General features: G+C 37.9%; 2 protein-coding genes across 5 annotated transcripts; both read right to left on the reverse strand.

Moving 5' to 3' along the window:
* Positions 1-1,952: 1,952 nt before the first annotated feature.
* On the reverse strand, positions 1,953-41,615 carry LOC137249252 (zinc finger protein 699-like). 3 transcript variants are annotated; one of them, XM_067780575.1, is made up of 6 exons: positions 41,440-41,615; positions 40,308-40,841; positions 25,966-26,127; positions 22,723-23,031; positions 2,821-2,967; positions 1,953-2,746 (listed from the first exon to the last, which is right to left on the reverse strand). In XM_067780575.1, exons 1-6 carry the CDS (start codon positions 41,553-41,555, stop codon positions 2,506-2,508), a joined length of 1,509 nt encoding a protein of 502 aa, XP_067636676.1. In that variant the 5' UTR covers positions 41,556-41,615; the 3' UTR covers positions 1,953-2,505. The 3 variants fall into 3 exon arrangements, with proteins under 3 accessions (XP_067636676.1, XP_067636678.1, XP_067636677.1); XM_067780577.1 differs by having other exon boundaries at positions 40,308-40,879; positions 41,483-41,517; XM_067780576.1 differs by having other exon boundaries at positions 40,308-40,879; positions 41,440-41,454.
* LOC137247704 (putative nuclease HARBI1) lies at positions 37,180-39,205 on the reverse strand. Of its 2 annotated transcripts, XR_010951880.1 has the most exons (4): positions 38,901-39,205; positions 38,400-38,823; positions 38,182-38,330; positions 37,180-38,094 (listed from the first exon to the last, which is right to left on the reverse strand). XR_010951880.1 is itself a non-coding variant. In XM_067778667.1 (3 exons), the coding sequence occupies exons 1-3, from the start codon at positions 39,020-39,022 to the stop codon at positions 38,241-38,243; spliced, it is 636 nt and encodes a 211-aa protein (XP_067634768.1). In that variant the 5' UTR covers positions 39,023-39,205; the 3' UTR covers positions 37,180-38,240. The 2 variants fall into 2 exon arrangements, 1 of the variants encoding a protein (XP_067634768.1); XM_067778667.1 differs by having other exon boundaries at positions 37,180-38,330.
* Positions 41,616-51,831: the final 10,216 nt, after the last annotated feature.

Consider the following 51,831-nt stretch of genomic DNA (forward strand, 5'->3'; position numbering starts at 1 on the left):
CAACCCCTTGAATCCATTTGGTATTTTAGTCGCCTCTTACGACAGGCATACCTACCGCGGTTATATTCTAACTCCCTAACCCGCTGGGGTACTTAGGTGATATCGTAGACCCAGAGTGTCCCGTATAGTACCCAGTGACAGTTCGTAACAAGGAGGGCTGCTTAGATTAATGAGTTTGGCTGATACTTTCGTTGCCGGAAGTATAAACAGTTTGGCCTATATTTGCCCTGGGCAGTCAATCCAGTGACGTCTGAATTGTTTCGTTTCCCAGTTACTTATGGTTTCCCTGGTGTGTGCTTTTGGGGGTCCACAGAAGGGTTGTGGACCATAGAATGCTGCTATAGCACCCTGCTTTGCTAGGTAATCTGCATGTTCATTACCTTCATATCCCTGATGTCCGGCAACACATCCTAACAAAACCTTGTTTTTGGCTCCTTGGTCATTAAGAATTTCAGTGCAGTCATCCACTAACTTAGATGTAACTGTGTAGGATTGCAAGGAACGTAGGGCCGCCTGGCTGTCCGATATAATGTTTGTAAACTTTGCAATTTTTCTCTAATATCAATAACAAAACAATTGTATAAAGCAATATGAGCATGCTCACTAATTAAATACAGATGATAAAATTGATATAATAGTGAACAGCGGAAGCACTGTTAATATGTATAAAGAGAGTCACGATTTGGTAATGTAGTTAATTTAAATTTGTTTATTTCCTTTTTATAAGTTCCGTTTATTGGTTGACCGCAAATTGCAGTACAAAAGTGCGCAATCTTGCAATCTGTTTTTGAGTAGCTCCCTGTGAAGCTAGCCTTGAATGTTGGAATATACTTTAGAACCCGATGATAACGCGACATGAGGAATCGTGATATTTTAAAATTTCTTCCAATTTTGAATATTTTGTGTTACAAGGCAATTCCCGGTGAGCTAGGGACTTGAAATTTCGAACATAATTTAAAAGTTTATTAAACTTAAATACTTGAGATATATGTTTCAGGCAGTGATTGAATATGCTACATTACTCCTGAGTTTTTTTTTGCTTATGCTCCGGCTCTGAACATAAACAGAGCATGGAGCGGAGGCGTAGCATAAAAAGTGATAGCATTTCTTATAGTCTTCTACGAGCTACAAAAAATACCCCAGCGTGTTATGGGGTCAGAATATACCCGCGGTAGGTATGCCTGTCGTAAGAGGCGACTAAAATACCAGAATCAAGGGGCTGTGCAGCGCAACCCTTCAGATTGCCAGCGCAATATATAGCTTCTCCAAACCGAATTGTCAACCTCACCTATCCGCGGCGACTACTGTTTCACTAACAGACGAGTCTCTGGCGACACCAAGCTCCTCATGGAATTTGGGGGTGGGGAGGGAGGGATGGCCTGAAGGTTTAATGTGGCCATATAAACCGTTCCCGAGATGGTCGGGCTAGCACCTTAATGGTGCTGTGTTACCGGAGCGTACCGGATATGTATCCAGCAAAGGACCATCGCATCGATAACACTCCCCAAAGCCTTCGGGGAGTAACCTTATCGCTACAACAACAACAGCTACAAAAAATTAAAAATATTTCACGCAATAGTTGCGCACCAGCTGAAGTGTATTTTTAAATCTAACTTTTATATGGGAAGCAACAGCAAACAATTCATGAGGGTTTTCAAATCATAGCACGTTCGACGAAGACGACCTTGTGAATTGCCTAAATGCGTTTTTTCCAAAATATTTTAATTATTTTGGGACTGGGAACTTAAAAAATAATATCTGTGCTTCTTCTTTATAATTTTTCCAAAATAAAAAAATTGTCCGTCAAATAAACTTCAAGTGGATTCAGTGTAGGTTAAAATTGAGATTAAATAAGTCTCAATATTTAAAGCTTGACATGGAGACGAAGTGAAAATGATATCGCATATTTGATTAGGTTTACCTAAATTTTGTCAGTATAAAGAGTTATCCACTTTAAATAAAAATACTAATAGCACAATAATTATTTTTGGAATTTTATAGTTAAGCGCGGTATCCAGATCATAATGCATGAAAATCGCATCTTTAACGAAATTTTGTGAAGAAATGGTAAATAAAAAAGCAAAATTGATATTTTTTTAAAAAATTATCTCAAGCCATGCCGACAAGGGGAAAATAAAAATTTGTTGAGCGTGTTCTTATGATCTGGGTCCGTATCATGTAATACAATCACGTATCGAAAAACGCTTTCACTCAAACAATAAATATGATTTTGTCAAGCTATTCTTAAATATTAGAATGAATTGTAATTAGTACACGTAGCCACTATTTAGCATATTTCCTTAATCCGATCCACCATTTAAGAGATATTGCGATGTAAAAAATTGTTTTCGATCACGGATCGTATAACACAATACCGCCCTGGATTCCGCGCTTTACGAAGTAATTAACCTTAATATAAGATCACAGTCTACGGAGTTTATGAAAGCCATTTTACCTATTTACTTTCAATTTAGCCTCTTCTTCCTTTAAAGCTGCCATATTTCGCTAACGCGTCTCTGGATCTGCGTCTTTATGCGTAGTTGAGTGTAATCGTAGCTCCGAAGCTAAAAGAAAAGCTAAGGGACAAAACTTACATCTATAAGTATTATCACCGAGATGATGTACACGAAAATGCGTATTCAGGTGGTGTTTTGTCGTAAAGCACAGGTCGCAGTATTTGCATTTATATGGCTTTTCACCGGTATGAGTACACATATGCTCCCTTAGGGATGTAGCTTGTGTAAATCTAATACGGGCAGAAAATAAAGTTAGAAAAAGATTGGTGAAAATATTAAGACGAGGATTGTTAAGACAACTTACCGCTTTCCACAAAAATCACATTTATGGGGCTTTTCGCCGCTATGACTTCGTTCATGTCTATTTAAGTCCCATGTTGTTTTAAAATGTTTGCCACAAATATCGCACGGGTATTGGTATTGTTCGTTCTCGTCACGTATGTTTTTGTGTCTGAAAAAAAGAAAAAAAAATCACACAGTTAATCTGGGCAAACAAAAAATAACAAGTTTATTTTTTGATATTAAAAGGAAGCGACGGTTTGAATTTTGTAACTAAACTAACAATTTTTTTACTACTAAAAAGTCGAGTATGTTCAAATTTAAACACGTTCTTAAACCTTTTTAGTATTTTTAGGCCCACTTGCAGAACCGCAAGTTATTTTTTTATCTCAGAGCTGATTTCAAAAATTTGTAAAAAATTTATGTGTTTGGCCCATCATGTTAGGTCATGATGGAATGATAGAAGGTGACGGATGTAAGCAGTTTCTCGCTCTAACGTCGCCTTACAAATAAGAATGTGGTCGCTTTACAAACTTCTTTTTTATTCAGAGGAACAAATGTATGAAAAACTATACAAATCGTTTTTTCTGAAAAAATATACAAATAAATAAAGCCCAGGACGGGAATTATGGTTACGTTACACCATTGTACAATGACCTCATTGATCTATAAGTCAGCCGACCATGATGATCATTTCCAGGTGAATTGCTATTAAAAGATTTTCTACCGTGTGAAGAACGTTTATGGAACGAACCGAATCTATACCTGGCAAAGGACTATCAACACCCAACACTCACCCAAAGCATTTGGGAATTGTCTTTGTCGTTAAAGCAACAACGTGCGCCATGTAATGAAGACGTTATACTCGTTAGAACATGCACATGCAGCTCGCTTCGGAGCCCCTGCCTAAAGTTCGCCGCAGCATCGAATTCAATTATAGGTTGCCAAAACGGATCTTTTCACCAAACAATTCAGTTTTAAGGGATCAAGACTAAAGCCAGAACCTCAATTAATATTCCACCAAATTAGTATACCTCCTGCCTTGTCCGTCATCCTGTTGTGTGTTGAATAACTTTTCCCATCATGTAATATATTAAAAACTACCTTAATACTCCAGAAGAGGAGTATACTGTTAATACACGTCCAAAAATGTCAAGAGAGTGTTCAAAAGGCATGTTTTGACCTCGGTACCAATAATCTGAACAATAACCCCGGGTCGCTCCAAAACCCGGGGTAGGAGCCAAGTCTCTTTTTCGAAGCACACTTTTGTGCATAAAATTTTGAACGATTTGTTTTCTTGCAAATATCTTTTTCAAATATTTCAGGTTATTGATACCGAAGTAAAAACATGTCTTTTGACACCTCTGCAGACATTTTTGGTCATTTATTAGCTTTCGACCCCTGTCCTAGAATATTACCAGCAAAATTGATGCGTTCAAAAGAAATTTATATGCTGCTAACTTTCAACATTTAAAAAAGTAATCTCCATTTCATAATTTTTATAATGATATATTGCGCAAAAATCAAGCTAAATACACTCCTTTCTGTATTTTAGCATTATTGAAAAATTGGAATTTAGGTACCATTTCAAAAAGAGGCCTTCCTTCCCCATTCCCATGTGTTTCCGAAATACAACCTGGAGCTAAGGGCGGTCGATTTGACAAATGTCAAAACACCCTCCACCTTCTATCATTCCATCATGGTTAAGTCTGAGTTAAAAAACTTAACTTGCCGTTCTGCAAAAGAGCCTTAAAGAACATCTTCGGCTTATATCCGAACCCTCTCTCAGCAAAAACACAGTTTTTCAAAAGCAAAAAAACCGTTTTGACAGCTATATTGTTTGAATTGCTAAAATATGAAGTACAGCAGTGAGTGATGAAAAATCGCTTTGTGTATTCAAATAAGTTTTGTGGTTTAAACTATGTTTAATATAGTTAATAAGTCAGATTGAGCTTTTTGTTATTCGAATTGAAATTATTTTCTTAAAAAAATATTGGTGATAAAAGTTTTTGCAGAGGAGTTGCCCGGGAGTTGAACCCAGGGCATACGGTGTGATAGGCGGAGCACGCTACCATCACACCACGGTGGCCGCAGCCGTTTATTTAGGTATCATAAAATCTCGAAATATGAAAATTTTGTATGTAAACCACAAGATGTCTGAAATCATCTTTTAAAACTTTCTGTTTTAGAATGATTCATAATTTTTTGAAAAATTTAAGTAACAGAATTATTAAACTATTCTATTTTACGTTTATTTGCGCCAAAAAAAAATTAAATTGTCTCAGTGTATAATAGAAGGGATGTTTTCTTGCCAAACTGGTCTGCGACAAATCCATTAGACTCAGCAGCGGTAGCCAATCAGCAAACAGTACATATTTTTGTTTTAGTTTTCTCGTTTATGTAAATTGTTGAAATCGACCTTTTGGCATACATATAGATAAATGTCTTTCAAAAATAGAGGTCTCAATGTGAGAATGTTTTGCTTTTTACTTATATGCTATCGGTGTTGACGATCAGGTTGTTGTAAAGAACGATAAAAGCCGATTGAGCACGTGTGAAGGTCGAACATAGTTCGTTGCATAGGAAAGCAAATAACTGCTTTTGATACAGATCTGCCTGTGACCGTTGCATTAGGAAATGCTACATACATACATACTTTGTTCCTTTTTAGCAGCAGTGATTAAAAAAACAAATTACACACATGAAGTAAGCGAACATGGGAAGGTCATATACATATGTATGAACAAACGTACTTGACCGCAACTATCCACTTAGCTGTCCTATTTGTAATACATAAGTATGAGGAGTATAGATAACATTTTCTAAGATCTGTTCCGCAGCCTTTCTCTAGTTTACGTTGTATTTTACGAAATTTTTTACGGATTTTTTTTTTAAAGGCTTGAAATTGTTACTAATGTGTCGTAAGTGCGATTACAAGTGTTGATGCCTATTGAAAATGGAATGCGATGACAAGGTCTATTGAAATGGCACTCATATATGTATGTACCTAAAAGGAATAGAAATTGGGTTACCCAAATCACTATCGTATCATTCTTTGATTTAGACGGTTTAGTTTCACTTAGCAAGTGCGCGAAAAGTTTTATTACAAATTTTAATATTTATATATATGAACAATGGCTTCACGTCCCCGCGGTAAACCGTGCAAGACTGACCCAACTTTTTTAGCCAGTCGAATTCTTTTTTTTAAGAATGAAATCATAAAAAATGGGGGCATAGTTAGTGCTACAAACGAAATATGGAAGTGTATTTCCAAGGAAGTGAACTTAAGTGCATCCACTCTTGATTCCTATGTAGTAAATAATAGATATAATTTAAGAGACCATATTTATGGAAGCCAAGTTAATGAAAGTGTAAAAAGTGAATTTCTGGTAGAAAATAGTAAAAGTCAGAGCTTGAATTCCACTGTATTATCCGTGGACACGTATGAGACATTTTCATTCACAATCAATAAACGCATCTTTAATGAAATGTTAAACGAAATATCATATTACACCTTAATTAATGAAAAAAAAAAAAACGACGGAGGGTAAAGACTGTGTTGCAACCCAATCTGTGGAGTGATGAAATTTCCAGAGCTATTTGGAATCATTCTAAACTTAAACATGGTTTTAATTTTGAGTCGCATCACGTCACCAGAGATTGATCTGGCGGAAAAATGAAACGTAAGCATGCAAATTCATACCAACATAAACATATGAGCCCTTATTTTTTAAAGTAACATAACTTCATTTTTTCATATATCGTGATATAAATGGGTTTGCGTTTGTATTGATTCTAAATATTGCTAAAGGTTTATCGATGTTAAATTTCAGTATGTAAAGAAAATTGTTATATTTTTAAGCTATTGCATAGATTTTATCGCGGATATTTGTCAAAAAAGATCCGAAAAGGCTCGAAAAGGTTCGAAAAGTTTCGAAAAGTTTCGTAAAGGTTGGCTGTTAGCAACAGGCCAAATACATAAAATTGGATCTCTATCATAATCAGCGGTGGGCAGGTGAGAATGTGTTAGTAAACACGAACGCGTAGCGAGCACGAAAGCAAAATCAATTATTTATTTAGTTTGATTTCAATGCTTGAACGGTGAACATGTGTCACACGCACTCTTTGGTACTCTGTTTTAAGCGCGCGTGCGACACTTCCTTACCGTACGATCATCGAAATCAAACTAAAAGAGCTGTCGTTGATTTTCACGAAGTAGCCATTGTTCTATCGCTTATCGTATACTTATATGGTCGCTTAAGCGCCAAATACACGACACGAACATTTATGCGAACATTTCCGCGAACATTCCGCAATCTTGTTCGCAGCCTTGGCCATACACCATACGAACTTTTGGCCGAACATTAGTTCTCTTTCAGACAGCGATGAATACGGACGACAATTGTGCTGAAGCAATATTGCTCGCTGTGGCAATTAAGCGTAAAAAAGATTTATACATTTCAATAAATTCACTCAGAAATTTTTTATTGTCCATTTTACTTTTCCGCGCACGTCTGTTCCGTTCAGAAATTACTACGATTATGAGCTATTTCGCCATACACGCACGAAAAGTTCGCGCAAATGTTCGCCAAAAATTAAAATATTTTGATTTTTGGCGAACATTTGCGCGAACTGGCAAACACCACCATACACGACAGGAAAGGTCGCAGAAACATGACATAACGGGAATGTTCGCGGAAATGTTCGTGTCGTGTATTTGGCGCTTTACAAGCCAACCTAATAAAACCGCACTGCGTTTTTTTATCGCACGCAAGCAACCGGCGTTTTTTGCCCTAACCCAAATAAGCATGCGTTGCGACAATGTAAAGCATGTGTGCAAACGTCAAATCTAAATGTCACGCAGAACAAAAATTGGAAATCGAGTTAGGTTTTCACGCAGCAAATTCAATTTGAGTTGCTCTCATACAAGTTGTTTGCGCATGAGACATTTTTGACAGAAAATGACTTGCGTGCGTTTATATTAGGTTGGCTTGTTAACAGGTGCTAAGCTCACGCCCACCCCGGATCATAAAGTTAAAGTTAAAGTGAAAGTTAAAGTTAGAGTTAAGGTTAAAGTTAAAGTCAAAGTCAAAGTTAAAGTTAAAGTTAAAGTTAAAGTCAAAGTCAAAGTCAAAGTCAAAGTTAAGGTTAAAGTTAAAGTTAAAGTTAAATTTAAAGTTAAAGATAAAGTTAAAGTAAAAGTTAAATTTAAAGTTAAAGTTAAAGTCAAAGTTAAAGTGAATGTTAAAGTTAAAGCGAAAGTTTTTTTTTTTTTTTTTTTTTTTTTGTGTTTCGTGGAAGGAGGAAATGCTTTATGCACTGACCGGGATATTTAAGCCTCACTGCGAGACTCTCCGAGTGTAGGACTCCCTTCTGCCATGAAGGCCTACCCACTAAAACCTAACCTCCCACGGCCCGCGCAAAGTTAAAGTTAAAGTTAATGTTAAAGTTAAAGTGAATGTTAAAGTTAAAGCGAAAGTTAAAGTTAAAGTTAAATTTAAAGTTAAAGTTAAAGATAAAGTTAAAGTCAAAGTAAAAGTTAAAGTTAAAGTGAAAGTTAAAGTTAGAGTTAAGGTTAAAGTTAAAGTCAAAGTCAAAGTTAAAGTTAAGGTTAAAGTTAAAGTCAAAGTCAAAGTCAAAGTCAAAGTCAAAGTTAAAGTTAAGGTTAAAGTTAAAGTTAAAGTTAAATTTAAAGTTAAAGATAAAGTTAAATTTAAAGTTAAAGTTAAAGTCAAAGTTAAAGTGAATGTTAAAGTTAAAGCGAAAGTTAAAGTTAAAAATAAAGTTGAAGTTAAAGTTACAATTAAAGTTAAAGTGAATGTTAAAGTTAAAGTTAAAATTAAAGTTAAGGTTAAAGTTAAAGTTAAAGTTCAAGTAAAAGTTAAAGTGAAAGTTAAAGTTAGAGTTAAGGTTAAAGTTAAAGTCAAAGTCAAAGTTAAAGTTAAGGTTAAAGTTAAAGTCAAAGTCAAAGTCAAAGTCAAAGTTAAAGTTAAGGTTAAAGTTAAAGTTAAAGTTAAATTTAAAGTTAAAGATAAAGTTAAAGTAAAAGTTAAATTTAAAGTTAAAGTTAAAGTCAAAGTTAAAGTGAATGTTAAAGTTAAAGCGAAAGTTTTTTTTTTTTTTTTTTTTTTTTTTTTTTTTTTTTTTTGTGTTTCGTGGAAGGAGGAAATGCTTTATGCACTGACCGGGATATTTAAGCCTCACTGCGAGACTCTCCGAGTGTAGGACTCCCTTCTGCCATGAAGGCCTACCCACTAAAACCTAACCTCCCACGGCCCGCGCAAATCCCCGTACCTGGGACCGCGTTTAGCATTACTTCGGGTACGGGTGCGCGCTACGTGAGCTCTATGGCTACTCTCACGCTAATGGGCTAGGCATCCGTCTTCTCGTTTACTGGTAAGTATATGCCTCACATATGTGCTGACCGTATCCCATCTGTCTCTTCGACAGGTCATGTTATTAATGACACTGCCCGGGGATAGGTCGCCAAGTACCTCTTCTACCCTCCTTCGCTGATGGGAGAAGTGCCTGCATTCGAAGAAGGTGTGGCGTACATCGTCTATTTCCCCACAGTACAGACAGCTCGGGCTATCAACCTTACCCATTCTGTGTAGGTATTTGCGGAAGTAACCATGTCCCGTTAGAAACTGGGTCAGGTAAAAGTCTACCTCTCCGTGCGGTCGCTTCAACCATGGATCAAGTTCAGGGATTAGTTCCCTAGTCCACTTTCCTACGATGCTGTTGCTCCACTGATCTTGCCAACGTCGGATCGATTCTTCTCGCGCCTGCATGGCAACAGCAGCTCTACTTGCTTGCGATCCGTTGTCATATATTGTTTTTCTTTCCTCAACGAGAAGATATATCGGTATGGTTCCCGCAACGACCAGGACAGCTTCAGCTGAGACCGTGCGGTAAGCCGAAGATATTCGCAGCGCCCCTCTGCGTTGGACCGAGGTGAGGGCGGCTCGGTTCTTCCGGTATTTCATTGCGTCCGCCCAGATTTCTGCACCATATAAGAGTATAGAATCCGAGGCTGATGCAAGCAACTTCCTTGTGCATGGTAAAGCGAAAGTTAAAGTTAAAAATAAAGTTGAAGTTAAAGTTACAGTTAAAGTTAAAGTGAATGTTAAAGTTAAAGTTAAAATTAAAGTTAAGGTTAAAGTTAAAGTTCAAGTGAATGTTAAACTTAAAGTTAAAAATAAAGTTAAAGTTAAAGTGAATGTTAAAGTTAAAGCGAAAGTTAAAGTTAAAAATAAAGTTAAAGTTAAAGTGAATGTTAAAGTTAAAGAGAAAGATAAAGTGAATGTTTAAGTTAAAGCGAAAGTTAAAGCTAAAAATAAAGTTAAAGTTAAAGTGAATGTTAAAGTTAAAGAGAAAGATAAAGTGAATGTTAAAGTTAAAGTTAAAGTTAAAAATAAAGCTAAAGTTAAAGTTACAGTTAAAGTTAAAGTCAAAGTTAAAGTGAATGTTAAAGTTAAAGTTAAAATGAAAGTTAAAGTCAAAGTTAAAGTTAAAGTTAAAAATAAAGTTAAAGTTAAAGTTAAAATGAAAGTTAAAGTTAAAGTTAAAGTCAAAGTTAAAGTTAAGGTTAAAGTTAAAGTTAAGGTTAAAGTTAAAGTGAATGTTAAAGTTAAAGTGAAAGTTAAAGTTAAAAATAAAGTTAAAGTTAAAGTGAATGTTAAAGTTAAAGTTAAAGAGAAAGTAAAGTGAATGTTAAAGTTAAAGCGAAAGTTAAAGTTAAAAATGAAGTTAAAGTTAAAGTGAATGTTAAAGTTAAAGAGAAAGATAAAGTGAATGTTAAAGTTAAAGTTAAAAATGAAGTTAAAGTTAAAATGTAAGTTAAAGTTAAAGTCAAAGTTAAAGTTAAAATTAAAGTTAAGGTTAAAGTTAAAGTTCAAGTGAATGTTAAACTTAAAGTTAAAAATAAAGTTACAGTTAAAGTGAATGTTAAAGTTAAAGCGAAAGTTAAAGTTAAAAATAAAGTTAAAGTTAAAGTGAATGTTAAAGTTAAAGAGAAAGATAAAGTGAATGTTTAAGTTAAAGCGAAAGTTAAAGCTAAAAATAAAGTTAAAGTTAAAGTGAATGTTAAAGTTAAAGAGAAAGATAAAGTGAATGTTAAAGTTAAAGTTAAAGTTAAAAATAAAGCTAAAGTTAAAGTTACAGTTAAAGTTAAAGTCAAAGTTAAAGTGAATGTTAAAGTTAAAGTTAAAATGAAAGTTAAAGTCAAAGTTAAAGTTAAAGTTAAAAATAAAGTTAAAGTTAAAGTTAAAATGAAAGTTAAAGTTAAAGTTAAAGTCAAAGTTAAAGTTAAGGTTAAAGTTAAAGTTAAGGTTAAAGTTAAAGTGAATGTTAAGGTTAAAGTGAAAGTTAAAGTTAAAAATAAAGTTAAAGTTAAAGTGAATGTTAAAGTTAAAGAGAAAGTAAAGTGAATGTTAAAGTTAAAGCGAAAGTTAAAGTTAAAAATAAAGTTAAAGTTAAAGTGAATGTTAAAGTTAAAGAGAAAGATAAAGTGAAAGTTAAAGTTAAAGTTAAAAATGAAGTTAAAGTTAAAATGTAAGTTAAAGTTAAAGTCAAAGTTAAAGTTAAAATTAAAGTTAAGGTTAAAGTTAAAGTTCAAGTGAATGTTAAACTTAAAGTTAAAAATAAAGTTAAAGTTAAAGTGAATGTTAAAGTTAAAGCGAAAGTTAAAGTTAAAAATAAAGTTAAAGTTAAAGTGAATGTTAAAGTTAAAGAGAAAGATAAAGTGTATGTTAAAGTTAAAGCGAAAGTTAAAGTTAAAAATAAAGTTAAAGTTTAAGTGAATGTTAAAGTTAAAGAGAAAGATAAAGTGAATGTTAAAGTTAAAGTTAAAACTAAAGTTAAAGTTAAAGTGAATGTTAAAGTTAAAGCGAAAGTTAAAGTTAAAAATAAAGTTAAAGTTAAAATGAAAGTTAAAGTTAAGGTTAAAGTTAAAGTTAAAGTGAATGTTAAAGTTAAAGTGAAAGTTAAAGTTAAAGCGAAAGTTAAAGTTAAAGTGAATGTTAAAGTTAAAGAGAAAGTTAAAGTTAAAAATAAAGTTAAAGTTAAAATGAAAGTTAAAGATAAAGTCAAAGTTAAAGTTAAATTTAAAGTGAATGTTAAAGTTAAAGAGAAAGTTAAAGTTAAAAATAAAGTTAAAGTTAAAATGAAAGTTAAAGTTAAAGTGAATGTTAAAGTTAAAGTTAAAGCGAAATTTAAAGTTAAAGTGAATGTTAAAGTTAAAGAGAAAGTAAAAGTTAAAAATAAAGTTAAAGTTAAAATGAAAGTTAAAGTTAAAGTCAAAGTTAAAGTTAAGGTTAAAGTTAAAGTTAAAGTGAATGTTAAAGTTAAAGGGAAAGTTAAAGTTAAAAATAAATTTAAAGTGAAAGTTAAATATTAACTTCTCATTTATTCAATAAAAGTAAACAATTTGTTTTCTTATCGGTCACCACGCTTAAAAAGGTTAACTTGAATTAATATCAAAAACAAAACTTGAATTAATCACAAAGAAAACAAAATGTTGCATAAATATTATAATTGCATAAGTTGATAATATGCAATAGCTTTACCGCGGCAGTCCCCGAGTGCCACATGTCCTTTTTTTTTAAATAAAACAGTTTCGGAGCACCAAAGGAAATCGTGCTAGTTTCAAAAACAAAATCCAGAAAAATAAGTTAAAATTTTAAAAGCCTTGAATGCATTAAGACAAAATTTTTTTAAGTGGCATAAGTCCACTTTTTGGCGGCCACCGTGGTGTGATGGTTAATGTGTTAAGGTTAAAGTTAAAGTTAATGTTAATGTTAAAGTTAAAAATAAAGTTAAAGTTAAAGCGAAATTTAAAGTTAAAAATAAAGTTAAAGTTAAAGTTAAAATGAAAGTTAAAGTTAAAGTCAAAGTTAAAGTTAAAGTTAAGGTTAAAGTTAAAGTTAAAGTGAATTTTAAAGTTAAAGTGAATGTTAAAGTTAAAGCGAAAGTTAAAGTTAAAAATAAAGTTAAAGTTAAAGTGAATGTTAAAGTTAAAGAGAAAGATAAAGTTAAAGTTAAAAATAAAGTTAAAGTTAAAGTTAAAATGAAAGTTAAAGTTAAAGTCAAAGTTAAAGTTAAAGTTAAAGTTAAGGTTAAAGTTAAAGTTAAGGTCAAAGTTAAAGTGAATGTTAAAGTTAAAGTGAAAGTTAAAGTTAAAGTTAAAAATAAAGTTAAAGTTAAAGTGAAAGTTAAATATTAACTTCTCATTTATTCAATAAAAGTAAAAAATTTGTTTTCTTATCGGTCACCACGCTTAAAAAGGTTAACTTGAATTAATATCAAAAATAAAACTTGAATTAATCACAAAGAAAACAAAGTGTTGCATAAATATTATAATTGCATAAGTTGATAATATGCAATAGCTTTACCGCGGCAGTCCCCGAGTGCCACATGCCCTTTTTTTTTTAAATAAAATAGTTTCTGAGCACCAAAGAAAATCGTGGTAGTTTCAAAAACAAAATCCAGAAAAATAAGTTAAAATTTTAAAAGCCTTGAATGCATTAAGACAAAATTTTTTTAAGTGGCATAAGTCCACTTTTTGGCGGCCACCGTGGTGTGATGGTAGTGTGCTCCGCCTGCCACACCGTATGCCCTGGGTTCGCACCCCGGGCAAAGCAACATCAAAATTTTAGAAATAAGTTTTTTCAATTAGAAGAAAATTTTTCTAAGCGGGGTCGCCCCTCGGCAGTGTTTGGCAAGCGCTCCGAGTGTATTTCTGCCATGAAAAGCTCTCAGTGAAAAGTCATCTGCCTTGCAGATGCGGTTCGGAGTCGGCATAAAACATGTAGGTCCCGTCCGGCCAATTTGTAGGGAAAATCAAGAGGAGCACGACGCAAATTGGAAGAGAAGCTCGGCCTTAGATCTCTTCGGAGGTTATCGCGCCTTACATTTATTTTTTATTTAAGTCCACTTCGAGGAAAAAAAAATTTTTTTGCGAATTTTTAGCATTCACTGAGATATCATTTCCTAAAACTCAAAATTTGCTTAAAACACCCTCACCTCACATATGTATTAGGGTTGCCAGATTTTTATTTCGGCTTCCCGGGACAGACCTCAAATTTGAGCCAAATTCCCGGGATTTTTTAAAATTTCTCGGGACATTTGAAAAATAAGAAACACCTATATATTTGTATAGGCTGCTCATTCGGCAATTAATATGTTTTCTTGTGTTTAATGCGAATTCAATATTATATGGATTAATTTCCCAAACGTTATTTTAAAGCACAGCAATTCCCCATGCAAAATGAATATTCAGGTGTGCGAAATGTCAAACATTGATAATATTCAGAACCACAGTAGGGACGAATTTTTCTTCTTTACAGAATTGCATGCAATATGCTAATGAGCTGAATACAATCAAAGCCGCAAATATGGCCATATTTCGTAGCAGATTATAATTTATTAATTTTGATATTGTGAAAATGCCGGGACATAGCATTTCTCGGCGGGACACTTTTAAATTTGTGAAAAATAGGGGATGTCCCGGCCAATACGAGACATTTGGCATCGCTAATATGTATACATATGTTAAAACAAACCTGAGTTGAGCTTTGGCGCTGTCTAAAAAACTCTTTTGATATCATTATACAGCTAAGTTTATTTGATAATACTGTAAAAAGTCATGCTTGTTTGACTTCGTCATTACACATTTGAAAAGAATATATCTGCGGCTTGCTATAACTGCTATTTTCTCATATTAGCTGAAAGTAGACTTTCGAAAATAATGGTTCATATGTACATGTCGACCCTCCGCCAAGCAAATATGATATACCTATGTATCGTTAGTATTATTTATTACCCAAAGTTTTCGTATGCAATTATTTGAGTTCTTGTTTTTTGGTGTCTAATTAGAAATTTGTCGGAACCGGCCAGATCGGACCACATTAGCATATATCCCTTATACAACCGATTTTTCAAACAAGAGGATTTTTGTCACATCTTCCTAAATTTATCAGATTGAAGTTTCAAATTTCATCATATGCTTTCGTATATAGCACATTTTGTTGCCTGAAAAAAAAATTGTGAGATCGGTCGTATATATAGTATACATCCCATGCAATCGATTGTTCAGATAAGAAAATTTTCGTAATTTTTGCCCGATTTTAACAGATGAATCTTAAAATTTCACCAATGCACCGTTGATATATATAGTATAAACCCCATATAAACCGTCATTTATACACCATTTTAATGGCTAGAAGCTTCAAATTTCATGAAATACTTACCCATACGTTATATATTGTTCAGATAAGTTATTCATGGTCATAGCTATCTCACGCATACCACAAGAAATGTGAAATTTTGCATCAAAGTACGAAGTACAAATAAATTTTTTATACTAGTTATGTATATTTATCGAAAATTACGCTTAAATATACATATACATATCTTCAATATATGTACATATTAGGGTGGGTCGATTTATTAACCGATATCGCGTCATCGATTCTTCGATAGGATTTGGGCTCAGAAAAAAAGTTCCACTGCGCATACCCAAAAAAATAATTTTCTATTCTGCGAAATTTCATTTTATTTTAGTTTTTTTCGACTTTGGGTTTTAAGGTTTTTTTCATGACCTACTAAAAAAATTTTCATTTGATTGTAAAATTTTCATGTATACGCTGTCCGACCCAACAATTTCCGCTAAAAACGTTGGCGATAACAGTTTTTGAAAAAAAAAAAAATAATAATAACAGGTTTTTGAAAAAAAAAAAAATATTGTTTGGGTCGGACAGGGTATACATATGAATTTTTTTTAGTAGGTCACAAAAAAAAAACTTAAAAATCAAAGTCGAAAAAGTCAAAAAAATGAAATTTCGCAAGCTCGAAAATTATTTTTTTTGGGTATGTGTAGTCGAAGTTTTTTTCCTGAGCCCAAATCCTGTCGAAAAATCTATGGCGCGATATCGGTTAACTTTCGTCCATACAAATCGACCCGCCCTAATACATATATTACATATCTTAAACAGCCGATTATTCGGATATTACGAATGGGATAAGATCCATTCATGAAAAGCACAGGCGAAGATAGTTCCCTACTTGTTAAACTTATCTTTAGGGGCACCCACATTTCCTTGTTGCCATTTTTTTATATCTCTTTAGGTTAAGAAGCTACTAGATGGAAAAAAGGTGAAAAAATTTGTCGATTGGAAAGGCCCACATCTCATCTTATAAGATCTAGAAAGAGGAGAAAATCGGTTCATAACCAAAAAGTTATAGGCTCGTAAAAGGGTGTCCGGGGAAAATCGTGTATGCCGTCTTTCTTATATATTCAGCATCTACTAGAAAACGGGACCACTTCCCAGATATTTTTTGGTGTCCCACAGTGTTATAATTACCTTATACTCGTACCAAATCAAAAATCGCTTACTAAACAATTTTTTAAGGACAATGCCGATGTGGTACGGAAATTAATTGTTGTATATCCAACGAGGAGTATGATAACGTAACAAAGATTTATTGTGCCTTGAGAGGTAAACTTACTGGAAAAAAATGTGGAAAGCGCCCACTTTGTAGCATTAATAGAAAAAAAGCAATAAATGAAATTATGCATCAAGAAGTTCATGTTTATAAAGCTGGATCACCATCCTCCAATTTTTCCAAGTGACAATGTCTTAGCCAAAGCTATGTCAGAATATAAGACATCAAAATATCTACACAAAGATCCAGTTCAAGCGTTGTGTATGTTGAAGAGAAGAGCCAAAGGAATCAATGTTATTCAACATATTGGATGTGATCCTTTTTTTATATATTTTTTTTCTAATTTCCAATTAAAACTTTGGAATCTTTACTCGGATCTGGTGCCTTTAATTCTTGATTCAACGTCTGGTATAGCTACAAAAATTGTGCACGCTGATAATCGGAAGTCACATATTTTATTTCTCCATATTGGAGTTATAAATTGTAACGTTGGACAATATGCTGTATGTGCGGGTATAACAGAAAGGCAAGATACAGTTACTATTCAAACAATGCTACTACGTATGATACAAGCTGGAGCGAACATCCCGAAGCAAGTGGTACGCGCAGTGCTTATTTAATACTATTTAATTTAATATATTTACGCATAACTGACGCAGAGTATATATAATTTTTTCAGATTTGTGAGTCTTCTAGAGCACTCCTTACTGCCGCAATCAACACCTTTACTCGTTTTGGAACTATTGAAGAGTATTGTGATGCTTTTTTTGAAAATCCTAGCCTAATGGAAACGGAGACATTAATAAGTATAGATGTTGCTCATTACATAAAAATTTGGGCAAAATTTTTAAGTAATAAATCAAAACGAATCAAAGTATTTTATATGGCGTGCATAGGCCGATTAATTAGCTGCAAGACAGTAAATGATGCCAAGAATATTATAAAGAAACTTTTAATAGTTTCACTTAGTGAAACGGATGGATACCAAAAAAATGGCTTAAAAACTACTTGCGACTTTAGTAAGAATGAATTAAAATTATTAATTACTACGGATCGTGAAGACTACGAAAAATTGATTACCGAGATGGACATAAAAGAGCCTGATTCAGAATATGACACTGATTTGGAAACGGTGGATGCCATTATCGACGGAGCGGCTAAAATAAAAAACAAGTTTATGAAAACAGTGTCGACTAAGTGGCAGCCATGAGCTGAGCGCCTTCGGCATGAAGTAGTGGAGCAAATTATAAATGAAGAGGGGGACAATGAAAATGCTCATGCAGACCAAAAAGTAGCGGATAAGCTAGTAAATGAGTGCAAGCATATTCCCATGTGGACAAACATTTTCAATAAAAAAATTGAAAACAATCGGCGCAGCTCGAGTGCTTCTGTGGAAAGCGAGTTTAGAAAAATTAAACATTGCGTTTAAAAAAAAAAGGAAAGACAACAAGGGTGGATGAAACAGTTGAAAAATTGATTGATTACTATGATGGGCGACTTAGAAATATATCAGAAAAAGGTGAAGCTCGCGTTGCTAAATACGACGAAAGCGTAAGACTTAATAATGACTCAATGGACGTAAGCGACCCGATGGAAATAGATAATGATTTTGACTTGATAAAGGCTGGTAGTAAAACTCCTGACATAATTTTACCCGAGCTGCGCCCAAACCGATATCCGTTAAAAGTCTAACTGCTTTTGTGGAAGCTTAACATTACCTGTAAAGTTGTGAATAGTTTGCCAAAGACGAATTCATGCATCAGACAATTGTTCGTTCCTACATCCATATTCAGAAGACGGCAGGAGAACTTGTTTGGAATGCACAAATAGCACCAGGTTTTCATACAAAGTAGCACTTAATGAGATGGAGAACTACGGAGGCTTAGCACTTAAAGAAGCAAAAAAAAAATGAGAAAGCCGCAGTAAAAGAAAACAGTAACCTATACCTTGACAACCCACAGAAAATAGCAGATGCTCTGTCATTCACCTCTAAAGCGAGTAACTTGCCAATTCTCAAAAATGGTTCGACAATAAACATGGAGTTTTTAAAAATTGACAAACGACTGTATTTTTTCAAATACACGTGCGGAATCGACAGCCTACTCCAAATAATGATTGCAGCTTCGACGGACTACTATGCAATTGAAAGTATGATATCACAATGTCAAAACGAATTTTTTACTTTAGTTAAAAACATAATACGTAACGGAATCTCATCTGGATCATACATTCAAAGAGGCAAAATTCTTCTTAGATATTCGAACCGAAACGTGGAAAGCAGTGGATTGAAGCCCACTGTAGTAAATTGTGCGACTTCTATAAACAGTTTGCAAGAAATATTATTCAAATAATGCCCTTCTTTAAAAAAACTGTTAAGTGTGTAAAAAACTGCACGACCACCGAGGAAAAATATCCGTCATATATAACTCAATTAAATGAGCTATTTACGAACAAAATATTTTACACCATTAAGAACCAAATGCAAAAGCAAAGGTATTGTCAATGCGGTGCAGCCATGGATGTAACACTGAATTATGGTAACTATATATTTTTTATTTATTCATTCTGCGTAAATATGTATATAAAATACTTTTTGTCATTAACGACAAAACTTCCCTGCAAGAAATGCGACTAGTCTAGGATGAATTCGGGATGAGTCGCAAAGGAGTGTGCGACTATAGCCAGTTATAAGGGTTGGAGGGATCCCTTTTGTTTGAGCATGTCCTATGGAGAGACCAATTTTACCTGTTTATGCCTAACGGGCCTAGTGTCAGACTGGTCCTCTTTTTACCTCTACGGGTACTGCCGGACAGATCCTTTTTGTAATGTTCTTTGTACCCCTTTAGGTACTGTTCGACATGCCCTCTTTTTACCTCCGACAGTACCCGTGGACAGATCTTTTCTGTACTGTTCAACACTTCCTCTTTGTACCCCTATGCGAAGTGTCCGACAGGCCCTTTTTGTGTACATACGGGTAGTGTCGGATATATTCTCTTCGTGTCTCTACAGCCAGAGTCACACAAGTATCTTTTGTTCGCCTATGGGTACTGTCGGACAAGTCCTCTTTCTACACGTACGGAACTTTTTACGGATTTTATAATTTTTTAAACTCCAATACAATATTCTAAATTAATTTTCGTATTGGTGTTGTAGAATAATAAAAACAAAACAAATGTTACGCTAATGGAACATATGGTCCTAGAATTGTAGGTTCGGTATAGAGCTCCGCATTTTTGTTAAATAATGCTATTCAGTCACATTTAATCTTTTTATTTTATTCATTTCGTTTCAGTTTGCTTTTTATAAATTTTTTTTCAATTGGCTACATAAATTTCAAAGTGACTAATGAAAAAAATACCCCAAATGGAATATAGGGATCAAATATACGCCAATGTGAAAACTGGCGATGAATTGTGTCCAAGAGGATATAAAAAGGTAATTAGATTTGACTTTTACTTGGAACAATTAAAAAATAAGTAAAAGATGTGAGATGAGACCTTAGAAAGCCGTTCGATTTTATCTATAGACTTAATCAGCCCAATTCTAAACGAAAATTCCGTGCGAGTTTTTTCCCTTCTCCCATTCCTCGTATTCTAAATAAAAATTCCTTGTGAGTTTTTTCACTTCTCCCTTTCCTCCTATTCTGAACAATGTTCGAAAAAGCGGAAACCGGTTATGGGATAAAAGTAGGTATTTTGAATGTGAGGGAGAGGGAGATTTCTCTGCCATTTCATAGGAGTTTTTTCACTAGTTAAATTAAAGGGAATGCATCAAAATAGTGAAAGGAAATTCGTTTTTTTAAGAAAGAACACTTATTTGTACAAATTTGTGCTAAAATATGTATTTACATTCTACCACAACATTCTCATTGTTATTAAAACAACAACAACAACCACAATATTCTTTATTTTAAGTCGAAAAGTATATCATAAGCAACGGAAGAGCTCTTCGCATATTTGATGCAGCCGTCCAGAAATTGCGCAAGGATTTTTTAAGAAGGCTTAAATAGATTTTGGCATATGGCGAAAGGCGAACTCAACTCGACTTGGCCGGTCTTCTTCTTATGCTCCTCTGTTGATGTTGCTGTGGCACAAATTCATTACTCATTTCAGTGAATACCACATGAAATGCAATAATGTGCATTGTTTATACCTTATTTCTTAATGTCAAACAAATTGGCAACAATAATTAAACTACAATTTTTTAAAAAAAATAAGAAATGCGCAACGAAATTTCAATTGACAAAACAGCTGACTTCGAAAATTCGAAATTCCTATTCCCCAATTATTCTTCTCCCTAGGAGAAAAGAATTGGAGGAATTTTTCCGCGGGAATAAAAAAATCCGCGAGAACAAAATTCCGCGAGAATATTTAGAATTCGTCTGAATATCTACATACAAAAGTACATGTATGCAATTCACAAAGGCTCTTATTGTCTTATGAGGTATTTTTCAACTACGACCCTTGTGAACACTGCAATGAGTTGTATGTCGTATTTAAGTACATCCGTATGAAAACCGATGACTAAAACGCATTAAAAAACCTATTTACTACTTTAGTTTTCGTTGTTATTATTTACATATGTTTACGAACATTTTTTTTTTAAATTAATAAATAATTCGTTTGATAATAACTTAACACACTTGTATTTGAGAAATATCATCAAATAACTTTTGAGACAGTATGAGATCTTGTGAATAGGCTAATTATTTTAATATAATTTTCCTCATCATTGACAAGGTAATTTAAGCTCTTTACAGGAACTCTTATATGCTTTGAGGTTTACTCGTCAACCCAAAGTGGTTTATATGCTGAATTACACAAATTACCAAAAAAACTAACAGGCGAAGACGGAACAATATTTAATCTCACGGGAATGGTATGCTACCAAGGTGCGGAATACCAAAAAGGGCCGGATGATATGGGCCATTATACGGCAATATGCCTAAGGGGTGGGGAATATATGCTGTACGATGATTTGCACGAAAAGGAGCAAAGGTTAAAAAAAAATACCAGTATTAAGCCAAAACTTGTATTTTATGTTAAAGCTAAATAAATCCTTATTATTTATTTGAGAGGTGAAGCATTACATTTATATGAAGTTGGCGGGGGACCATAAAAAAATATAAATTTTCTTTTTCGAATTTATAAAATATGCCACTTATCTACAGCAAATTGACGGCAAATTCGTGTGCAGGAATAATTTTCCTAACTGGTGTCTAAGGTGGTTTTCGAAAGATGGCACGCTAACTTCACATGAAATTAGAAAATTTGTTTTTTCGAATTTATAAAATATGCCACTTATCTACAGCAAATTGACGGCAAATTCGTGTGCAAGAATTATTTTCCTAGCTGGCCACTAAGGTGGTTTTCTGAGGGTGGTACGCTAACTTCACGTAAAAAAAATTAGAAATTTTTTTTTTTCGAATTTATAAAATATGCCACTTATCTACGACAAATTTACGGCAAATTCGTGTGCAAGAATTATTTTCCTAGCTGGCCACTAAGGTGGTTTTCTGAGGGTGGCACGCTAACTTCACGTGAAGTTGGCGGTGCACCATAAAAAAAATTTGAAATTTTTTTTCGAATTTATAAAATATGCCACTTATCTACGGCAAATTTACGGCAAATTCATGTGCAAGAATTATTTTCCTAGCTGGCCACTAAGGTGGTTTTCTGAGGGTGGCACACTAACTTCACGTGAAGTTGGCGTTCCACCCTGTATTTTCTAAAACATGGCCGCGGAAATTTTTTTTATTTCACGGATAATTCACGGCAAATTTACGGCAAATTCACGTGCAAGAATTATTTTCCTAACTGGTGTCTAAGGTGGTTTTCGAAAAGTGGCACGCTGACTTCACGTGAAGTTGGCGGTTCAACATAAAAAAAAGTTAAATTTTATTTTTTCGAAATTATATAATATGCCACTTATCTACGGCAAATTTACGGCAAATTCGTGTGCAAGAATTATTTTCCTAGCTGGTCTCTAAGTTGGTTTTCTGAGGGTGGCACGCTAACTTCACGTAAAGTTGGCGTGCCACCCTGTATTTTCTAAAATATGGCCACGGCAAATTTTTTTGTTTCACGGATAAATTACGGCAAATTCACGGCAATTTTCCCAATAGGTAATTTTTTTCCACGTAAAAGTTGTCTTGGCAACTTCAGAGAGGTGCGACAAATATTCATCTAAGAAAAAGTTTAACCGGAACATCGCCAGCAAAAAAATTTAATTTGCATGCACTTGACTAAAAATTAATTTATCTATAAATTCGTACCAGTATATCGCACAGCAAGTAGTTATTCAGTATATACATATAAATATTTGGCATTTTTGGAAGGGAAAATAATACATTATAAAATTCTTCACTATATTTTTGTCCGATATCTAATAATACGCTCGCAAAAAGCGGTCATATTTGAAACTGTTTGACTACCACTACATTGCGGTGATCAAATATTCTGTTAATGCCACGTTATTTTCTTACCTTCTAGATTTACTCTCCAATAGTTTCTGCTCTAATTTGGCCTCTTCTTCCTTTAAAGCTGTCATATTTCGCTCACGAGTCTCCGGATCTTCGTTTTCATGAGACGTTAAGTGTAATCGTAGCTCCGAAGCTAAAGGAAAAGCCAAGGGACAAAACTTGCATCTATGAACATTTACACCCAGATGTACACGTAAATGCCTATGTAGTACATTTATTTGCCCAAAGCCAGTTTCGCAGTACTTGCACTTGTATGGCTTTTCACCGGTATGAGTGCGCATATGTGCGGATATATGTCCGGCGCGAGCAAAGCTATTTTAAAGACAGAATGAAAAGTTATAATAAAAACGACGATATGACGATGATTTTAATACTACATTTACACTAGCTCCAAATACGTACCTTCAAATGAGTTGAGGTTACCCTCTTTATCAGCAAAATCAAAATCCCTATAATCAGAATACCCAACACGAAATCCCTATTCCCTGTGTGAAATACATTCACATTCACACAGAAACTGGGAAACTTTGATGGAGGCGACTAAACACCCAAATAATTCATTGTGTTGCGCAGCGCAACCCCCTCAAAGGATTGCTAGCGTAATTTATAGCTTATCCAACCCAATTGTAAACCTTACTTACCCGTGGCGAATCGTGTTTCTTTAGCAGGCGGGGTCCTGGCGCCCTCAAATTCTTCATGGAACTCGGGGATGGGGGCGAAATGGCCTACAAGGTGCAATGTGGTCATATTGAATCGTTTCCTAGATGGTCGGGCTTGTATCTTAATGGTACTTGTCACCGGAACGTACCGGTATATATCCGGAAAGGGCCATCAACATCGATTACAATGTCAAAACCTTTCTGGAAGTGTCGCTACAACAATATAGTGTTGTCATTGCGCTCGGTAAAGGAGCGATCTGCCAACAGAAGTGATGTTGGGACGAGAGCGATACAGCGAGTTTAGGAGAACCCTCTCGCAATACCGGGGAGCATTAAGAATTATGCAGCGATTGACTGCAGTGATCAACCCAACCGACCGCGAAATCGAGCGTTTTGCATGCACCCATGACACAGTGGAAGAATGTCGAAGACAGTTCAATCACAAAGACTTTGCTATGAGCAATTCTCAACTTTGCAGCCTGATTTTAAGAGACAGAAGAGGAAGGGTAAACAGGAACCACATCCCTAAATCTGCAAAGCAGAGCGAAGAGGGAAGTGTAAGTAGTGAAATACCACGTACCTCAAAAGCTGTAATGCATAAATAGTAGGGCAATGGTGGCATTAAAAGTAAAGACGAAAAGACTAGTAAGCTAACGGCTGATGCAGCTTACTCGGTGATACTAAGGGATCCAACGCTGAGACAACGATTCTAGGGGTCGATAAGCACAATACAAAGCTTTATATCTTCAAAGCTTCCGCTACCCAATTGTCAACCTCACCTATGTGAGGGGAATCCTGTTACAAATATGAATGTGTCATGCACATATTTAGCAGGCGAGGGTCTGGCGACCCCAAGTTCCTCATGGAACTAGCGAGTGGGGGCGGTATGGTCTAGAAGGTTTAATGTGGTCATATTAATCGTTCCAGAGATGGTCGGGCTATCACCTTAATGGTGTTTTGTTACCGGAACTAACCGGATCTATATCTGACAAAGGACCATCAACATCGATAACACTACCCAAAACCTTCGGAGAGTGTCTTTATCGTTAATACAACAACAACAACAAGAGGGATAGGGGACTTAGAATATACCCGCGATAGGTATGCCTGGCGAAAGGAATGATATCGGTCGATATGTCTTAGCCGTTAGTAAAGGGGTACAAGGCTAAAACAGGGGTTGAGTGCTAATACTCGTTTCGGGAGAGGAGTCAAAAGATGCGTACTGACATCGACAACAATAATCTGAGGGCGGAAAAGAAATGAGATATTTGCAGTTAAATTTGGAAATTTTGATGTAGTTTTTGTAATATTGTTTGTACAAAGGGGTTTTGCACGGAAGGCCGCCAAAGAAGAAAAGTGTTCTCCCCAAAAATACTATGAATCTCGCCCCCCGTTTCGGAGGGACCTGGGTTAATTTTTCGGTTTTTCGTTAATATCTTTTGAACGACTCAACATTTTGCGTCTTCGGATTATTAATACTGAGGTCAAAACGCGTCTTTTGACACCTTTCCCCATATTTTTATACGCGTATTAGCAGTCGATCCCTGTTCTAGGCTTTTATCGAAAAAATCAAAAATTTAAAACCTAGATTTGGCATTGCACCCAAACCACTGTGTCTGCTGTGAATAAAACTTGCAATATAACATTAGCATTGTTATCGAATAGAAACAAGCCTCAAAACAAAATGCAAATAGAACGTGTACGGTACCGCTATTCGCAATTTTTTACTATCTACGCTTTATAATACATACATATAACTATGTATATTAGACTGGGTCGATTTATTAACCTATATCGTGCCATCAATTTTTCGATAGGATTTGGGCTCAGGAAAAAAGTTCCACTACGCATACCCAAAAAAATTATTTTTGAGCCTGCAAAATTTCAACGATTTTTTCGATTTTTATGCATTTTTTCATTTTCAAGGCTCCAAATCATTTTTTATGTATTTTTTTCGTGTCAATTGGCTAATGCAAAATTGGTGAATGCAGTTTTTTGAAAAAAAAAAAAAATAATTTCTTCTATGGAGATTTAGAAGAATTTTGGTCGAAAAATCGACTTTTTTTTGCGGGCTCAAAATTATTTTTTTGGGTATGCGTAGTGGAACTTTTTTTCCTGAGCCCAAATCCTATCGAAAAATCGATGGCGCGATATAGGTGAACTTTCGTCCATACAAATCGACCCAGGTTAATGTATATATACTTGCACAATTCCTCATATGCCAGGTAATTCTTTTTATTTACATATATAACATTTTGTGGACTTTGTGTTTGCGAGTTTGTGACATTATCCCAAAAATGTGCGCAGATTTCGTGTTGGAGTTGATGACTTTAGGGATGTTTTTTAGCTGTGGATTTTGTGTTTGGGGATTTAGTGTTACTCCCCATTTCAAAGCGTTTACGTTGGCGTCATTTGCATCTTCTTTACGATAAAGAAATACATATATCGCATAGGTCGCATGGGTCGTACTTTCAGGGGCCAAATGCGATGAAATACGATCAAATTATTTCTAAAAGGCATTGCATTTGGAATTTTGAACCCAAACTGACACTTTGGTCCAGTGTAAATGTTACATAAGAAAACTTACCGCATTTCACAGATATCACATTTATAAGGCTTTTCGCCGCTATGGATTCGTTTATGTTGACTTAAATAACTTTTTCGACTAAAGCATTTACCACAAATATCGCACGCAAGTTCGTTGCCTTGATGTTTAAGTTGTTTGCCATCTTCAAGATTTTGTTTGCATCTGAATAAATAAAAAACACAGATAATCCAGGAAACGAAGTTGTTTTAAGATATAAGAATAGGTTAGATGCATAATATCATGATAGAGTTTATTAATTAAAATATTAATTTTATTATTATCTAATTTAATCTAATATATATTATAAATGGGAAAGTTTGGATGTTTGTATGTTTGTCCAGACGTTTGTCTTTGTTTGTCAATCGCGCAAGAACGGCTGGGCGGATTTGGATGAAATCTGGCACACATATAGCCAATAGTCTAGAAGGAACTACTAGCTATATTTTTTTGAAAAGGGGGGAAGTCCCCGCCCCCTAGGGACAGTTATAATTTAATTATTGTATTTTTTCGTTTTTGTGACGACGGCTACACGGATTATGATGAAATTTGGGACAGAGACAATAGTCTACTGGCGAAATTTTTTTCGAACATGGAAAGGGGGGGGGGCGGGTCCACGACCCCTTCGAATAATTACTTTTTAATAATTTTTACACATTATAACTTTACGTATACTGACCTTCACCAAAATTATAAACTCAATGGGTCAAATAAGTCGAGGGCTTACAAAGTGAGCAGTGACTTTTTCGGGATCATTTGGGGATCCTTCCGGGATCATTTCTGGATGGTTTTCGGGATCTCGTTAGGGTGGTTTTGGGGGCTTTTTCGGCACTATTTCGGCATCCCGTCAGGGTCATTTCGGGACTTTTTCGGGATCATTTCTGGATAGTTTTCGGGATACATCTGGGATCCCGTCGGGGTTATTTCGGGACATTTTCGGTATACCTCCGAGAGCATTTCTGGATCCCGTGAGGGTTGTTTTGGAACAATTTCGGGATCATTTGGGCACTCTTCCGGTATAATTTCTGGACAATTTTCGGGATGCGTCCAGGTACCAGTCAGGGTAATTTCGGGATCATTTTGGGGCCCTTACGGAATCATTTCTGATAGTTTTCGGGATCCGTCCGGGTCATTTCGGGACTGTTTCGGGATCAGTTGGGGACCCTTCGGTGATACTTTCTTGACTGTTTACGAAATCCCGTCGGGGTCATTTCGTGACTTTTTCTGGATTATTTCGGGATCATTTGGAGAGTTTTCCGGCATCGGTTCTGCATGGCTTTCGGGATCAATCTGGGATCCCGTCATGGTCATTTCGGGATTAATTGGGGACTCTTTAAGGATCATATCTGGATGGTTTTTGGGTTCCGTCCGGGATTTTTTCGGGATAATTTGGGAATCCTTTCGGGATCATTTCTGGGTGGTTTTCGAAATCCGTCCGTGATCCCGCCGGGGTAATTTCGTGACTTTTTCTGCACTATTTAAAGATCATTTGGGGACCCTTCTGAGATCATTTCAGGATCCGTCCGGGATCCCGTCAGGGTCATTTCGGAACATTTGTGGCACTATTCCAGGATAATTTGGGGATCCTTCCTGTATCATTTCTGGATGGCTTTCGGGATCCCGTCAGGGTTATTTCGGCACTATTCCGGGATAATTTGGGACCCTTCCGGCATCATTTCTGGATATCTTTCGGGATCCGTCCTGGATCCCGTGATGGTTATTTAGGGACTATTTCGGGATCATTTCTGTACAGTTTTCGGAATCCGTCCGGGATCCCGTCGGGGTTATTTTGGGAGTTTTTCGGGACTATTCCGGGATCATTTGGGGATCATTTCGCGACTCTTCGGGCATCATTTCCGGATGGGTTTCGGGATCCGTCCGGCATCCTGTCGGGGTAATTTGGAGAATATTTATGGACTATTTCGGGATCATTTGCGTACCCTTCAGAGATCAATTCTGGATGATTTTTGGGATCCGGCCGGGATCCCGTCGGGGTCATATCGGGACTTTTTCGGTATCTTTTTGGGACCCTTCCGAGATCATTTCTGGGTAGTATTGGGGATCCGTCCGGCATCCCGTCTGGACTATGTCAGGGTCATTTCGGGACTTTTACGGGATCATTACTGTATGGTTCTCGGGATCCGTCCTGGTACCCGTCGGGGTTATTTCGGGATCATTTTGGGACCATTCCGGCATCATTTCTGGATAGTTTTCGGGATCCGCCCAGGATCCCGTCGGGGTTATTTCGGGACTTTTTCGGGAGTATTCCGGGTCATTTGGGGATTCTTCAGGGATCCTTTCTGGACGGTTTACGGAATCCCGTCGGGGTCATTTCGTGACTTTTTCCGGACTATTTCAAGGTCATTTGAGGACCCTTCTGAGATGATTTCAGGATCCGTCCGGGATCCCGTCAGGGTCATTTCGTAAAATTTTTGGCACTATTCCGGGACCATTTGGGATCCTTCCTGTATCATTTCTGGATGGCTTTCGGGATCCCATCAGGGGTATTCGACACATTTTCGGGATAATTTGGGGACCCTTCCGGCATGATTTCTGGATAGTTTTTTGGAATCCGTCCGGGATCCCGTCAGTCCTTTCATCATCATTTCGGGATGGTTGTCGAGATTAGTGCGGGATCCCGTCAGGGCAATTTCGGGACTATTTCGGAGTCTTTTCGGGACCCTTCCGGATCATTACAGTATAGTTTTCGGGACCCCGTCAGGGTAATTTCGGGTATTTCTCGGGATCGTTACTGTATGGTTTTCGAGGCCCCGTCAGGGTAATTTTGGGACTTTTTCGTGGTCATTTGGGGACCATTCTGGCATCATTTCTGTATGGTTTTCTGGATCCGTCCTGGATTTCGTCAGGGTCATTTCGGGACTTTCTCGGGACTTCTTCGGGATCATTTTTGGGACCCGAATCATTTCTGGAGTTTTCGGGATCATTCCGGGACCCCGTCATTGTAATTTCGGGACTATTTCGGGATCATTTGGAGACCCCTCAGGGATCATTTCTGGATGGTTTTCGGCATTTGTCCGGGATCCCGTAGGGATAATTTAGGGACAATTTTGGTATCATTTTGGGACCCTTACGGGATCATTTAAGAACTCTGCAAAACCGGTAATTCAGCAGACATGACTTTTTAAATTATGAGCTTTTATGGCCATGCTGCTAATTATTCGTAATTAAAATCCGGTATGTTCTATCTTTAATATCTAGCACAGCTTATCGTTCTATTTTTGATTTTTAAATGAACCTTGTAACGAACGTTTAATACTATAATTACACTTTTTGTAATATTTTAACCAACCCGAAAAAGCCACACTATTTTCATCTAAAAAATTCTCTTTGGTTTTAGCTAATTGTAGTTTCACTCCTTTGTTCTATGAATAGTAATTCCTTTACACCTCATGTCAATTAATTTAACTTATGAACAAAATGTATTTTTTTAATTCGAAAAAACTGTATTGTTCTATTCACGTAAGCGTGCCTTTCAGGTTATCAGCTCATTTAGATATTTTTTTAAATCTATTACAAAAATAAAATACATTGACAAAAATGATTTTTAAACAGATATCTTGATTTTCTCCTTGCGGACGGGGCCGCGGGTAAAGGCTAGTATAATATATAATTTTCTTTTAGCCCTTAGTTCATTAATTAATTCACAACATAAAATATCACCCAGCGTTGCAAAATACCTCTCATATGACCTAGGTGGCACAGTGCAATAAATTTCTATTTTTAGTGCTGATGGAAGAATTTTCTACTATCACTAAATATTTAGTAGTATCTATACAGAATAATTTGGTCTTAAAAGTTCTAAAAACCTAATATTTTTTTTTATTTATTGTATCTAAAAAACAAAACGAGTAAAAATGTACGTGTGGTCTGCTTTCCCTTCGTATTTGAATACTTCCTAATGAAAGAAGATTCGCCACGGGTAGGTGAGGTTGACAATTGGGCTGAATAAGCTATAAATTTCGCTGGCAAACCCTTGAAAGGGTTGCGCTTCACAATCCTTTGAATCATTTGGGTGTTTTAGTCGCCTCTAAGGACAGTAATACCTGCGCTTCCCAAGGCAGTCGGTTCTATGTACCGGAGCGACTCGGGATTTTTCCCGACCAAGGACTGTCTTCTCAGTGTAACCCCATTTAATTTGTTGCGTCCCTCCCACAAATTGTTATCCTCTAATCAGCTCCTTGCAGCGGGACTGCTACATATTCTCTTGCTCCTGGAAGGTATCGAACCCAATCCGGGTCCGTCTCCTGATCCCGGTCCTGAGAAATGGTTTGCTGCATCTGCCGGAAAAGAATCTTTTTAGGACGGTCATACTATTTTCAGTGTGTCTCGTGTAAGGGATGGTTGCATCGGACAGGTTGTTCTGGGCTAGACCCCAAAACCAGACGTCCACGTAACTTCTATCAATCTTTTGTGGCTCCTTGCTTTTCACGTCCTAGGACGTCCCGAAGTCTGCGCCTTACCGCCTCCCCCCCCCCCCCCCCCCCCCCACTACCTTCCAGCAGCCCCGCTGCTCAGCAAGCCACAACAAGTACCCGCGGCCCACGGCGTCACCAACTCACACGGGTGCTCCCACTCATACCTACAATCTACATAGTAGAGTCGGGAGTAATGCCGACCATCAGCCCCTGCCCCCGTCTTCTTCCCCCCTCTTTTCCGGCAGCAATTGTGTAGGTCAGAGAAACAGACTCTTAGTCCCTACCTCCCTTTGCACCGTTTGCCAGCACAGAATATATACGTTTGCGACATCCGCCCAATGCAGCTCCTGCCATGGACGCTGCCACTTTCCTAGATGTTCTGGTCCCCGCGACGGCAACCCCTCGACGGGTTTCATTGCGCCATGTTACCAGGCCGCATACCCAAATACACCGGGTACCCCAATGCCTACCCAAGGACGTCTAGTCCAGGGCCACAACAGCAATCGCGTTCTGGCCTTCCACAACTCAGGCGTAGTCACCCGTCACTTACTCCCAGAGTGACGACGCCTTCCCCTATGCACTTCAGAATTCTGCAGTTAAACTGTAATGGATTAACTGGGAAGATCACGGAGATAGTCGACTTCATGAAGCGGCACAACATCCGCATTGCTGCGATTCAAGAGACTAAACTCACAGAAAGATCTGCATTTCAGACTTGTTCTGGGTATAATGTCCACTATTACGTAACTTACAATTAATTCGCCAGCCGTTCGCCATTCACCCAGGTTAGCTGCTATGCCGTGGAGGGCGCCGCCTCCAAATACTTGCCATGTTTCCAATATTGGTTTTATATTAATTTCGTTGGGCGCCGTCGCCAAACTTTATAAGGCATCGAGGTCAATAAAGTGTACTCAGATTTTTATATTAATTAAATTACACTTTATTTAAATAAAACTTTCTCGGAACGCGTCTGCACTTTTGAGTTGGCAAAATTATATTGATGGCGGTGAAACATGAAAAATGCCGAGCCATCATTGCCAGTCATTTTTAGTGTTTCACCCCACATATATCTTACTCTCTCTTACACGCTATATTTCAATGCTCATGGCATATTGTGTTGTGTTGTATTCATTTTATTTGTAACATTCACAATTAAATATTATTGAGAGCAACAATGTTGCGATGATGCCAGATGATTATTAAAAAGTTAAATTGGGGGATTTTATCCTCACACCACAGAAAAGATCGCGAGAGCGGAAATGGAGGCGGCCTCGCGTTTATCATACACCACACTGTGCAATATCATATATTTGATCCCGACATCGACCGCAGGGACAGTGTCTTAGAACGTCAAGGATTATCTGTCCGGTCGGGCGATGCAAATCTAGAAATCATCAACATCTACATCCCTCCTGTCACCTGTTGCCCCAGCGAATACCGCCCTGATATCAGCGGCGTACTCATTGGAAACAATCGCATTATCTTAGGCGATTTCAATGCCCATAACGATCTATGGCATTCAAACTTGCGGGTGGACAGTAGGGGTGAGATGTTAGCGGATCAAATAGAAGAAACGACGTTCTACACAATAAACGGAGACGCCCCCACACGTATGGTAGGAAGATGTCACAGTTCGCCGGATATTTCAATCGTGAGCGCAGAACTCGTAAACTGCGTCAACTGGCAGCCGATGGTAACATTGGTATCCGACCACCTGCCTATACTTATTTCACTCAAGCGTACCGCCGACTTCATCGTCACAGAAAAACGCACTTTCATAAACTTCAAAAAAGGAAAGTGGGACGAATACAAATCCTTTACAGACAACCGCTTTGCTGCCCTCCCTATCCCGACTGATGCTCGCCAAGGGGAGCGTGCTTTCCGCTAGGTCATTGAATCCGCCCCGCCTCGCTTCATTCCCGCCGGTAGAATTCCCGAAATTTTGCTTCATTTTTCGGCGGAAGCCGCAAACTTAGCGAGAGAACGTGACCTTATAAGACAGCTCGATCCCGGCGACCCCCAAATAAGGGATATAAACCAACGCATCAGAATGCTTGTAGATGAACACAAGCGGGCGAAATGGGAGGAACACCTAAGCGGTTGTAACCTCTCTGCCGGTGTAGGTAAACTCTGGTCCACTGTAAAGTCCCTATCGAGTCCGACTAAGCACAAAGACAAAGTTTCCATCGTCTTTGGCGATAAAGTGCTGTCGGATGCGAATGGGCGAGCGCTTTCTGCCGACAATATATAATGCATTCTACGGTCGACAAAAACAGACAGACGGCCAACAGACGCGCACATAAACATAAATTCAGCGCGTATCCAATTACTATCACCACCAAAGAGGTTGAGGACGCCATCGGTCATGCTAAACCATCCAAAGCAGTGGGCCCAGACAGCATAGCCATACCGATGCTTAAAAGGCTAGGGAAAGAGAATTTCAAATATTTAGCATATGTCTTCAACCTGTCTCTTTCCACCTTTGACATTGCCGAAAAATGGAAAATGGCCAAGGTGGTCCCGCTACTAAAGCCTGGGAAACCAGCTAACATAGGAGAGTCATATCGCCCGATATCTCCCCTAACGCCAGTAGCCAAGACGATTGAAGCCATTTGGCTCCCCTACTTCAAAGCAAATTTGCAGCTAGCCTGTCATCAGCATGGCTTTAGAAAACTCCATAGCACCACCACCGCGCTAAATGCCATTAGCACCCAGATAAATTGCGGTTTATATGAAAACCCCCACCAGAGAACAGTACTCGTTGCGCTAGTCCTAGCAAAAGCTTTTGGTACGGTCAACCATGGCACGTTACTGCAAGACCTGGAAGGGTCTACCCTTCCCCCAAGTCTTAAAAGGTGGACCGCAAATTATCTGGGTGGTCGGCAGGCAGCGGTGCAATTTAGAAACGAAACATCTAAACCAAGAAGAATTAAATAAGGGGTGCCACAGGGTGGTGTCCTATCCCAACTTTTGTGTAACTTCTACATATCAAAGCTACCTTCGTCACCAGAAGGAGTTACTATCGTTTCCTACGCCGACGACTGCACAATAATGGCCACAGGCCCAGGCCCACAGATCGATGAGCTTTGCAACAGAATAAACGGCTACCTCCCTGATCTCTCCAGTTTTTTCGCCTCGCGAAACCTGGCATTATCACCGACAAAATCCTCCGCAACCTTATTTACAACATGGACGTCCCAAATGTCGACTATTTTGAACATACACGTCGATGGCACTACGCTACCGACTGTCCTACACCCCAAAATCTTGGGTGTGACGTTTGATCAGGATCTACATTTTGGTGAGCATGCAGCCGCAATTGTAACGAAAATCCAGAGCCGTAAAAAAACCCTCAAATCTCTTGCTTACAGTACTTGGGGAAAAGATAAAGCAACGCTCATAACCACTTACAAAGCAATTGGCCAGCCGATTGCATGCTACGCGTCCCCGACATGGTCGCCAATCCTAAAGACCACTCACTGGAAGAAACTACAGGCCTGCCAAAATACTGCCCTCAGAACCGCCACGGGTTGTCTTCTTATGTCCCCAGAACACCATCTACATAACGAGGCGAGAATACTCCCCATCAGGGGGAGAAATGAAGTGCTAACAAAACAGTTCCTGTTGAACACCCAGAAACCTGGGCATCCCAACAGACATCTGATTGATGAGCCAACACCGCTCAGGGGCTTAAGGGGTCATCTCCGTAAGCATTATGAGGAAATACGGCACCTGAGAACTCAGCCCTATGAAGCCAAAAAACACATGCAGGTTAGGGGGGGACAGAATGTACCCGCGTCAGGTATGCCTGTCGTAAGAGGCGACTAAAATACCAGATTCAAGGGGCTGTGTAGCGCAACCCTTCAGGTTGCCAGCGTAATATATAGCTTCTCCAAACCCAATTGTCAACCCCACCTATCCGCGGCGAATCCTGCTCCACTAACAGACGAGGCTCTGGTGACCCTAAGCTCCTCGTGGAACTTGGGGTTGGGGAGGGAGGGGATGACCTGAAGGTTTAATGTGGCCAAATAAATCGTTCCCGAGATGGTCGGGCTAGCACCTTAATGGTGCTGTGGTACCGGAGCGTACCAGATCTGTATCCGGCAAAGGACCAGCACATCGATAACACTCCCCAAAGCCTTCGGCGAGCAACCTTATCGCTACAACAACAACAACACATACAAAATGTATTCCCTGCTTGCAATGTGTCCCCACATGACACCAACCATCTCTTTAACCAACGCCACTAACACCCCTCTCATTATGGTCCACCCCTGTTGAAACAGCAAGTTTCTTTGGACTCCCGTTAGAGGATGCTGATGGCAATTTGTGATCGGTCACACCTATTGGATGGGGCGAATCACTGCTACAACAACAACACCAACAACAACCTTTTTGGCCGGGATTCAAGGGGTTATGTAGGCCAATATATAGCTTCTCCAACCCAATTGTCTTGGCCATACCGCCCTCCCACCCCTTAGATCCATGAGGACTTCGGGGTCGACAGAGCCTGGGCAGTTAATGAAACGGGATTCGCTACGGATAGGTTAGGTTGACAATTGGGTTTGGAGAAGCTATATATTGCGCTGGCAACCTGAAAGGGTTGCACTACACAACCCCTTGAATCTGGTATTTTAGTCGCCTCTTACGACAGCAGCAAAATGGCTGCAATTGTCAAAAAATGTTTCAGCCGAGAAAACCTCCAGTGATTGAATCATGGGTCTTTCTGAATATTCTATAAATGTCAGCATAATCTTCTTACTTGGTTTTGTTGGTATATCGAAAGATCTAAAAAAGTCAAAATTTTGAGTTTAATCAATTTACAATTAAACGTGCGATGTAGTAGGGCTTCGATATTTGGACTGTCGGTTTCTATCACAAACAGAAATTCAAACATAATATTGTCCAGCCCTTTTGGCGCCCTGCTAGACAGCTGTCAGTCATTTGAGGCATCAATTGACAGATATGGCTGATGGAAATTTACATCACAGCGTAAAGCAAAGGCCCCTATTATGAGCATTTTTCGATCTTCGATCTTCGCTGGCTATTGACCATCGAAAATCGAAGTTGAAATTGGTATTATGACACCTCATCTATGTCGAAATTTTCGTTGTGTATCTCATGATTATTATTACATTATGGTGTATCTAAACTTCAATCGAACAAGGTTTTGTTGACGACGCCGAACGAAAGTGGTGAGTACAAAACAACAGCTGGAAAGACTCATTTCATTAATGGAGGAAAATCCCGTGATAGCAAAAGGAACTTGCACAAAAGTCCAATCTATAAAAAGGTGGGAAGAGATAACAGCGGAGCTTAACTCCCTGGGACCAACCGTAAGAGAGACAAAGAAGTGGATGAAGGTAAACTAAGGAATCATAGATGTCTTTTCAGCATAAAAAAATTGTTTTTTTTTTGTCGTTTTAGGTGTGGGCTGACATGTATGTATGTATTTATTTGAAAATTTATTCCTAGCACAACAATTTTGACAAATTATTTAGCAGTGCTAGTCATGACCATAACCGTTTAGACGGTTAAGCGCCAATTAAGTAAGTAAGTAAGTCATGAATAGCATGATCTATAAAAATTGAACATTTATAATAATAATAAATTAGATTAATAAAATTAAATTAAATATAACGGATAATAGTGAAATATTTATGTATGTAAATGTAAATCTTAAAACTAAAGAAAAGTAATTAATAAATATTAAAAGACAGCAGTAGTGATGATAACCTTTGGCTGGTTATAGATCGAATAGTATTTAACAAATAAAGAAAGAAGACACAGAGAAAGGAAAAGGACTTAGAAATGAACATTTTAACAACAAAAATTTTAGATCCAGTTTAAGAGTCGTTAAAAAATGATGTTAGCTCTTTTTTGAAATGCAGAGCATTACTTAATAGTCGAAGACTTGTAGGTAGGGAGTTCCAAAGACGTATTGCAGTAACAAAGAATTGGCGCTCAGGGGTTAGCGTGCGGTATCTAATGTGCTTAAGAAGAAGCGCCGATCTTGATGATTGCAGAAAAGTAAGCTTACGATATAGATAGTCAGGTTCCTTCGTGTGTATCAATTTATGGAGGAAAGACAGTGTTTTGACTTTTAAAAGATTTTCGAAAGAAATGTTTAGCAAGCTTTCAGCATGTTGTGATACGTGGTCAAGTCTTTTCAACCCATAAACATATCTAGCAATGTTGTTGTAAACAACATTTAGTTTGTTCTTGCACAGATAGTCACAGTTTGAGTAAATCACACAACCATGGAGTAGCGTAGGTATTAAGTACGCTTTAGCCAGAAGTAGTCTTATGTGCAAAGGCGTGAAATACTATGTTAACCATAGTGTACGAAGCATTCCATACACTTTTCCAACCGTTCTAAAAATATGGTCTTTCCATGTCAATGTTTTGTTAAAAATTGCACCTAAGTTTTTCACCGTATCTACGTATTCTATAACGGAATTGTCGAACACTACATTCTCTAAATCATTAGTGGGAAAAGACCTTCTATGAATAACAATACATTTTGACTTATTTGGGTTTATACATAAGCCATTCATTGTAGCTCATGAAAATATTTGATTCAAATCGTGGTTTAATTTACTTATGTACAAGCTAGTTTGATCACGAGGACAACACGTAAACAACTGCACATCATCAGCGTAGATATGAACATTACAATACAATGAAGTCGAAAACGAAAATGTCGGAGAACATGGTGGAATATCGCGTAACTGGTGGTGGGCCAAACAGACTGAATACATATACGCACGCAGAAGAGGCTATAATGGGCTTACTACAGCTTCACACCAGAATACAGAACCTATTGAAGATTTGGAGGTAAGCGAGCATAGTGTTGCTGTTGTCGAGGAAAGGCCATGGAGAAATACCAGAAGAAGAGCAAACCAGTGATCAAAAAAGGTTCCTTAAAGAAATGCTCGAAACTCTAAAAGAGACTGAAAAATATGCGGAAAGGACGTATGCGTTGAAGTATTATTATAAGAAACAAATGTTAAAATTAAAAAAAGAGAAGCTTGAATTGTACAAGCTTCAAATGCAAAAATAGAATTCCACTCCGCGCTATATCTGCAATATGACCTGAATTATGTTTTGTGTTAACTAATAAATTGAAACTGAAGTGATATTTTTTTTACCTAGTTTAGAATAGAATCAAGCATAGCTTTTAAGTATTATCAATGAATTTACCAAATATTTTTTTAGTCTAAGTATATACACAAATGAATTGAAAACGAAGAATATAAGTGCATATACATAAAAATATATTTACAGGAATAATAGTTTTATATTTAAATAAAACTGATTGACTACAAAGTTCTTAATATTTGATTTCTGATTCCTTCTGCTTCTGAGTTCATGGTTGATTCTATTTCGGCGAGTGTGATATCATGGTCGTGCTCCTCATCTGAAAGTTCTTCTACAGAAATTTCTACTTTGTAAAACATGCAAATATTGTGCAAAGCTGCACACACGTTTATAATCTTTGTTGCTTTTTCTGGTGTGTAGTGAAGGGCTCTTGCCTGCAACAAGCACCTAAACTTATTTTTTAAGACTCCAATTGTTCGCTCTATGACATTTCTACCTTTCGCATGCTGTGTGCTGTAAATACGTTGTGCAGATCCATCTTCAGTATTTCTGAACGGGGTCAGTAAGTATGGCTTTAATGCATATCCAGCATCACCTGCACGGGAAAATTTATGTTTTATAGGAATACATTTAATCATATGTAAAAAAAAGCATATAACAAGAAGCCAGGTGTTGCGAATACCATCTTGATGTTGCTGTTCCAAATATGAATTCAATGCCGGCATATTGAACACCATAGAATCATGTGTTGCTACAACAACAACAACAATCATGTCTTGCTCCCGGACATTTTGCATTTATGTATCGTATAGTCATGGAATGGTCGCAAACCTTAAAACATATAAAGATAAATATTTATGCATTTACAACCTGAAATTAATATCACATTGGTATATTTACAATCATGGCATTAATGCTGTAGAATCCTTTTCTGTTGTTGTACAAATGTTGTAGTTCTTTTTTGGGAGCAACAATCTTAATATGCGCGCCGTCAACACAGCCAATAATCCCTGGAATTCTGCTAATGTTAAAGAAATACAATTTAGCTTGTTGCAGTTCAGCTTCGTCGTAATTGGACTTTATCCATCGTTGACAAAGAGAGTTTTCCAATATATTTAACACCTCTGTTAGCACCACAGACACCGTGGGTTGTACCAGTCCGAATGTATTCTCGTTCCCAATGCTCAATTGGTAGGATCCCTGAGCACAAAATCTGAGAAGTGTGGCCAATTTTAGAATGGTTGGTATAGATTTAGCTCTTGAGCATTGCTGCAGTAGATTGTATGTACTGGACAGCAAGTCCATGAAAGCTTCCCTGGATAGCCTGAAGTTTTTGATAAATCAATAAACAAAATTTTCATTGTTACACATTCAATTTCTTGTTTGAAATGCTACACTTACGCTGCGGAATTCATTTCTAAAGGATTGGAAGCATCCCTCAATAGTTTTCTACTTCTGGCTAATTCCAATATGCTTTCCTCCTCATCTGACGAATCATCGAACCAAAAATCCGTTGAAGTCATGTTTTTATATGTCAAGGCTTTTTTTTTGTTAATTTTTAGGTTTATTTATATTTTCTTTACTTTTTTGCACTTTTGCTTGTTTATTTTTTTTGTTTCACAGCTGATAGAAATAAGCTATTGTCGATGAAACGATCGAAATTCACAATGACGTTAGTCTTCATCGAACGCGCGTCATAATACCAAATGAAAATTTGTTCGATGAACTCGTTCGACCACAGTCGAAGATCGAATTTGTCTCATAATAGGGGCCAAAGTTTCATCAGGTTGTTAGAAGCGACATGACAAACTTGATGTAAACATTGTGTATACGTGTATGCATACATATACACACCATGGTTTTCCATACGAATAAAAGGAAAAATTTATGCGAGTGTGTTAGTGTTGTCAAATATTCTGTTAATGTGTTGGAGTTTCCGTCAGCTCTGTTTGGCAGGGCGGTTATTGCTCAATTATTAGCCGAAACTGCGCGAACCAAAAACAATTTTCGAAAAATTTCAATAATCGAGAAGTATCAAAATTTGAAGGAAAGTCTCGAAGTATAGTTTTGTAGTCCACTCAATTTTACGGTAATAGTGCAGTTTAGGGGCCCACCCTAAAATTGGGCCTTTTTTTTAGTGAGGTATCAAAAGACGCGTATTCACGTCTAGATCAAGAATCCGAAAGCGGAAGTTAACTTTTTTTACCCGTTCAAAAGATATTAATCTGCGGGTACTTCCGAAACCGGAGGTGGGATCCATAGTATTTTTGACCAGAACACCCTTTTGCGCTGGCGGCCTTCGGCCGCGCTTATAACAAATAACCTGGACTACGCCATGCCAAGTCCGGGTGTGTGGTATAACCGTGGCTACCGCCACGGTGATGCAAAATTTTTTTTGTGGGTACAACACAAGAACAACCACATGAAAATCGCCAACTTCAACTGCAAATATCTCCTGACAGAGATACAATTTTTTTTCCGCCTTCGGATTATTGTTCTCGAGATTAATACGCGTCTTTTGATACCTCACTCGAAAATCTTGGCCCAACTTTAGGGTGGGGCCCCTAAACTGCACTACTGCCAATTTTACTATATAAAAGTAGAAGGAAAGATCCTCTCTAAAAAAAGGAGCACTTTTTTCTTACATTTTGAAATACTATTTTCCCCGTCGCATACGCCCCAACTCGAGCATTTTCCGAGACACCCTAAGATGATGCGGGCATTGCGCTGAGTATCTTAACCCAGCTAATAGGCGCGATATATATACATAAAACAGAAAGTTAGCAATATAATCCTTATCATACTTACGGCATAGTTACTTTTTGCTCTTCCGTTGTAAATTCCTCTTTGGTAACACAGGTTGTTGAATGAATTGTGTCGCTATATTCAGTATTTTCTTCATCATCTTCAATGGGCTCGTTTTTGATAAATTCGCTTAACTCGTCTTGCGTATTTTCACAATAATCCAGCAATTGTTCGTTGTTTAGTAATTGCTCAGCAGTACTCCGTTGTGCTGATTCCGACTCAATTGCTTGCTGTCTGTCTTCAAGAGCCGTGTCGGTTTCTGGAAGAAGCGAGCTTTGAGCAGTGCATTTGGGCTGGCAACTACTCAGCGGGTATGCACCTGTGTCGTTTGGTAATACTTCATCTTCAATCGCTGCCTCCATCATCGACATGTTTAAATCTTCCAATTTTTTAGAAACCATTTCTCGCATCTTATAGTCGGATTGCACGCACAATTTTTGGAACTGATACACACTTATCAATTTTTGCAAGCAATTACAACAAATTTCTTTTGGTAGCTCGTCACTTAGCTTCACTTCCACTATTTGGGGTATTGTGCTGGATAACAAGTCAGCTATTCGTAATTCGTCGCATTCCTCAATAGTTTCAAAGATAGATTGGTGTTGTGGTTCAGTGCTGGGTAATAGTCTAGTTGAGGGGTCGACTGCTAATACGCTACCAAAAATATCGAGAGAGGTGTCAAAAGACGCGTCTTGACATCAGTATTAATAATCCGAAGGCGGAAAATAAAAATATTAACGCGTTCAAAAGATATTAACATAAAACCGAAAAAAGACCCGCGGGTACCTCCGAAACCGGGGGTCGGATACATAGTATTTTTGCGCAGAACACCTTTCGGCGTTGGCGGCCTTCGGCCGCGCTTATAAAAAATAACCCTGGGCTACGCCATGCCACGTCCGGGTGTGTGGTTTAACCGTGGCTACCGCCACGGTGATGCACAATTTTTTTGATGGGTACAACACAACAACAACCACATGGAAATCGCCAACTTCAACTGCAAATATCTCCGGACAGAGATACAATTTTTCTTTTCCGCCTTCAGATTATTGTTCTCGAGGTTAATACGCGTCTTTTGACACCTCTCTCGATATTTTTGGTAGCGTATTAGCAGTCGACCCCTCAACTAGACTATTACCCAGTGCTGCCTTCAGACGTCAAGGCTTCCAGTTTAATCATACAGGTCCGACACAGATAATCTATATATAGACCACTTGTATCCATTTGAGCGAGTGTATCTGCTTCAGTAAACATTATAAAAACACCAGAGTACAACACTAAAAGTGGCTTAGGGATGAAACGATACTATCAAACATTGTGAATGATGACAAAGTGTGATCTCTTCTGCATAAACATCAAAATTCCAAAGTGATTGGATCACCTGATTCGTATTTGACTATCGCTGTCTCATTCTGTATCTATTTCTATCACCCGCTGAAGATAGGCGCCGCCATATTGAACAGCCTGTCAAAACGCTGAAAAGTAGCCACATTGAACAGCCTGTCAGGCAGTTGACAGATAAGAGATCACACTTTGTTATCATTCACAATGCTATCAAATACAATTAGCACCCCTATTATGAACTCGTACGATACACGATAAACGCTTGCAATCTGTTCTACCGTATTCAAAGAGTATATATTTGTTAAGAGGCGTCACTCGATACTTTTGTTGTTGCCAAAGCAACCCTGTCATGCCGAATGTGATTCTCAAGGAAGTTTTGTTTAGTTTTCTTTAACTGCATCCTTATCGTTTATCGTGGTATTGCCATACGTTAACTATCGCATACGCTGTTCAATTTTCTACGCTAGCTATCGCTGATAAATTTTTCCACGATACGTTGGGAACTATTTAAATAAAAGTAAATACACAATTATTACATAATCCAAAATAATCCAACTACAGCCTCATTCCCAACACTCTGTTGCAAGACCCTGGGCAAGAAGCCTGAAAGTGGCACAAACCTTCAAAATATTTGGGATGGGTGGCCTATTTTTACGGGCGCGCAAACTGCCTTCTATTTCTGTTAAGACATACTCTGACATCAATTTTGTTTATTAAACTTTTTTTACTTTTAGTATGTCAAGTACTTACAGTGTAGAGTTCATTTCAAGAAGATTGGAATGATCTCTCAATTTTCTTCTTTCTGTGGAATCTATGCAAGTTCCGTCAATTTGTTCATTTGAGTTTATATAAAAGGTAACAGAGGTTGCATAAAACATTTTATTATAACAGCTTTTAAAAACTTTTGCCACTTTTACGTACAAGACAAATGAATTGTTAGTATTTACGTTTTGTTTTGCTATCTGTTTCGTATAGATTCACAAAAATTTGTAAACAAAACTCTCCTGTCATTCACAATAGTACATCTATCGGGCGTGTGGAAATCGCAATATGAAAGCTGATTTTTTACGATACGCTAGGAAGCGTTTATCCTCTATCGTATGAAAATTCATAATAGGGGTGTAAGTATTTAAACTTTTAACCAGATACCAAGAAAATTTGTAGTCGATACTTTTGCATAGAGTACTCGGTACTTTTGCATCGACTATTCAGGTATCGGAGAAAAGTAGTTGTATCGACACACACCCGATACGCTCGTATCAATTAATTTGGTTATTACTTACTATATTGGAATTGTTGGCGGCCGCCGTGGTGTGATGGTAGAATTAGAAGAAAATTTTTCTAAGCGGGGTCGCTCCTCGGCAGTGCTTGGAAAGCACTCCGTGGGTATTTCTGCCATGAAAAGCTCTCAGTGAAAACTCATCTGCCTTGCAGATGCCGTACGGCGTCGGCATAAAACAAGTAGGTCCTGTCCCGCCAATTTGTAGGAAAAATTAAAAGGATCACGACGCAAATTGGAAGAGAAGCTCGGCCTAAAATCATTTCGGAAGTTATCGGGCCTTACATTTATTTATTTATTTTAATATTGTGTTTCCAAAATTTCACCCGCTAAGGTGATATGATATTTTTGTGAATTAGAATCTCAAAATGCTATAAAAGGATGACGGTTTAGGATTTACAGGGCGGTGCACTGCAAATCTTTTAGTATCCGAAATTGTAGATGGTGGTTTAAAAAGATGAGTTTTATGTCAATTGTTATGAATTCGCATTTTCGGTGGAAGCAGTAAGGAAGGCGGTCGGCATGATGTGTTGGTATACATTGGCTAGTCATTGTCGGCTGGGCGGGTCCTTGCCAACCTTACTGTTCCTGCGCCATAAACAGAAAAAAATGCCTATCATGCCTATCAAAACTCAACTGCCAAAAAGCGCAGGGACGACTCAAAACGCTTATAATTCAAAATAAAACAACATCCGGCCGAACCGGATGTCACAGACAGACCGTTAACATTCAAAACTTTAAATTCAAATTCAAAAAGAAGAAACTCAAAAAAAAATCTAACGCAAAAGGAGACAAAGCTAACCGAACCGGAAATGACCGGTTACTAACTGATAAAATTTTAAAATCAAAAAAAAAAAAAACGCTGAAAATAAAATTAAAAAAAAAGCTGAAAAGGGAAAATAAACAAAAGGGCCGAAAATACATGGGGGCGCCGCGGGTGGTGTTGCGACGCCCGGTGCTTATGTCCCACCCTCAAAAAACCATGGCCACCGACGCACCTATAATTTCGGTGGCCCCTTACCTGGTAACCCTACGTGCCTTCTAAATGAGCCAGAACACCAGCATTCCCATTTTAATTACAAAGTTTATTCAAATTTCATTATTATTAACGTATGTATGCTACAAAAAAAAATTTTACGGTAGTACAGGTTTCTTAACCAGGGCTACCGCCTAGGCTCCAAAGCCAAAACAAGGCTGCTTATAGCATCGTCCCAAGACAACTTCAGAACAAAAAAAAAATGTTGAACTACGAGCAGCTATTTACGCTATGAAAATGTATGTAATTGCGTATAGCATATAAAGGGAGAGAAAAAAAAATGATCCAACAGTTTCCCATTTTATTGGGCCGAAATTGAAAACGAAATCTAATATGAATATTTAAGTCTGGCTAAGTTTGTCCTGTTGGGGGTTCCTTTCTTTTCTCTTACTTTTGCTCGTAATATTTCAAGCTATACCTATATTTATGTCACCCCCTTTTTTTTTGATAAGGGTTATAAACGCTTGGTGTGAGAAAAAAAAATGTAATTAAATGTGCTTATGGATAGTAAATATACTACATACAAAGTAAAAATTTGGTTTAATGCCCTTTTTTTGTTATTCACAAAACATATTTTAGGGCTATAAAGTTTGGATACAAATTCCGATAATTGGGGCCCCCTTACAGAATTATTATGTTGTTGTAGTAGAACTTATTTTGAGTTTAACAAAATATCAAATTGGTATAACGCATAGTATAATGACACTAATATGTAATATGTACTAAGAAAATTTGTTATAAAAGCAATTAAGATTAAATTTGGGGTAAATCATACCCCTCGAAGAAATCGTTTCACATATTCAAGTAAAACGTAAACTTTTAAATTCATACTAAATAATACTCATCAACGAAATCGTTTTACATATTCGAGTAAAACGTATACTTTTAAATTTATAGTAAATTTAACGGAATCGTTTTACATGTTCAAGTAAAACGTAAACTGTTTTGCATTTACCAGTCAGTGCTGGTATTGTTTTTTTTTTTTCTTGCGTCTAAGTTAATTAAACCTCTTTAACTTAACTTTACGTTACGTCTACTTTTTTAACTTTACTACATGTTCAAGTAAAACGTGAACTTTTAAATTTATAGTAAAATTAACGAAATCGTTTTACATGTTCAAGTAAAACGTGAACTTTTAAATTTATAGTAAAATTAACGAAATCGTTTTACATGTTCAAGTAAAACGTAAACTGTTTTGCATTTACCAGTCAGTGCTGGTATTGTTTTTTTTTTTTCTTGCGTCTAAGTTAATTAAACCTCTTTAACTTAACTTTACGTTACGTCTACTTTTTTAACTTTACTACAAGTGGATGCTGCTTGCTCTCTTTAACTTAGGTATATGCATGTATGTATGTATTACATGTTAAGATTCTATACTAGGGTTATAGCCTTAAATTTGAATATGTTTGTATTGTCACGGATATTAGCATCATTAAGTTATCCCATCACTAAGGCGATGCTAAGGCCATGCCAAGCAGTATTTACGTTAATAATCAAATCAAGTATACACATATATAAGGCAGCCCAGAGAGATGTCACACACAGATGCATTTACTTATACGCCTATGTGCGCGCGAGAGACTGTAAACTACAAACATTCACATCAATAATTCAATCTTTATGTATCTACATAAACGAATAAATAATTGCGTCTACACATATGTACCATGTACGAATACGAGCAGCGGAGAGTCAATGCGCAAACACATGCATATATCTGAGAAGTTTGAGAGCTACTGGACTAGTAGATTCTGGAAGCGCCTAAAAGATGTATAAAATTGTGCAATTTTAGTTATAGCTGAGAAGTTTGAGAGCTCATGGACAATGCTAGTACATTCTGGAAAAATGCGAACGAGGAAACCAAAGGGTATAAAAGGCAACAGATGAAGAGGCGCTGTAATTCAGTTTGAGTTGAGCACTCAATCAGTTATTGATTAAGCCCGCGATCTGGCGGCCAATAGTAGAGTTTAATTTGAGTTATCAATCAGTTTGGTTATTAAGCCAGCGAGTAGCAAAGTATAAGTGTTATTGTGAAGTACTTTAATAAAGGCCATTTTTCCATTCTTCAATATTGGAGTTATTTATTCAACAGTTTAGTGATTCGAACTTAGCAGAGGATTGCACATAAGAGGATTTGCAGCAAATTCGTTACAATTGGTGTCAGAAGAGGAATTGTTGAATAAATTCCAGAGGACAACAAGGACATGGCAAGGTTCAGTGAATTGAAGATCCAGCAACTAAAGAAGGAGTTGGAGAGCCGTGGATTGAATACAAGCGGCGTTAAACTCGAACTTCAGGCACGGCTACGAGAGGCAATGGAAGCAGAAGAAATTGATGTGGATGACTATGTCTTTTATCCTGATGAGGACGAGACAACAGCAAAAATTGAAGAGAAAAATGAAACACCGCAGACAATGGCGAACACAGACCTGAACATGATGTTGGCTGCAATATCGGCACAAATGTCCGAAATGTCATCACAAATATCTACCAACATGTCGTCACAATTGGCATCCCAACTGGAATCGCAAAAGACAGAAATAACATCTCAAATGTCATCTCAGCTGGAATCGCAGTCGACACAGATAACATCAAAGATGGAAGAACAAGAGGAGCGCTTATCATTGCCGGTGGCACAAATGTCTTCACAGTTAGAAGCACAGGAAGAAAGGGTAACATCAAAGCTGGAAGCGCAGGATGCAAAAATCGCTCAATTTCAGGCAGAAGTCGATGATTTGAAGGGTCGTATGGAGCAGTTACAATTAAATCGTCCAGCAGTTTCAGCGAGTAATCCAAAGGTAAAAACACCATCCTTTGACGGTTCTGTTCCTTTCCAGGTCTTTAAGCTACAGTTTGAGAAGACCGCAGCAGTGAACAACTGGAATGTGGAAGATAAAGTTGCCGCACTCTTCGTGGCGTTGAAAGGACCAGCTGCCGAAATCTTACAGACTATTCCAGAGTACGAACGGAACAGTTATGACGCATTGATGGCTGCTGTAGAACGGCGATACGGAAGCGAGCATATGAAACAGATATTCCAAATTGAGTTGCAAAACCGCTACCAAAAAGCAAATGAGACATTGCAGGAGTTTGCTTCAGATATTGAAAGATTGGCTCATCTTGCAAATGCGGACGCACCCGTGGAATACACTGAAAGGGTAAAAATTCAGAGCTTCATAAATGGCATACGAGATGTGGAAACGAAGCGGGCTATATATGCGAATCCAAAACTAACGTTTGCTGAAACGGTATCGCATGTACTGACTCAGGAAACAGCCTCACTTTTGAGTAAGCCAGCGTACAAAGCTCATCGAGTGGAAGTGGAAAAGCCAGACTGGGTAGACGCAATTTTGGAAGCATTGAAGGGTACGCAGCAAAAGAATAATGATGCAGTCAAATGCTTTAAGTGTGGAAAGCCAGGGCATATTGCGCGTTATTGCAACACCAACCCTAACAGTTCCAACAATGTGGGTGGTCGTAAACGCAGAGCAGAAGGAGATGAGCAAATCTCCAAGACAAATCAATCGTTAAACTAAAGCGAGTCAGCAGCAAGGGGCGACAGCTGACTCCCTCAATTGAATGCCCCATAATCTCTATCTCACAAATTGGAAGAAGGTCGAGCAATCTTACTGTCGGAGGACATATGGATGGAAAAGAACATTTACTGACTGTAGATACGGGTGCATCTCATTCCATCATTCGAGCGGATTTAGTCAACAAGAAGATAAGACCATTGCATGGAGCAATATTGCGTACAGCCACTGGAGAAGACACCCAGGTAATTGGAGAAATAGAATGTGAATTAGCAATTGGGAACGTTACGGTACTACACAATTTTATAGCGGCAGGTATTGATGTAATCATAATTGGAGTGGACTTCTTAATCAACCAAGGCATCAAAATCGATATGCAAAGCAAGACGATGCGATATAAGAACATGGATGTGCCACTTAATTTCGGCTACGAGAGAGGCTACAGTAGTAAACGAGTGCTGGTGGAAGAGAGTCAGCAAATACCACCAAAATCAGAAGCAGTCATCTGGGCAAAGGTTGATGGAGATAATGGGACAAACAAATTGTGGGTTGTCGAAGCAGCACATAAATCAGCACTGAACATACTTGTAGGAAAAACCCTGGCTATGACAAAGCAAGATGGACGTATTCCGGTAAGAGTACTAAATGAGTTCAAGTCACCATTCAATTTGACCAAAGGAGCTATTTTGGGAAGATGCCAAGAGGCCGAAGTAGTTATTAACTGTGAACAGCTCCAGGAATACGTTTCATCTAGTAATACTGATCTTTCAAATGATATCACGGCATGGACGCATGGGCTAGAGGAAGCCTATCAGAGTAAGGCAAAACAACTGCTCATAAAATACGCGAACATATTTGACCAGGATGGTTCCAAACCAGGCCGCACCAATGTTGTGAAACATCAAATTGACACTGGAGATGCGAGGCCGATCCGTCAAGCTCCACGTAGTGTTCCACTAGCGAAGCGGGAAGTTGTGAGTCAAATCATACACGAAATGAGTGACAGCGGGGTCATCGAACCATCAGCTAGTCCATGGAGCTCACCGGTAGTACTTGTAAAGAAGAAGGATGGAAAAATGAAGTTTTGCGTGGACTACCGGAAGTTGAATGACGTTACGAAAAAGGATAGCTACCCGTTGCCAAGAATTGACGACACTCTGGACTCGCTATCTGGTATGAAATGGTTTTCCACACTGGACTTGAAAAGCGGCTACTGGCAAGTTGAGGTGAAGGAGGAAGATAAAGAGAAACAGCCTTCAGTGTCGGTGATGGTCTTTGGCAATTTACAGTGATGCCTTTTGGACTTTGTAATGCACTAGCTACTTTTGAGAGACTCATGGACCAGGTACTGAAAGGACTACATTGGAAAACATGCTTGGTGTACCTGGACGACATCATCGTATTGGGCAAGAGTTTTGATGAACATCTTAAGAACTTGGAGGAAGTTTTCCGGAGAATAGCTGGCGCTGGTCTGAAGTTAAGTCCCGAAAAGTGTACGCTGTTTAAAAAGGAAGTAAATTATTTGGGCCACAAGGTAACTACAGAAGGTGTCTGTACAGCGAATGAAAAGATAGAGGCAGTAAAGGATTGGCCAAGACCACAGAACCTACATGAATTGAGAAGTTTTCTTGGGCTGTGCACATATTACCGCCGATTTGTACCAAATTTTTCCAGCGTAGCCCATATCCTCCATGAGCTTACAAGAAAAAACAAAGCTTTTGAATGGAAGGAGCAAGAAGTGGCTTTCCAAACAATGAAGGAGTGTTTATGCACTGCCCCAATGTTAGCATATCCGATTCCAGGAGCAACATTTATTCTAGATACAGATGCGAGTGGATATGCTATAGGAGGCGTTTTATCACAACTGGTCGATGGACAGGAGAAGGTAGTTGCATATTACAGCCGTTCGATTGGAAAACCAGAGAGGAACTACTGTGTTACGCGGACAGAGCTGTTGGCATTGGTAGAGTGCATTAAACATTTTCACAAATACCTCTACGGCCAGCGATTCCGTGTCAGGACAGATCACGCAGAGTTGAAATGGCTTCTGCAGTTCCGTAATCCGGAAGGACAATTGCCACGGTGGATCGAGCGACTACAAAGCTACGACTTTTCCATTGAGCATCGAAAAGGTAGTACCCATGGAAATGCTGATGCAATGTCACGAAGACCATGTAGTATGGAATGCAAGCACTGTTCAAAAGCCGAGGCTAAAGAAGACATTATAGATGTCCGGCTAATGAATATAACATGTACAGATGAATGGGACAAGGAACAGCTAAGAAAGTGCCAGCTAGAAGATGCAGATCTGTCACGTGTTATGCAAGGGCTCGAACGAAATGAAAGACCAAACAGAGAAGAGATGTCAGCAGAGAGTCCCATTGCGAAGTCATATTGGGCACAGTGGAACAGTTTAGAATTGATATCCGGTTGCCTTCATCGAGTATGGGAGAATGAGGATGGTAAATACAAGAATAAACTGATAGTTGTTCCCAGAAAGAGGATTCCTGACGTGCTCAGCGAGCTGCATAATGGTCCAAGCGGAGGTCATCTTGGAATCACGAAGACGCTCGAGAAGATTAAACAGAAATTCTATTGGGTTGGTTGCCGTCAGTCGGTCACTGAGTGGATTGCGAACTGCGAGGTTTGCAGCAGAGCGAAAGGGCCCAGAACACGAAGTCATGGCCAGATGAAGCAATATAACTCAGGTGCGCCATTTGAAAGGATCGCCATTGATGTCGCAGGTCCATTTCCTACTAGCAACCGCGGAAACAAATACGTACTGGTGGTTATGGATTATTTCAGTAAATGGCCAGAGGTATACCCAATCCCAAACCAAGAAGCAGAAACAGTAGCAGAAGCGGTTAAAAACGAATGGGTTGCAAGGTATGGTGTACCAATGGATTTACTTTCTGACCAAGGCAGGAATTTCGAATCAGCTGTGTTCCAGGAAATGTGTAAGTCATTGGGCATTCGAAAAACACGGACAACTGCATTGCATCCTCAATCCGATGGTATGGTAGAACGACTCAAAAGAACATTGGAGGAGCACTTAAGGAAAGTAGTAGACAAGTACCATAAAGAATGGGATACCCGCATACCATTATTCTTGATGGCTTACCGATCAGCAGTGCATGAGACAACGGGCCAAACCCCTGCAAAAGTAATTTTTGGCAATGACCTTAGACTGCCAGCTGATTTGAAGTTTGGGATAGATGCCAATGCGGAGAGAAATGTCAAGAAATCCACTAGTGATTTGGAAGAAGAGCTAAGAGAAATACATGATCTGATAAGGCAACGAACAAAGATTATGAGTGACAAGATGAAAGCCAGATATGATAAAGCAATTAATTCAGAAGGTTTTCAGAAAGGAGATTTGGTGCTGTTATACAACCCACAACGTAAAAAAGGTTTGTCCCCGATATTGCAGTGTAATTGGGAAGGCCCATACCAAGTTGTAAAACGGATCAACGATGTAGTGTACCGCATACAAACCATCGGTAAACCACGAACCAAAATGAAAGTGGTCAATTTGGAAAGGCTGGCAACGTTTAGATATAGAGATTTGTCTGATCGGGACGATCAGACTTAGGTGGAGGGCAGTGTCACGGATATTAGCATCACTAAGTTATCCCATCACTAAGGCGATGCTAAGGCCGTGCCAAGCAGTATTTACGTTAATAATCAAATCAAGTATACACATATATAAGGCAGCTCAGAGAGATGTCACACACAGATGCATTTACTTATACGCCTATGTGCGCGCGAGAGACTGTAAACTACAAACATTCACATCAATAATTCAATCTTTATGTATCTACATAAACGAATAAATAATTGCGTCTACACATATGTACCATGTACGAATACGAGCAGCGGAGAGTCAATGTGCAAACACATGCATATATCTGAGAAGTTTGAGAGCTACTGGACTAGTAGATTCTGGAAGCGCCTAAAAGATGTATAAAATAATGCAATTTTAGTTATAGCTGAGAAGTTTGAGAGCTCATGGACAATGCTAGTACATTCTGGAAAAATGCGAACGAGGAAACAAAAGGGTATAAAAGGCAACAGATGAAGAGGCGCTGTAATTCAGTTCGAGTTGAGCGCTCAATCAGTTATTGATTAAGCACGCGATCTGGCGGCCAATAGTAGAGTTTAATTTGAGTTATCAATCAGTTTGGTTATTAAGCCAGCGAGTAGCAAAGTATAAGTGTTATTGTGAAGTACTTTAATAAAGGCCATTTTTCCATTCTTCAATATTGGAGTTATTTATTCAACAGTTTAGTGATTCGAACTTAGCAGAGGATTGCAAATAAGAGGATTTGCAGCAAATTC

Source organism: Eurosta solidaginis, chromosome 4, assembly GCF_040869045.1.
Source record: "Eurosta solidaginis isolate ZX-2024a chromosome 4, ASM4086904v1, whole genome shotgun sequence".
NCBI lineage: Eukaryota > Metazoa > Arthropoda > Insecta > Diptera > Tephritidae > Eurosta > Eurosta solidaginis.

Excerpts from the sequence above, each read along its gene's own strand:
- LOC137247704 (XM_067778667.1), bottom strand. The coding sequence starts at position 39,022 with ATGACTTCAACGGATTTTTGGTTCGATGATTCGTCAGATGAGGAGGAA. Across the intron at positions 38,824-38,900 it reads TTAGAAATGAATTCCGCAGC|GCTATCCAGGGAAGCTTTCA; the intron begins GTAAGTGTAGCA and ends CAAAAACTTCAG. Across the intron at positions 38,331-38,399 it reads ACAGCATTAATGCCATGATT|GTTTGCGACCATTCCATGAC; the intron begins GTAAATATACCA and ends ATATGTTTTAAG.
- LOC137249252 (XM_067780575.1), bottom strand. The coding sequence starts at position 41,555 with ATGTTTACTGAAGCAGATACACTCGCTCAAATGGATACAAGTGGTCTA. Across the intron at positions 26,128-40,307 it reads GAGCAAAAAGTAACTATGCC|ATGCAAACAAAATCTTGAAG; the intron begins GTAAGTATGATA and ends TTATTTATTCAG. Across the intron at positions 2,968-22,722 it reads TTGGAGAGTAAATCTAGAAG|ACACAAAAACATACGTGACG; the intron begins GTAAGAAAATAA and ends TCTTTTTTTCAG.